The 72089-nt window shown below is 40.0% G+C and overlaps 4 protein-coding genes and 1 long non-coding RNA gene across 9 annotated transcripts in view; 3 read left to right on the forward strand and 2 right to left on the reverse strand.

Annotated features, from left to right (window-relative positions):
- Window positions 1-4142: 4142 nt before the first annotated feature.
- Window positions 4143-9581, reverse strand: LOC122868048 (stonustoxin subunit beta-like). The gene is made up of 4 exons (XM_044179593.1): window positions 9530-9581; window positions 9278-9377; window positions 6069-7547; window positions 4143-5311 (listed from the first exon to the last, which is right to left on the reverse strand). Exons 2-4 carry the CDS (start codon window positions 9366-9368, stop codon window positions 4773-4775), a joined length of 2109 nt encoding a protein of 702 aa, XP_044035528.1. The 5' UTR covers window positions 9369-9377; window positions 9530-9581; the 3' UTR covers window positions 4143-4772.
- A 2088-nt stretch (window positions 9582-11669) lies between these two features.
- Window positions 11670-17740, forward strand: LOC122868049 (neoverrucotoxin subunit alpha-like). Of its 2 annotated transcripts, XM_044179594.1 has the most exons (4): window positions 11670-11717; window positions 11873-11972; window positions 13997-15481; window positions 16262-17740. In XM_044179594.1, exons 2-4 carry the CDS (start codon window positions 11882-11884, stop codon window positions 16792-16794), a joined length of 2109 nt encoding a protein of 702 aa, XP_044035529.1. In that variant the 5' UTR covers window positions 11670-11717; window positions 11873-11881; the 3' UTR covers window positions 16795-17740. The 2 variants fall into 2 exon arrangements, with proteins under 2 accessions (XP_044035529.1, XP_044035530.1); XM_044179595.1 differs by having other exon boundaries at window positions 11715-11972; window positions 13997-14640; window positions 16262-16446.
- Window positions 17741-25333: 7593 nt separating this feature from the next.
- On the reverse strand, window positions 25334-30377 carry LOC122868045 (stonustoxin subunit beta-like). Its single transcript, XM_044179590.1, is given in 4 exon segments — window positions 25334-25873; window positions 26738-28216; window positions 30286-30325; window positions 30327-30377. Coding segments are annotated over 4 exon segments (2106 nt in total). The 3' UTR covers window positions 25334-25337.
- Window positions 30378-33477: 3100 nt separating this feature from the next.
- LOC122868044 (neoverrucotoxin subunit alpha-like) lies at window positions 33478-38966 on the forward strand. Of its 2 annotated transcripts, none has more exons than XM_044179588.1 (4): window positions 33478-33535; window positions 33692-33791; window positions 35145-36626; window positions 37404-38966. In XM_044179588.1, exons 2-4 carry the CDS (start codon window positions 33701-33703, stop codon window positions 37934-37936), a joined length of 2106 nt encoding a protein of 701 aa, XP_044035523.1. In that variant the 5' UTR covers window positions 33478-33535; window positions 33692-33700; the 3' UTR covers window positions 37937-38966. The 2 variants fall into 2 exon arrangements, with proteins under 2 accessions (XP_044035523.1, XP_044035524.1); XM_044179589.1 differs by having other exon boundaries at window positions 35145-35788; window positions 37404-37446.
- Window positions 38967-62327: 23361 nt separating this feature from the next.
- LOC122867626 overlaps window positions 62328-72089 on the forward strand; it is a 10555-nt gene continuing 793 nt past the window's right edge. Inside the window, exons 1-5 of one of the 3 annotated variants that reach the window (XR_006375970.1) lie at window positions 62328-62599; window positions 62980-63037; window positions 63393-63510; window positions 63607-63859; window positions 66273-66392. This is a non-coding gene — a long non-coding RNA (uncharacterized LOC122867626). Of the gene's footprint in view, window positions 62600-62979; window positions 63038-63392; window positions 63511-63606; window positions 63860-64161; window positions 64691-66272; window positions 66393-72089 lie in introns of those variants that run through there. The other 2 variants (XR_006375968.1, XR_006375969.1) reach the window with 2 other exon arrangements.

Genomic DNA, 72089 nt, shown 5'->3' on the forward strand with positions numbered 1-72089 from the left:
AAATCAGGAAGGGGGCGAACACTTTTTCACACCACTGTAACTTCTATGTCCAACCTGAGAATGAATGAATGTCTCCAGAACAGAAAGAGAACAAAATGAAGAATGTAACAAAACATATCACAGCTGGTTAGCTTATCTGTTAGCCTACAGGCACAGAGCTTAGCAAAGTCCATCGTAGGCTGGCCTCTGTACTGGCTCGTTGGCACTGGTATGTTGCTGACAGCTGATCTGTACAGAAACAGAGAAATGGTCATGAGTTTCTCTCATCTAAACTGTTGATGGACAGACAGGCTAACAACTTGTGCAACAGCACTGCATACACTAGTATTGGAAGTAACACATCAGTCACCATATTAGTAGTTTTACAGATAATTCAAAAGGTTAAAAAATGTCTTTTGCTGCAAGCTTACCCAAAGAAACAGCTTGACTGTTCATTGTAATGGTAATTTGTATTTTCTTATAAACAAAAGCAACAAGATTGTTATAAATTTTTGTTGTTGTTTACTAAATTACATCACCTGAGAAATTGCTTACCTAGTTTGATGTCTTCCACTCAAAGTCGGTGAGCCGTTGGAGGAAGGTGGTGACCCGGGAGCTGATCCTTTCTCTAGATAACGCGACTTGGACCAACTTTGGCTGTGCACTTGGTGCCCTCATCAGGGTTGATCCTTATGAAGAATCTTGACAGAAAGTCTTAAATATTCATATTAACATAAAGCAGTCATCTCCATTTCCACATGCAAACCTATGGTTTGCTGTGTGCTGATGTTTTTTCACATGACTACAGAATATTCTTAATTTTGAAGTACACAGGCTGCAAAACTTAAACCTGTACATACTTGCACATGGTCAGTTTGTATATAGGTTGTAAAGTTGAAGTTGTCACTGCCTGGTGGCTCCGCAAGTGATGAGGGACCATGTGCTCCTTGTGGGCCACGGGGTCGGACCTTTAGGTCCAGCTTCCACCGTTTCTTGGGTGTATTCCTCCCGTCTCTCTCAGTTCACCGTTTTCCGGTCACTGGCTGTTGTTCTACAACATGAAAATGTTTATTTTGAAGTGCATGCATGGGATTATAAGACACAATTACAACAAGATAACAAATGCATGCCATGCATTAGTAATGTAGGGAGCTCTTATATTGTTGGAAAAATGCAGAATGTTATGTGATGTATTGCCAGTAAATCACATTATGGACAGCTAGATAGCTAAAGTTATTGTGTTAAGAAAAACTTAAAGCCAGTATAAATTGCCCTTAAATCACTTGTTTTGTGGTTAATATCTCTAACAGTCGACAATCACGCCAGGCATAATCAAATCACATGGCTTAATGATGTGATGTTCTTTAAATATATGAATTAAAAAAATTATTTTAGGTTAAGCGGCTAGGAAAATGAATTAATTTTACTTTTCTTTTCCCCCTTAAACTATAGGTAGCTATAAATTCAACTCCTAACACCATATTCTTTGAGCTACACAATCTTTAGCTTAGGTCATAAACTAAAAAAGGATATTTAATATGAGTTCCTAACATTGATACTGGCAGCGCTTGTTTAAAGTCTGAATGATGCTGTACACATGGTTTGGTTTATAGCTGATCTGTCAGTAATGTTCAGAGCTGCAGTTCCTGGCCCATTAGAAAAGTCCCAGTTTAGGAGCAGAGACCTTTTCCGCTGCAGTAGGTTGACGTAACATGTATTCATTGTCACAGATTCTGCTTTTCCTTTGGGGATGAGTTCCTGGAAATACACTGGGGCACTGCTCAAGAGCTGATACTTAATGCAAGTTCCAGGTACTTTGTGTGTGTGACGTTACAGCACAAGAAGGACGACTACAACAAACATCAACCAGGACAACCAATACAATAAAAAAGAACAATGACGTCCCCTACAGTATTCGCTCATAGCAATTGAAGCATGATTCAACTTTTTTATGGTTACGTTTAGGTACTCAAAGCACTTGGTTAAGGTTAGGGAAAGATGGTGGTCTAAAAGTTAGGGTCAGGGTTTGAGGGTTAGAGGTTAGAGTAAGAGAAAATAAGATGAATTTGAAAAACCAAATACATTTTTTTGTATCTGTTTATTAGAACTGACACCTCCTCTACCAGACTGGATATCCAGTCTAGTGTTGTTATATCAACGTGTCTGATTCCTTTAAGCCAAATCTTGATGAAAAGCAGAAAACCTTGGAATGTTGCTATGACCTTTTCAGCTGCTGTCTCAGATGTTGAGAAAACACTGAAATAGTTGATTTTAACAAGGAAATCAAGTAATTTTGGGAAGGACATGATAGTGAGGTCAGTGCCTCATCTTTATTCATTAATTAAATACAAAAAAATTGATTTTGCTTTTCCCTGTCAAGCTGTCCTTCGCCTGAAGGCAACAGGTAGGGCTCAGCTGTCAATACGGTGAACCCTCTCTGAGTTTTTTTATTCAACTTTTCAGGCAGCTGGGATCTTTGTGGATGTAATAAGAAACACACAGCTGGTCAGAATATAAACAGGAAAACAGCCACGTATTGTAAGAAATAGGATTTCTAAAACGCTAGAGTTCAAGAACTCTGACAGTCAAAGTGGAAAAAGTATATATAAACATATGAATCAGGTGATATTCTAGATTTTTCTTGCAACAAATGCCATTAATATACAAAAACCAACATTAACTGTAGTATGCTGCTAGTATTGTGTGAGTATCACAGCCTGATGGAGCTTCTTCCTCTGAGCCATAGAGCTCCATTGTTGTCCAGAAACTATTAAAACACATCAGCACATCGGAGACGCACTGTTGCACTGGGTGACATGTTCCTTCATCACCATGAACACAGAATTGAGAGATGCACTAACACATTGTTGGTTTAAGGCTTTTCGTAGGATTTGTAGACAATTAAGAAAATATGGAATAACACCAGCCTTGTCCTTTTGTCCTTCTTTCTGCTGCTACAATGAACAACATTTTCCAAAGATGGTCATCAGAGGACCATAAACCAACAGGAAATAACAAAGCAGCACACAGTGTTCAACTCAGGTCTTCACTTTATTGAATGTTTACTCAAGGACAGAACAAACATATCCAACAGCCGTTGTAGATAAATGTAGAGTGTCACCACTACATGAACATACAGATAAAAGAAATCTGGCACTGATATTATGTCGTTTTCAAAGCAGGAAGGCTTAAGCTTTGCAACAGTGACTCTTTCCTCAACACATCAAGGACCAGCAGAGCTTTCCTGAGTGGTACGTGATACTTGTTTAAGAAGAAAAAGACAAAAGCTCACATCTTTGAAAATGCTAGTAGAACTAATTGTTTCCCCCTCTAGCTTCTCAAAAATTAATAGAACCCCATGATCACTTAAAAACACACAATAAAGAATAATTTCTGTATAAACCAAAAGCTTGTGTTATCCAAGGTGTCACCATAATCACTGTTAAAGCTACATTCAGTGTGTGTACTTGACTTAACACATGCATCAAAGGGTTAAAATGGTTAAAAGAAAGCCTAAAAAAATATAGTATTCATTTGATGTCAGCCTCAATGTTAGCACACTGGAATTCCCCTCAACCTCAATACCCCAGTGATTCAAATGCAGTATTTCAATATTTTCATGAGTTTGATCTTACATTATCATGATATCATTATACTATATGGGTGATTCTAAATTGCCTGTAGGTGTGAATGTGAGCCTGAATGTTTATCTGCCTCTATGTGTCAGCCCTGTGATTGACTGTACTATAATACTAGGCATTAAATGCATGTTGAAAACCCTTTTTGTATGGTTCTCTGATGGTTTTCAAATGAGTCAGCTGGACATGTTAAAAAGTCAGCTGGTGACAGAGTTTTCAATATACTCAATGAGTCAAAGGTCCAGTGTGTAGGATTTAGTGGCATCTAGCGGTGCAGGTTGCAACCATTTAAATACCGCTTGCTCACCCTCCCCTTCCAAACGTGTAGGAGAAACTACGGTGGCCGTGAAACTTGCAGAAAATGGGAACGGCCCAATCTAGAGCCAGTGTTTGGTTTGTCCGTTCTGGGCTACTGTAACATGGCAGTGCAACATGGCGGCCTCCGTGAAAGGGGACCCGCTCCCTCTGTAGATAAAAACGCCTTATTCTAAGGTAATGAAAACACAACGATTCTTATTTTCAGGTGATTATACACTAATGAAAACATACTTATGAATATTACATTTAATTTCTGCCAACAGGTCCTCTTAAATGTTATACACTAGAACTTTAAGATTAAATAAGTAGGTTGTGAGCTACAGCTGATAAAATCTGCCATTGACAGTTGTCATTCCAGCAGGCAAAATGGATAGTCACTGTCTAAAATCTATCGTTTCTCATTGTTTCAGAAATGAAAAGAAACAGTATACAATCTGCCATCATTAAAATTGTAAACTGAATACTGTGCCAGAATGCAAAACTTGGTGGCCATAGCAACAGTGACTATGAGGGGTGGGGTGAAGGGCTTAGCCAACAGTCAATTCCACTGGCATAAAATGCAGTTTCCTTTGTTTGAGAAATCTTCTATACTCTATTCTATACTGACTTTGAGATGCAAAGTCACTAAGTTAAATTAAAGTGTATATGTATGTTGAATACCAAGTGTCAAAAACGTGTTAAAGCACCCCCTACAAAACTCAGGTTTACTCCTATCAATATAACACCATTTCTTAACATACTCGTCATACTAACATACAATTTGGTCTCAACTTCCAGTAAAATACAGAATCCTTGGAGGAGGAAGAAAAGAGTCTGTTTTTAGTATCTGACTACATTTTAGAGCAATTTGATCTGACCGTTTTGGGATGGCTTCGGAAACCCAACCAAGAAGCCCGGATAAACAGCCTCATCGAATTTGGTGCGGAAGGTGTGGAGGTGACTCACTCTGTTAGAGGTGACCATGTAGTAGGACAGAGTGCCAGCAGGCCAGTCTAGATACACTCCTAGACGTTGAAAGCCAGGAGAGGACACGTTGACACGTACCTTTGTAGCTTTGTAAATGTGACAGTATCCAGATGTTGGATAATAGTCAAACACCCAGGACTTTTCACTATGTCCAAGTGAGGCCTCTGATGCCCATGTTTTCCTCTTGATTCCTCTATATGTGACACCTGCGCGAACATAACCAGACCACTCTACCTCCCAGTAATGGCGCCCACTCAGCCCCTCTTTGCACAGCACCTGCTGATACATTTCGAACCTCTCTGGCTGATCTGGATATGACTGCCGTTTTCCAGACTCTACCCTTTTGTTGCCCTCAGAAAGAGTCAGGACTGGATGTGCTGTGTCTGGGTCCAGGGTGAGCTCACAGTCATCTGATGGAGAGAACAAGACATAATTTGAAGTAGCATTTAAAGTGGAAGGAGTTGACATTTCAATTTAAGTGTAAGCATTGCATGAAGTTCAAGAATGTGTTTAAGTGAAGCCTAATTGTCAGGTGAAGTGAAAATGCCAAGAGGAGTTGAAGAGTCAGTTGAAGTTCAAGCACTGAATGGAGTGGAAGTGTTACTTAAAGTGTAAGTACAGATAGGTTAGTATCAGTTCAAGGGTAAAAACTGAGAGATGGTAGTGTCAGTAATGAAAGCAGAGGACTGTCTTTCAGACATTTTAAACGTGCAGGCACTGAAAGGAGTTGAAGTATCAGTTGAAATATAAGTGCTGAAAGCAGTTAAAGTATCTCAAAGGTGTTGAGGTGTCAGTTGATGTAATGCAATATAGTTAAATTGCAATGCAAACTACAGACTCCAAAATAACCACAAAGTTGAATCAATGCCTCACTAATATGGTTTCATTAAAACTGAACATTAATACCTTTACAAAGGTAGGATTTATTGCAGGGCTGTTATCTCAAATATATCTCAAAAATAAAAAATAAAAATTATTGAAGTAACTGATTTAAAGACTTGTGACCTCTTGCAAGTTTTAATAAACTTTCTAGCCTCAGGAATGATGAAGAAAGAATGCTATTAAAGGTTTTATTGAAACAATAGGACCCACACCAAAAAGAAACTGCACATTTTGAAGTTTGAATAAAGTTTCAAACAATAAAGTGTTTGCAAACTAATGACTTACACCAGAGTAACTCTCTTCTGTCTTGTATGGTCTCCACAGAAGGCATGAAAGGACGTGTAAACTCATCAATGATCAGGATGCCCTCCCTGTAATAGTGGATGCCTGCTCCTTCTTGCTTCACATTTTCTATAGCTGCTACAAGGAAACGGACAGTGCGGTTGTCCATGTCTTTGGCAAGTTGGCAGAAAAGGTGGGCCTTTTCTCTCATCATCTCTGGTATGTCGTCTGAGGCATACCAGTAGTCTTTTGCTGATGGTCTGAGTTTCTTAGGATTTGCAATTCTTTTAGGTGAATTCAAGAACTCATTTAACCCCTTCAGGTAAGGGTCATAGTCTACCACATAGGTAAATACAAAGCACACAGCATGCTGTACTTTCGAATCAAGAAGCGCCGTGATCATCTCATTCTTACTAGAAACAATTTTGGGCTTTGCGCCCTCTATAATATCCATGCAGGACCTAATGACATTGATCTCTCTTTCTTCACATTCCATCCACATGTTTAGGCTGTTGATGTTGAATGGTGATCTGAGGTTGTCTTCAAAAACTTTCAGCAATGAACGCTCATCTTCTTCTCCACTCCGGAAGGACAGAAGTTTCTTTGCAATGGTCTGTCGGAGGTTTAACATGTAATCATTGCACATGGTTTGGAAATTGCTCAGCTTCTTTTTAATCTGTGGAAACAGATTCACTGTTTTGTCTTCCAGAGAATCGTTGCATCTCATTTCCAGTTGCCTCATGGCTTCCAGAGTCCTTTGAGCCTTCCTAAGTATCGGAGTGCTGCTATCAGCAACCAGTTGAGGGGCTTTAGAATAAAAATTTGTCAGCGGTACGAGCCATACTGTCATTGGAACAGCATTCTCTTTTCCCATCATTTGTGGAAGTTGCTGGTAAGTTTGAACTGCATCCTGAAAAGTTGTAGGGTTACTTGTAAGAAAAATGTCCCCATGGAATTTGCAGGAGAAGTTGTTGGTTATGGCATTTTCTTCACTGGTTAGCTGGACAGCACCTCGCCCTGAAATTTCAACCGAGGGAATCTTCTTTATCATAGCCTCCATGCTGCCCTGGATTTCCTGAACATTGCTAGAATCTACTTTGTCACTGTCAAAGACAAAGAAAGCATTCGCACCATAAAGGATCCCTATCACTACATGTGTTGCCTGGATGTTCTCAAATAATTCAGAATATTCTACGTGTTTGCTTCCAAGATTAGTCATCAACTGTTTGAAGTTGGTGGTAGCTTTGTACTGAAGTGTCACTCTACTCTGATTCTGATATTTCTTCGTATCATTCAGATACTTGGCAGATCCTCCAACTTCTATCAGTCCACCCAGGAAACTGGCTTTCAAAGAAGCTTCAACATCCAGCAGAGAAGACTTGTCCTCAATGGAATCAGATGCAATGATTTCAAATACACTGCTGGGCTGAGGACAATCAACTGTGCTCTCTTTTAGAACTTCATCTTTCCACAATGTGAAACCTAGAACAGGTAAAAAAAACAAACCAATCAAAAATCAGCCATCTGTTGAAGCAGGCAAGGCAATGCTTCACTGCCCTCAGTGGGTATTGGTCGGGCAAGTATGATGTCACTCAGAAACTGCTCAACTTTCTTTTGATACATTCTTTGTTGCTTTTGAAAACGGCACTTAAAAAGACCTTTGGTGACGAATAAATAGAACAAAAATGCGCAGTACTCGCCTGCGAATATTTCACATCAAAACTATTCATACCGGCAGCAATCTGAATTTGCGACAGTTGCAACACTTGTTCGTGCCATTTCGTACTAAAACTCATTTGGGATTCGAGCTGTTCCAGCACGTCTGCCCAAGCTGTCACAACATCATAGACATCCAGGTGGATTTTCTCTCTCGCTCTCCCTCACTGGGATCAGGCTTTCACTGCGCTGCTGCAGCAGATCATTAACAGATCTCTATATCATTAACAGTTAAAAAACTATCTACGCTTCTTTGGACAAAAACTAAATCAAACAGGTCCGCCCCCATTCCAAAGAAAATGAGGCCACTTTTTCGCTGTGTAATATTCACATTCTGTGTGAAAGTACTCATGACAAAAGCAACAGTTCGAAAAAATACGTGCGAATTAACCGCACCAAAAAAACCTGCCCCCCTGTGTAAAGGCCTGTTGGCATGAAGAACGTCACTGACTTAACTGGACTTAACACCAACAGGGGTAGTTATTTCTTGAGGTTTTGTGGTGTCAGTAATTTGAATAAGTTACCATTTCAAGTCCAAAGATATTTCACTACCATAGCTTTAAACAAAAGGCAAAACGATGGTTAACAGGAAATTTGGAGGTGCGAGCCTATTTCCCTCTTCATAGTTTGTATACTGTATAATTTGTAATGTCAATTTTTGCACTCCTCCAGAAGGATTACAAATAGTTTTTTCCCCATAGTTTTCAATCAAACTTCAGTCAAACTTTTTTGTATAGCACCTTTCATACAGGTTAGTGCAGTTCAAAGTGCTTCACAGCTGACTGAGTCGATAATAGGACAGAATGCATGCGAGAAAAAAACCCTGATAAAAATGTAATAAAATAGATTTAAAAGCTATAATAACAGTGATAGTAAAATCGAGTAAAATAAAAACTACATTAAAAAGATAAAACAAAAAATAAGAATGATGACAATGAAATACAATAAAATAGATTTATAAACTATAATAATAATAATAACAATAATAATAAAAGAAATGGAGTTAAATAAAAAGCTAGACTAAGAATAACATTGCACTCACCATCATAATTGCTGAGATCTGGTAACACAGTGACATTACTACAACAAAATCTGACGCTGCACAATCAGTTCGATTATTTTAACCACTTTACTTGGAATTAACAACTAAACTGTTTGCAGTTACCCTTTATTTCACAGCAAAACTGAATGTGCCCAACTACGATGAGTGTGGTAGGTCACACTAAAACAGGAAGTTGGTCAGTTAACTGTGATGGATGTTTACAGTTTCAGTGATAATTTTACTGTTCGCCTTCATTTTCTCTTCCAAATGAGTTTTGATCAATGCTTGTTTAGTTTTTAATGTATACTTTACAAGTGATCATATGTAGCTAATCAGCTGCTAACTGTAGCAAACTGCATCAGAGTGTAAATGATGTTCTTATGAATTCAAATCTGTATTTTGGTTACTGAATTAAAGCAATTTCCCAGCTTCTTAAAATGATCTTCAAGTTTACCTGGGATCAGTTTATCTTGCCGAGCATCATAGAGCGCCCCTAAGGTGAAAGGTCTACCCAGAGCAGCCAACACCAAGATGTCTGAAGACATGACTCCAACCTGTTGGGACAAATCAACAACATGGGTCAAAGAGAAAGTGGAGACAAGTATCAGAAACGTTTCCTGGTTATAAAGACAGTAATGTCACAGTTTTACATAGACCAGGGTTCAGTAAAAGTCCAAGTATCTCTGTCCACCTAGTTTGTCCTCACCTGTTGTGCAGATCAGCTGAATTATGTACGAGTCTTTTTGACTTCTAACTGGAGCGTCCAGTCTGATGGTCCGTGATGTTGCGTGGTTGCTTATATCCTGTCAGATAACCTACTGACCCCTCCCCCTGACATCCCTCCTGCACACCTGGAACCTGTTGACTTTGACAGATCACGCTTGCGTGCAAATTCAACAGCAAAGTTTCTCTCAAAGCTGTTTTCCATTTTGGTAATTTTTCATTGCCTGATAGAGTTATGTGTTTTTTCAACAATTTACCATGCAAAGATTTTGCATGTCTGGCCAATAATGAGCTTAACCATATTCATACCCCCTTGGTTATTTAAGCTAACAGGCAATTATTGAATACATTTGAATAAAACATAACTTCCATTACTTATGTATTATTCAATAACCTATGAATAAAACCTTTGTCTTTATGGTGTAATGCTGAACATACAGAACATTTTCAGTTCGCTTTACTTGTGTGACTCCTTGTGCCCTGACATACTGTATGTCCAAACTGTATGTCTTAATGTTGCTGTATCCTTAGACAATAACTAAATAATTTCAATCAATCAATCAATCAGTCAATCATTCAAGTAAAGTGCTTTGCAGAAATGCAAGAAAATAAGTTACATTAACATCCTAATTGTTTTATGTCTATTTAAAGGTCCAGTCTGTAACATTTAGGAGGATCTGATATATATATATATATATATATCATCAGGTCATTGGAGCACTCGGGGCAGTGACCCCCAAACTGGAGGAGTGGCTACAGCAGATCCCTGGAAGAACACCAGACATCTCGGTCCAGAAGAGTGCAGTACTGGGAACAGCAAAGATACTGCGCAGAACCCTCAAGCTCCCAGGCCTCTGGTAGAGGACCCGACCTCGAAGGATGAAACCACCCGTGGAGGGTGAAGGACAAAGTTTTTTTTTTTATGTATGTATATGTATATACAGTGGTGTGAAAAAGTGTTTGCCCCCTTCCTGATTTCTTATTTTTTGCATGTTTGTCACACTTGTGTTTCAGATCATCAAACAAATGTAAATATTAGTCAAAGATAACACAAGTAAACACAAACTGCAGTTTTTAAATGAAGGTTGTTGTTATTAAGGGAAAACAAAATCCAAACCTACATGGCCCTGTGTGAAATAGTGATTGCCCCCTAAACCTAATAACTGGTTGGGCCACCCTTAGCAGCAACAACTGCAATCAAGCGTTTGTTTAAAGGTGAGCAACATACAACTCATACTTCCCGGACCTACTGTGTGCTAGTCTACTGGTAAAGAGTGAATTTAGGCAATCCTTGTCAAATTGTAAAGACAGGAAATATCCTGCGACTATTCATAAAATCACATAAAGTTGACAGTTGAAAATCCAAATCCACTGCAGGCTGCTGAACTGGGATGCAGCTTTTTGACAGGCAACTAACAGGCATACTTGATAGCAAATCATTGATACAAAACAAATAACTTCTTATTGGCAACAAAAACATCTAATTCAATAGATAAGGTACATGGAACTCAGTAACAATAACTAGTATTGTTTTGTAGTAATTAGACAACATGTAAACAAAAAAGACTTAATAATGACCACTTATCTTACATATTTTTACATGCACAATCATTGGAGTACCATTATGCTGCTTTTTCTATTGTTTTTTTATTGCTATTGCTGCTGCAATGTTGAGGAGCAGAAACCCAGGAATTTTACTCTCTTTTACTTGTATTATGAGATGTAACAATAAAGGAATGTTAAAATCCAGCAATATCTTATACACCTGCTTCTGACTACAACGTGATGCAAAATAAAAAAGGCAATTATTAAAATGTATGAATATGACTGAACTCATTACTGGCCAGGGTAGACATGCAAAAGCTTTGCATGCAAAATTCAGCAATGTCTCTCACACTTAAGTCTGTCAGGCGATGCAAAATTAGCAATATGAAAAAAAGCTGTGAGGGAGATGCACTCCTTGAAACTTGCACGCACACATGATCCGTGAGACAGTGTCGAGCAGAAATATTGCAGGTGTGCAGAAGGCGTGTCGGGGGAGGAGTCACAAGGATGGATTATCTGACAGGATATAAATTATCTCGCAACATCGCACAAATTCAGACTTGAAGCTCAAGTTGGAAGTCAGGAGGACTCGCACACAACTCAGCTGATCGACACAACTTCACCAGGTGAGAGATAGACACTGCAGTTTTTACTGAACTCCAGTCTAAGTATTACACAGCTAAAACTTAGATTATGCTCTTTAAATTTTAGGCACTTTTTGTCACTGTGATCAACTTGCAGCACACGGTTCGATCAAATTTTAAAAGCTGTGTGGTTTCAGGTTGCAGACATGTCTTCAGATATCATGGTAATGGCTGGTCTGGGTCGACCTTTCACCCTAGGAATGCTGTATGACGCTCGCCGAGAGAAACTGATCCCAGGTAAAATTTGAAGTAGACTACTTCAGAATGAAATAAATCAAGCATTATATTAGATCAGGCGGAGCACTGAAATTGCACTTGCATTAGCTGATTACCATCAGCTGCTTCTTTCATGCTTCACAGTGGCTCAGTATCTGATGTGTAGGTTTTGAAAAATTTCCAGAAAAGTGAAACTTTTTATGTGAAGTCTTTAAGTGCCCAAAAACTTTAATACTTTAAAATTGAAAGTTTAAACTTAAACAGATCCCCACATATTAAGTTGTTTGGGTTGAAAATCTTTTATACTTTTTAAAGTAATCTAAAAATTGAGACAAAAGTTTAAAAAAGTTTTGCTGCAGCCACAATGCGTGATGTCAGCATCCATCATATCGAAAATGTTGTCAGTCTCCCACAAGAAGCCCAGATTAGCTGTATCTAATATTTTTTATTAACAGATTAAAGGTGGGGTATGTGATTCTGGATAAATCCAATATCATGACAAATATGATGACATAGAGTGAACAATGACAAAGCAAGTAATGTAACTAACGTTAGCTAGGTTGTGGGTTAGCAGACTGTCGCTACAGTTGCTGCTGCGAAGCTAACAGCCAGAGAGGACGAGACGGTTTCCCAGAGCCAGCACAGCAGCTCCAGACAGCGATACTCACAACTCTCCTGCTATTATAGCTAACATCACAACAACAGCATATCTTGGCAAACTAGAAAGTAAGCTGAATGTCCGTGGGCAAGTCATTTAATGTTACCTGACACACAAATCATGGCTGGAATAGTGCTGTGTGGCTCAATCCGAACCACTTTGTTTCCCATTTACAGAACCAGGGCTGAGTACAAACACTGGAGGGTTTTTTCAGCACACACACTGAACGGACAGCTAGCGGACGGGGAATAGATAGTTGCTGAATTTGACAAAAAGATGTGTACTGGATTAGAAGAGCATACCCCACCTTTAAGGATATGTTCAGGCCAAAATCAGTACTGCATGAAAAACACAGCTCTCTCATTCATTCTAATGCGACCACTGCAATTGCACAACTGGTGCTGATGCGCAGGGTCCAGCGCAGTTATCCAGAAAAAACTCAAAAACTTGCCCCAACACAATATGTCGGCAATGAATTACGTAGGCCAGTCAAATACATGCAAGTGCACACTTTTGGTAAATTCTACTGCTTACCTTGCAAACATCAACAATGAGAATACATTTTTGCTGTGATAACTTTCCAAAGTTGCAAAATGCTGTCTCATAGTTTCCTAAACCACTGTGATTGTTATGATATACCGGGGCTGGGCCTAAAAGCATGACCAGGACAGCGAGTGTGCAGTAGTAGGTTCCATTTATTTAGAAGAGTTCACAATGAGGAACCAGGAGTGTGGCGGTAAGGCTGGAAGCTGGTGGACTAGAGGAGAGCATGCAGGCCGAGACAAGCCAGGTGAGAGCTGTGGTGAAGTCCTCCTGGAAAGCCGGAGGGCAATGCGGAGGCAGGTGACATGAGCGAACCTGGGCACAGGAAGTTAAACAGGTTAATCAGGTGTTCTGATAACATGCAGGTAATTACTTTGAGGGGTAGACAATAGCCAAAGAGTTATACCACTGAGGTAAATGGATGATCTGGCGAAGACTAGTGAGAAGAGCCAGGTAGATATACTGTCAGGTGTGATTGTGGATGGGGAACAGGTGAGCAGCAGTAGATGGTTTGGAGATGTGTCAGTTGCTGATTGGCAGTACATCGGAGGCCGCGCCCCACAGCATACACACACACACACAAACACACACAAGGAGACTAACAGGAGACAGACAGACAAGAACACTAGGAATGGTACAGCCGTACCGTGACAGTGATTTATTTTGGCGTCACAGATCTATCACAAAAACAGGCATTACAGGATTGTATTTCACCTGGTACCTGGAAAAACATGGCCCCACCAATGCAGGCCTTGTGGGGTTTTTTAATGCAGTGATGTTTTTGGTCTGAACACCCAGTAACAACCTTTCCTGCTTTACCAGATGCCTTTTTTCTTTTCTGTAGGTTTCTCATTGTTTGGTGATGAAACTCTAAAACAGTATGCATCAAGTAACACTCAACGCAGCAGTGAATTCCAGATTGCTGCCTCTGATTCCATTGAATCCAAGTCTTCTCTGATGGATATTGAAGCTTCACTGGGAGTCAGTTTCCTGGGTGGACTGGTTGAAGTTGGGGGATCTGCCAAGTATCTAAATGATACGAAGAAATACCAGAATCAGAGCAGAGTTACACTCAAGTACAAAGCTACCACCACTTATAAACAATTCACAGCTCCTCCTGGAACCGTGAATGTGCAACAAACAGCCATTACTGAAAAGGGATTGGCAACACATGTAGTCACAGGCATCCTTTATGGGGCAAATGCTTTCTTTGTATTTGACAGTGACAAGTTAGAGGAGAGCAACCTTCAGGACATCGAGGGCAAAATGGAAGCTGTGATAAGGAAGATTCCTACTATTAGTATTGAGGGGTCAGGTTCTGTCAAACTGACTGATGAAGAAAAATCTCTGACGAGCAATCTCTCCTGCAAGTTTCATGGAGACTTCTTTCTTGACAGCCTCCCTACAACCTTTGAAGATGCAGTGAAGACCTACCAGAAACTTCCAGAACTTCTTGGAGAAGAGGGAGTGGATGCGGTTCCAATGAAGGTCTGGCTGGTTCCCTTGAATAAATTTTTTTCTAAAGCTGAGCAGCTGGTCCGTGAGATCACTGTTGGTAGAGTGAGAAAGATTCACAGTACCCTAGAAGACTTGTATCAACTGAAGAGGAGATGCAATGATGTCATGAATGACAAAATTGTGAAACAATTTCCATTGATTTTTGATAGGGTTAGCAATTTCCAACAGATATTACAGGATTACACTCATACTGTGAAACAGAAAATTGCGGAGAAACTTCCACTGATTCGGGGAGGTACAGAAGATGAAAGATCATTAGAGAAGATAACTGCAGACAGGGCCAAGTCACCATTCAGCAATGAAAATGTGAACATGTGGCTGGATACCATAGAGAGAGAAATCAGTGCCTTAAAGGCCTGTGTGGGCATGATTGAGGAAACACAGACAAAATGTGTCTCAAATCAAACAGAGTTGGATAGAGAGATTCTTAATGCAAATGTAACACATGGTGTGTGCTTTGTTTTCACCTCCCTGGGACGCAGCGATCCCTACCTTAGAGTGTTGTCCGACTCTTTGGAATCACCGAATTCAGAAAGCACCGAGTATATCGCAGCATCTACTGACAACTTGTGGTGTTTCTCCCCTGGGGTGGTAATCAAAATGAAACAAAAAGCCCAAACTTTTAGTGAGCTCGCCAACAACATGAAGGACAGCAGGAATGTCCGTTTCTTTGTAGCAGCATTGGCAAATGAGAAATACCAAGGAGCAAGCATCTACTATTACAACGAGGGCAGCCTGGTCACTGATGACTTTACATTTCCTCGCATGCCCTCTGTGGAGAGTTTAAAAGACAGAAGAGATTTACTCTGGTGTAAGTAATTTTTTCTGCATTTGTTCACATTAAAGCAAAAATGAATAATACTTAAAGTACTTTCCTCCTCTTTAAGCGTTTGTTGGAAACATGCAAACCACAAAAGATGTCATGGTGACACCTGCCCTGTGTCTCTTTCGTCTTTCCCCTAGTTCCTATTCTTTGTAGACCCTATTATTCCCCATCTCTCCAGCAGATGCCCTCAGACTTTCCCACCCTGTGCAACATGCCTGCACACCTGTCCCCTATTCCCTCAGAGTACATAGACTGGCCACTTTCCCACTCGTATTTGCCAGATTGTCAGTGTTGTCTTACTCCATTGCTTTCCAGGCTTTCCAGCCTGTAGCCTGTTCCTCCTTTCCTGTTCCCTGTCCTTGCTCCTGAAAATCTGCTTGTGATATGTTGCCCATGTTTAGACCTGCTGTTTGCCTCACCTGCCTCCCTGCCTTGCTCTTTAAGATTGCCTTGCCTGTTTGGACTGCCTTCTAGTTGCCATGTTGTCGAGGCGTCACCATGACACATGACAAAGTGTTTTAATCATTTTTGTCTTGTAAATGTTGTCAAGTACAGTCAACTTCCCTTATCAGATTTGTAAACATAGGTACAACAGATCAATTTATTAAAGTCTTGGGGAAAAGTGATTAGATTTTGTTTATAATAAATAATAGGAGGCTAAGTATGAATATAACAATCATTATATGAAGACATGCTATCACAAAATGTAGTTTGAATGGTGATGAGGATGACTGGTAACAGATCCTGTCTTGGTCTTTCCATCAGATGCCTGCGACCTCACCTTTGACCCAAACACAGTAAACTCCATGCTCACTCTTTCTGGTAACAACAAAAAGGTGGAGTCAGGAAAACAGCAGCGATATTGTGATCACCCAGAGAGGTTCAACTCCCTTCGCCAGGTGTTGTGCAAAGAGAGGCTGACTGGGCGCCATTACTGGGAGGTGGAGTGGATCGGATACGTTCTAGCAGGTGTCTCATATATATCAATTGGAAGGAAAGGGAAAGTCCCTGGGTGTGTCATTGGACAGAGTTGGAGCTCCTGGGCTTTAGACCATGTTCCCAGAAGTGGATACCGTGTCAGGCATAATGAAACAAAACCGATGTCACTGTGTCCTCTCCTGGCTTTAAAACGACTAGGAGTGTATCTCGACTGGCGTGCTGGCACTCTGTCCTACTACATGGTCACCTCTAAAGAACTACATCACATTTACACCTTCAAAACCAAATTCTATGAGCCTGTTTTTCCAGCCTTTTGTCTTGGGTCTGACTTTGACCACGGACAGGTCAGATTACTTTGAAACACAGTCACTGATACTAGAAAGCTCTCAGAGAGCATACTTCCGCCAAGGCTACACAACTGCTTTTCTTTCCATTCAAGGAAGTGCAGTAGTTTAGAAAAAGCTAAAATTTAAAAACACAAAAACCCTATTTGGCAATCCATACTATAAATCATTAAAAACGTATTCTTTGATCTGCACCAGGATCCAGATCAGCATAAAAAATGTATTCCTCGGCCCATGACCCAGCAGTACACGAAATTTAACTAAAATCTGTTGAAGGTATTTGAGAAGTCATGTCTATCAAACGCACCAAAAACTTCACCTCCTTGGTGGTGATAAAGACACTCGGGAATACTTAATTACATAATGTAGTCGATTGCCAAAATTAGTAAAGGAAATTTATTTTGTATTACTAATTATTCCGACAAGACTATATTTTGCAATTTATGCTTTAATTAAGTCAAAAGCAAGTCCAAATAGTACTTAACAGTGCCATTTTTAGTGTCTATGTTTTAAAATGATTATTATTATTGAAAGCACAGTCTCAACATGTAAATCAAAGGGCCATCCCACCATCAAAATGAAAAGAACAGGATTCAGCAGTCAAATTTAGAAATTAACTCAGAATATTTATTTATAGGTCAAACTTTCAATATGGGTAAGTGAATATACCAGTGACTTCTATGGTCAAATAAAGATTGGGCTTTTAACAGCACGCTGTATTTTCTAGGTAGTGTTCAAAATGTCAACAAAACTTGCTTAAACATTTTGACATTTCTTCTCATCAAAGTACAGCATGATTATACTTAGAACAACAATCCTGCACATTGACACTGTTATTGATCCATATTGATATTACTTACTACTTTGCTGATGTTGATTATGTGCACAGTTTGCTTCTCAACCAGGTTCGTGCTTAAACAAACTTTGTCAAAACAACAAAAACAAAGTGTCCAATGACATGGCAGCGTATATATATATATATATATATCTATATATCTATATATATATATATATATAGATATATAGCTCTTTTTGTAATACTGAAAAATATTATTTAGTGTTTGCTTTTTTGCATCTATACTCAAGTAACTGGAAAAATTAATTTTCTTTTTCTTTTTAAAGTATGTATTACATTTTGGATCAGCATAAATTTAAATATTAATGACAAGAAACATACTTTATTTAATCTAATATACCTTCCGTTGCTTTATATTTATTTTTACACCACATACTGTATGTGTTAAGTCTGCTGTAGACACCTTTTGCTATATTTCATGGACCTTAGCAAAGCTGATTGTTTAATATATCATGGTAATTATGGTGTGAGATGTTGTCCCTTGTTCGATTTATCAATTGTTCTTTCTTGTATTTTGTAACTATCATGGGGTTCCATTTATCAGGGAAAGTAACATAAAAGTACTTATATGCTTTCAGAAGCACAAAGATGTTTCTTTCTTTCTTCTTAAACAAGTATCATGTACCACTCAGGAAACCTCTGCTGGTCCATATTTTTCTGAGAAGAGCTGGGAAAAGTCAGATTTCTTTAATCAATATTTTGACATCATGACACTGTCTGGCTCTGGTTCAGCATCTACTGTAACACCTGTTGGATAAGTTTGTTCTCCCTTTGAGTCAAGAATTTAATAAAGTGGAGACCTGAGTTGAACATTTTGTGGTGCGTACTTACTTCCTCTTTGCTTGATTTAGACCTCCTCCTTGAGCGTCAGGTGACGCACAAGGAGGAGGTCAGGATGGATGGATCGGTCAACAAAATGCTGGACTTTGCCACAGGAGACTGCTGTTTGTTTCCCATTTCCTACAGTCAAAGTCAGTTTCTTTAAACCATGATCACAATTTATCCCTAACCATAACAACATGCTTATGCTCATTGTAACCTTTTGGATGAAGGTCCCCTAACTTTAATGAAGTTGTAATTTTAACTCAAACCACCATTTTCCCATAACCTTAATAATGTAGTTATTTTAACCTAAACCATGTTCTTTCCTTCACCCTAATTAAGTTACCAAACTTTAACCAAACTTTAATCATGGCGATGTCACAACATAAAACAAAGTAATTTTTCAACAGTGATTTGCAACAGCTTTGGAAGGCACTGAAAAATGATGTTTTGCCAATGGGGGCGTCAGATCAGAAAAGGCTTATGTGTGTCATTGTGGAGGATGGCTACAAACAACATATTTTGTCATTTCATTTGGAGGACATGTTGGCTGTTATGTACAGACTATCTCTGCTGTAGTTACCATGAACTTATCACAGTCTATCTGTGCAGCATTTTTACTTGTCACTACCTGTCACACCCCAAACAACAATTGGTTTTCAATAAAAGTAAGTCATCAGGTCTCAAGGTAACCAATCAACCACTTTCAACATTTAGCATAACATGAAATCTGTGTGGGACCACTACCTCAAAGTGTTGCAGAGAGGTCAATCTGTACTTATACTGTGCTGTACTGTGCTAACCACAATCAAATAAATAGTTTTATGCTCACCCTTTCTCTCCGCCCCTCCAACTACTGACACTGCTAAATGTATTATGTTTTTGTCTGCTGATTTCTGACAGCAGGACCTTATACACTACAATGTGAAGTTCTAGTCTTGGGTGATATTTTTGTGGATGATTTGTTGTCATGGTGATAATCTTAACAAAGTCCTTATTTTAACCCAAAAGACATCTATGTGTTGTGAACATGGACAAACGCTGTATTTCGTCAGTTAATTTGGAGGACTTGTTGCTTGTCACCTCAGTTTACAGCCAGAATCAGGATTCAACTATCTCACTCATTTAAACTGGATGCAGGAATGTGTAGTTGTATTCACGCCAGATCAAGACGGCTGGGTAAACAGGCCGAGTAGAAGGTGAGGTGACTCTATGTGTTAGATGAGACAATATAAAAGGACAGAGTGCCAGCAGGCCAATTCAGAAACAATTCAAGTTGGCTCATTTGCAGCCTTCTTGTTGTCGTCAGACAGAGTGTGGTTTTGGTATGCTGTGTTTGGATCCAGGGTGAGATCACAGACGTCTAATGATGAGACCAAAGCACAGTCTGTGTTAAATAAAGTCCAAATAAATGTATTGTCCTCTGAGCTCTCTGTCTGACTATTATAAAGGCTATGTTCAAAATAATATGACAATTTGTCTAATTAAGCTATCATATGCAGCTCATGTTGGAAGCAATGTGGTGTCTAATATAGCATAATTTGGTAGTAACGGTAGAATAGTGTCTAACTGTAGCATATTTTGGATCTGATATGGTATTGTATTTGATTTAATTAGACTATGATCTTGTAAAATGGTGTCTAATTGTGCATTAGGATCTCCTGTTTGGTTTCGAATTAGAGTATAATTTGGTATAATAATGTCTAAGTATAGTATTTTTTTGGTCTAATACAGCATTATATGCAGTTTCTAATTACAGCATAATTTAGGTGTTTGGTGTCTAATTAGGGTATAACTGTGCTTATTTACTGTCTAATAAAGAACATTGTTTCTAGTTTTGGTCTAATTTGATACAAAGTACGTCTTATTATGTCTTAGTCGTAAAATAAAGTGTGACCAAATTAATTACTACATTCATATGTCATCTTAGATGAAGAAATAATACACAACAAGGTATCCTGATATACCAAAGTAACAGATAAGACAGAGGTAAACGTGTTGAATGGAAACAACAACTTTCCATGGTCAGGATTTAAATTTAACACTGACTGATTTACTTAAAAAATAATAATGATGTTTCCATACTATTCTTAATGTATTCTGCTCTGTACAAGTTACAAGTTTATGATTAGGAAAATATCTTTAATGAATCAATTATTGTGAACCATTTTTCTCAGTGAAGCTCCAAATGGATCCTATGAGTGATACAAAGTATAGTACACTGGGATTCTAGTAGAGATGTCCTGATTAAGTGTTTTGGTCTGATCCTGATCCTTTAATATTGGTATTTACAGATACAGAGTCAGATTAGATTTACCTAAATGTCGATGAAATATGTATCTGACACATTGAAATAACAGCTGTAACTACTGTAACAACTGCTACTACATCTGACACACCTTTTTTTCACAAAGTGCTTGATCCAAAATACTGAATGTTCTGGTTCAAAATTCTAAAGTTTTAAGCTTAAATTTTTTATATGATATGAATTAAAGTTTAAGTGAGAGAATGCATCTCCTCAAATTGAAATGACACAATCCGCTAGAAAGAGGATGTCTCACTCTATTGAAGTTGCCCCAGTATTTACCCTAGAAACATTTTAACAGTGTAGATGTCCTATCCTGTACTCAATGTCTATTTAAACTTGAGGATCTCTTTATGTTTGCATACAATGAATTTGTTTAATGTTCTCAAATCAGTGAGTAAAGTGGAGAAGACAACTGTAGTCAAAGTGCCCTATGCATTCTCCAATAAAATACATTAATCTTCCAATCATTTCTACTAATAAGAAGAAATACCAGGACCTGAGTCCTGTGTCTCAAAGCTAGATTAGGTTGTTAGCCAGTAATCTTGGTGGCTTTGTTTACAGAAACATTTTTACACACATAACGCTGCTACCGAGAGGGTTCGTTGGCTAGCATTTGCTAACTGGACAATGAGGCTTCTGTCAGTCGGTATAGAGACTCTGTAACATAATCCAGATGTGTTATGGTACACAGAGGCTGGCCCAAAAGCACGACTGACACAAAGAGAGTTGAAGTGGTTTGTTTCAGTTTATTGTAAAACACAAAGAGTAACCAGGTTAGTGGAAGCAATTGCAGTGAGCAGGTGAACTGAGCGAGGACAGTTGGCTGAGATGGAGCAGCGGAGGATCCGTGGTAAGATATTTCTGGAGAGCTGGTGAGTAACTTGGAGGCAGGTTGGCTGGAGGAATGAACCTGAACACAAGGAGTCAGAGAGTTAGTAAGGGTTTCAGAAAACATACAGGAAAATCTTTCTATCAGGCTAGTCAGAGGCTGAGACTTAGTACTGACACTAGACTGGTGAGATGAGCCGGGTAGATTTCCTGCAAGGTGTTGATTGGTGGATGGGGAGCAGGTGAGCAGCAGCAGATGAGTAGCAGGTGCGTCAGTCTCTGATTGGAAGTTCACAGGAGGCAGCGCCCTGCCAGCACACACACACATACAGACAAACACAGGAGGGAAATGTTGTAATTGGGGGTGCCAGGTGTCCAGCTTGGTCATGATCTTTAATCTCAGGTCAGTCACCCTTGTGTTAAGTGAATCTGTGCCGTAAGGGCTTGTTATTGGGGCTTGGTACCCAATCTCAGAGTGTGGGGATGATGATGATGATATCTCCCCCTGACCTGTTATCCTGGCTCCCCCTTTCCATAGCATGTTATATATATGTTAGTATTAGAAATGCTTCCCTCTTCCCTGTCAGAGACACTGAGTTTGAAAATATTTCCAGATGTCAGGTTTACTGAGCAGTTTTTTTCAGAATTTCTCTCAAAGGATTGGCCACAAAATGCATTAATCAAACTTAATTTGACTCATGAGACAAAGCACTGGAGTGAATTTACTGCAGCAAGGAAGCCATTGAATGCAACATTGACCAGTCTGACCTGTGACCCAGCAGTGGCTGTCTCCCCTTAGTGGCTTGCTCACCAGCAGACACCCAACTGTAGTCTTTCCTCCTGGCTTTGTCTCCAGCACGCATCAGATGGTTGTCTGCTACCACCGCCGTGTTATCTGCTCGGAGCAGAAACACACAGCAGAACCAAAGTGTCCTGATCTACCGCAGCGCTGCGAAGGCCTGTTAGATCTCTGCAATAAAGTTTAGCGGCAATGGCTATTGCACAAAGCCTGCTAGCTAACTTTAAGAAGCACGAAGCAAGTTAACGCTGAGCTGTTAACTCTGTAAGGACAACCACAGGTGGAGCGACTGGCTTCCTCTGATCTCTACAAGCGGACACGGCTTGTACATGTGGCGTTACTGATGTGTTTTCATTGAGGTTTTATTTACCACTTCTCCGTGGTTAACATGAGGTTATTATTGTAACTGTAGTTCTCAGCCACCGCTAAGTTGATGTTAGTTTATGTTATGCTCCATACAGACAGAGTCTGAGAGAGTCTTTGCATGCTAACTCCTTTTAACTTGGCACTGTTATCCTAAACAGATCATATACATACACCTCTAGTTTGGTCCTTAAGACAACCACACGTGGTGGAGAGTAACTTTAAAGCTCCCGCTTCACATGTTCCTCTGTTTCTGACAACATGGGTTTATGGTCGTACACGCGAGACATATGGAGGCAGAACAAAGAAACACACACACATTCCTTTTGGTGTGCATCCAGACCTGCGTACACACCCACACACCCTTTGTTCAGTAGTTTAGTGTTTTTAGAGTTAGTCTTCACATTGTGTGTTTTTGCTTTGTTTATCTTTTAAATAAATGCTTGTGTATAATTATGCTGGAGTGAATAATTTGCCAATCTCTATGTTGAACTCCAAATCCTTCAACCTACTAGCTATTGGTGGTAATTCTGGTTAAAGTTTTTAATTTAATTATTATTCTTATTTGATAGTTTAGTGTATTTTATGAGACTCAATCAATTAATTGGCTATAATTTCTCTTCTTTAAGAAGAGTGGTGCCCCTGAGGACTTTATTCATTGAAGTTATTATTATTATTATTATCTTTGATAATTCTGTTAGCCGTGGTTAACTGATCATGTGTAGGTACCCATGGGTGCCCCCCCTTTTAACCATTGTAAATCCCAACACCCTATAACAAATGTTAACCCTGTCAGTGGGAAGAAGAAGGCCAAACACAGTGTTCAACTCAGGTCTCCAATTTATTGATTGTTTTTACTCAATGAGAGAACAAACATATCTAACAGGTGTTACAGTAGATGCTGAAACAGATTTAGACATCAACATCACTATGTTAAGATATTGATAATAGAAATCTGACATTGATGTTTTCCATCTTCCAACCAGGAGGGTTTCTGCTTTATAAACACCAATTTACACCTTCAACATCCAACAAAATAGTCTTAACAGTGACTCTCTCTTCAGAACATCAAGGTGACCATAGGTAATGGTTTAGGTTAGTTAACTGAACGTGAGTGGTACATGATACTTGTTTAAGAAGACAAAGGTTCTAGGTGTCTTGAACCTGACACTTAACTCTTTGAAAAAGTAAAACTAATTTCCACCTTCCCAAAAATAGATGGAATCCCACTATCACTTAAACACACACACAAAAACTTCTACATCTACAAAGTAATAAGAACAAATCCTAAATAAACAAGAGACACTTGGGTGATGTAAGGTGCCACTAACCACTGTGCAGTGTAGGTCTCAAAAGCTTGTTAATCACAAGTAGATATGCTAATAAAGTTAATTATTTATAATAATTCCATTAAAAATGCTTGACTTAACACAATATCATACTTAAATAAACTTAAAATTATCATGAGAAAAAGGCCTGTTTACCTTATTAATATGCAAATAAAGACCACACAAAATGAGCAAATATGAAAATATTTTGCTATTACTGCATTTTATATAGATAATTTCACTATTTTTGTGTTATTTTACTATTTGTATTCTTTCTCACTGTAGGCATTTCACAAATAATTCCTGTTTATTACAATTTGGCTCTTATTTTTGTAGCATAAGGCTTTATTTTTTAGTTCCTGGAAAACATTCATTTCATACTTACTGTCAGCACTTAACAATTCATTTTACCCCACTGTCCCCTAATAAATGTAATGGAAACAAACCACAAGTTTCATCCAGATGATCTAAACCACTTTTTTAGGGGGTAAAACTGAAACGTCAATAATAATTCCACATTGGTCATTTGATTTTTCTCAATTATTAAAAAGACATTTTAGGACGGAGTTAGTTACTGACTTTGTTGCTTTACTGCCATGTGAAGAACCGTCAAACTACTGGTCCTACCACTATCATGCAAAGCTTTCAAGCTATCAATAATTTGTACTAGAATCTACACCACTGTTTCATGGTGAGAATAAATTCATAAATATCAGTGACATTTTCTGTCACTTGTTGCACACTGCCTGAAAAAAATACAGTGTATAATTACAATAATAATTCTTCTCATCTTACTCTCTGCAAAAAAACATATAAGAGTATTTCTCCAAATGTTGAACTATTCCTTTAACACACTTTACTTAATTCTGTTATTTGTAACATCTCCATAATATGTAACGCTGTTTCCACAGTAAATTATAATATTTCTCTGCCATCAGCATTTTAAGCCTTGCGACTATATCTATCATTATCTTATTTGTAATTTATATATTAATGTATCATGTCATATAAAATGATAAGGAAGAGTAGGCAAAATATTCAAAAACACACCTATCACCACACCCTACAGAATGCGTCTGCATAAATGGAAGAGGTCCTACAATCAAAAATAAGCAAAAGCTCCCTCTGCAAGATTCTAGTGCACCATTTCATATTGATCTCAACTTAATGTAAAATGCTTAAGCTTAGAACCCCTGTTGGAGGACCCAACTACATGCACTGCTAAATAGTATGTATTTAGTATACAAATACATGTTAAAGTAATTTAACCTGACCAATGAGGCATGGTTCTTGAAACCCAACCATGAAGCCCGGATAAACGGCCTCATTGAATTTGGTGCGGAAGGTGTGGAGGTGACTCACTCTGTTAGAGGTGACCATGTAGTAGGACAGAGTGCCGGCAGGCCAGTCCAGATACACTCCTAGACGTTTAAAGCCAGGAGAGGACACGTCTAAAGTTGCCTTTGCAGTGTTGTGAAAGTGACAGTATGCAAGTTGTATATAACCAAAACTCCAGGACCTTTCATTATGTCCAAGTACAACTTCGAACATTGCTGTTTTCCTCTTGATTCCTCTATATGTGACACCTGCTAAAACAACACCAGACCACTCTACCTCCCAGTAATGGCGCCCACTCAGCCCCTCTTTGCACAGCACCTGCTGACACACTTCGAACCTCTCTGGATGATCTGGATATGACTGCTGTTTTCCAGACTCTGCCATTTTGTTGCCCTCAGAAAGAGTCAGGACCGGATGTGCTGTGTCTGGGTCCAGGGTGAGCTCACAGTCATCTGATGGAGAGAACAAGACATAATCTGTCATCCTCATCACCATCCAATTTACAAAGACATGTCCTCAATGAATGATTATTAGATTCATAGTGTATCTAGTCACCCATTATTTAAAAGGCATTTACTTCACTTTTTTCCTTTCACATTTATAATATATAGTTTAATATAGATGTATAAAATACATGATATTTTAACATATAGCAGCGCCGTGGCTCTGCTTATCCAAAGAAAACTCTCATGGGAAGATGACTATTTGAAAGATTAACTACAGTAAAAGATAAAAAGGATAAAATACTTACTGTGGTTTGTCAGCATGTTTCTAAATAAACATGCATGAAACTAAAATAAAGATGAAGCACAAAAAGAAATTGAAGTGGCATTTAAAGTGGAAGGATTTGACATTTCAGTTTAAGTGTAAGCATTGCATGAAGTTCAAGAATGTGTTTAAGTGAAGCCTAATTGTCAGGTGAAGTGAAAATGCCAAGAGGAGTTGAAGAGCCAGTTGAAGTTCAAGCACTGAATGGAGTGGAAGTGTTACTTAATGTGTAAGTACAGATAGGTTAGTGTCAGTTCAAGGGTAAAAACTGAGAGAAGGTAGTGTCAGTACTGAAAGGAATTGAAGTATCAGTTGAAGTGCTGAAAGCCCAAGCTGATTTAAAGACTTGTGACCCATTGACCTCAGGAATGATGAAACAAGAAGAACCCTTTAAAACAATTATTGTTAAATTTAATAAAAAGAAATTAAATAAAAGATTCAATTAAAGGTGTTATTGAAACAATACGACCCACACCAAAAAGAAACTGCACATTTTGAAGTTTGAATAAAGTTTCAAACAATAAAGTGTTTGCACACTAATGACTTACACCAGAGTAACTCTCTTCTGTCTTGTATGGTCTCCACAGAAGGCATGAAAGGACGTGTAAATTCATCAATGATCAGGATGCTCTCCCTGTAATAGTGGATGCCTGCTCCTTCTTGCTTCACATTTTCTATAGCTGCTACAAGGAAACGGACAGTGCGGTTGTCCATGTCTTTGGCAAGTTGGCAGAAAAGGTGGGCCTTTTCTCTCATCATCTCTGGTATGTCGTCTGAGGCATACCAGTAGTCTTTTGCTGATGGTCTGAGTTTCTTAGGATTTGCAATTCTTTTAGGTGAATTCAAGAACTCATTTAACCCCTTCAGGTAAGGGTCATAGTCTACCACATAGGTGAATACAAAGCACACAGCATGCTGTACTTTCGAATCAAGAAGCGCCATGATCATCTCATTCTTACTAGAAACAATTTTGGGCTTTGCGCCCTCTATAATATCCATGCAGGACCTAATGACATTGATCTCTCTTTCTTCACATTCCATCCACATGTTTAGGCTGTTGATGTTGAATGGTGATCTGAGGTTGTCTTCAAAAACTTTCAGCAATGAACGCTCATCTTCTTCTCCACTCCGGAAGGACAGAAGTTTCTTTGCAATAGTCTGTCGGAGGTTTAACATGTAATCATTGCACATGGTTTGGAAATTGCTCAGCTTCTTTTTAATCTGTGGAAACAGATTGACTGTTTTGTCTTCCAGAGAATCGTTGCATCTCATTTCCAGTTGCCTCATGGCTTCCAGAGTCCTTTGAGCCTTCCTAAGTATCGGAGTGCTGCTATCAGCAACCAGTTGAGGTGCTTTAGAATAAAAATTTGTCAGCGGTACGAGCCATACTGTCATTGGAACAGCATTCTCTTTTCCCATCATTTGTGGAAGTTGCTGGTAAGTTTGAACTGCATCCTGAAAAGTTGTAGGGTTACTTGTAAGAAAAATGTCCCCATGGAATTTGCAGGAGAAGTTGTTGGTTATGGCATTTTCTTCACTGGTTAGCTGGACAGCACCTCGCCCTGAAATTTCAACCGAGGGAATCTTCTTTATCATAGCCTCCATGCTGCCCTGGATTTCCTGAACATTGCTAGAATCTACTTTGTCACTGTCAAAGACAAAGAAAGCATTCGCACCATAAAGGATCCCTATCACTACATGTGTTGCCTGGATGTTCTCAAATAATTCAGAATATTCTACGTGTTTGCTTCCAAGATTAGTCATCAACTGTTTGAAGTTGGTGGTAGCTTTGTACTGAAGTGTCACTCTACTCTGATTCTGATATTTCTTCGTATCATTCAGATACTTGGCAGATCCTCCAACTTCTATCAGTCCACCCAGGAAACTGGCTTTCAAAGAAGCTTCAACATCCAGCAGAGAAGACTTGTCCTCAATGGAATCAGATGCAATGATTTCAAATGCACTGCTGGGCTGAGGACAATCAACTGTGCTCTCTTTTAGAACTTCATCTTTCCACAATGTGAAACCTAGAACAGGTAAAAAAACAAACCAATCAAAAATCAGCCATCTGTTGAAGCAGGCAAGGCAATGCTTCACTGCCCTCAGTGGGTATTGGTCGGGCAAGTATGATGTCACTCAGAAACTGCTCAACTTTCTTTTGATACATTCTTTGTTGCTTTTGAAAATGCCACTTAAAAAGACCTTTGGTGACTAAAGGCCTTTATACACTGGGGGCGTGATGAATAAACAGAACAAAAATGCGCAGTACTCGCCTGCGAATATTTCGCATCAAAACTATTCATACCGGCAGCGATCCGAATTTGCGACAGTTGCAACACTTGTTCGTGCCATTTCGTACTAAAACTCACTTGGGATTGGAGCTGTTCCAGCAGACACCGTGTCTGTCAAAAATGATCTACACCTCTGCCCACACAGACACTCAAGGCAGGATGGTCAGCAGCACCACCTCTGTCACACACTTCTGCCCAAGCTGTCACAACATCATAGACATCCAGGTGGAGTCTCTCTCTCGCTCTCCCTCACTGGGATCAGGCTTTCACTGCGCTGCTGCAGCAGATCATTAACAGATCTCTATATCATTAACAGTTAAAAAACTGTCTGCGCTTCTTTGGACAAAAACTAAATCAAACAGGTCCGCCCCCATTCCAAAAAAAATGAGGCCACTTTTTCGCTGTGTAATATTCACATTCTGTGTGAAAGTACTCATGACAAAAGCAACAGTTCGAAAAAATATATTGACGTGCGAATTAACCGCACCAAACAACCTGCCCCCCTGTGTAAAGGCCTGTTGGCATGTTCTTAAGAGAGGACATTAAAGAAAACTGTGTTCAAGATGCATAACATCCTCCAATATCACTGTGAAGTCACAATATGCTGTCACAGAATCCACTGTTTAGGCCGTTGTTATTACCTATAACAATGGTATTACTGGCCTGAGGCACCTCAAAGGTCACATTCAAAGGGTTGGGGCAACGCATGCCTGCCAGACAAGAGAGAACATCACTGACTTAACTGGACTTAACACCAACAGGTAGTTATTTCTTGAGGTTTTGTGGTATCAGTAATTTGAATAAGTTACCATTTCAAGTCCAAAGATATTTCACTACCATAGCTTTAAACAAAAGGCAAAACGATGTTTAACAGGAAATTTGGAGGTGCGAGCCTCTTTCCCTCTTCATAGTTTGTATACAGTATAATTTGTAATGTCAATTTTTGCACTCCTTCTGAAGGATTACAAATAATTTTTTCCCCATAGTTTTCAATCAAACTTCAGTCAAACTTTTTTGTATAGCACCTTTCATACAGGTTAGTGCAGTTCAAAGTGCTTCACAGATGACTGAGTAGATAATAGGAAAGAATGCATGCGAGATAAAAAAACTGATAAAAATGTAATAAAATAGATTTAAAAGCTATAATAACAGTGATAGTAAAATCGAGTGAAATAAAAACTACATTAAAAAGATAAAACAAAAAATAAGAATGATGACAATGAAATACAATAAAATAGATTCATAAACTATAATAATAATAATAATAATAATAATAATAATAATAATAATAATAATAATAAAAAAAATAGAGTTAAATAAAAAGCTAGACTAAGAATAACATTGCACTCACCATCATAATTGCTGAGATCTGGTAACACAGTGACATTACTACAACAAAATCTGACGCTGCACAATCAGTTCGATTATTTTAACCACTTTACTTGGAATTAACAACTAAACTGTTTGCAGTTACCCTTTATTTCACAGCAAAACTGAATGTGCCCAACTACGATGAGTGTGGTAGGTCACACTAAAACAGGAAGTTGGTCAGTTAACTGTGATGGATGTTTACAGTTTCAGTGATAATTTTACTGTTCGCCTTCATTTTCTCTTCCAAATGAGTTTTGATCAATGCTTGTTTAGTTTTTAATGTATACTTTACAAGTGATCATATGTAGCTAATCAGCTGCTAACTGTAGCAAACTGCATCAGAGTGTAAATGATGTTCTTATGAATTCAAATCTGTATTTTGGTTACTGAATTAAAGCAATTTCCCAGCTTCTTAAAATGATCTTCAAGTTTACCTGGGATCAGTTTATCTTGCCGAGCATCATAGAGCGCCCCCTAAGGTGAAAGGTCTACCCAGAGCAGCCAACACCAAGATGTCTGAAGACATGACTCCAACCTGTTGGGACAAATCAACAACATGGGTCAAAGAGAAAGTGGAGACAAGTATCAGAAACGTTTCCTGGTTATAAAGACAGTAATGTCACAGTTTTACATAGACCAGGGTTCAGTAAAAGTCCAAGTATCTCTGTCCACCTAGTTTGTCCTCACCTGTTGTGCAGATCAGCTGAATTATGTACGAGTCTTTTTGACTTCTAACTGGAGCGTCCAGTCTGATGGTCTGTGATGTTGCGTGGTTGCTTATATCCTGTCAGATAACCTACTGACCCCTCCCCCTGACATCCCTCCTGCACACCTGGAACCTGTTGACTTTGACAGATCACGCTTGCGTGCAAATTCAACAGCAGCTGAAAGTTTCTCTCAAAGCTGTTTACCATTTTGGTAATTTTTCATTGCCTGATAGAGTTATGTGTTTTTTCAACAATTTACCATGCAAAGATTTTGCATGTCTGGCCAATAATGAGCTTAACCATATTCATACCCCCTCGGTTATTTAAACCTAACAGGCAATTATTGAATACATTTTAATAAAATATAACCTCCATTACTTATGTATTATTCAATAACCTATGAATAAAACCTTTGTCTTTATGGTGTAATGCTGAACATACAGAACATTTTCGCTTCTGTTTAATTCTGTGAATTTGACTGGTACACTGTGCGGCCCTTGTTTATTCATCACAAAATACACATGGGCTGTAGCTGCACTGTGCGCACATGGATGTGTCTTTGCTTTAATTCACAGCTGTATCCTCAGACAATAACTTAATCATTTCAATCAATCAATCAATCAATCAGTCAATCATTCAAGTAAAGTGCTTTGCAGAAAATCAAGAAAATGAGTTACATTAACATCTTAATTGTTTAATGTCTTTTTAAAGGTCTAGTCTGTAACATTTAGGAGGATCTATTGGCAGAAATGAAATATAATATTTATTTAAGTATGTTTTCATTAGTGTATAATCGCCTGAAAATAAGAATTGTTGTGTTTTCATTTCCTTAGAATAAGCCATTTTTATCTACAGAGGGAGCGGGTCCCCTTCCACGGAGGCCGCCATATTGCACCAGCAGGTTTCTACAGTAGCCCAGAACGGATAAACCAAACACTGGCTTTAGATTGGACCTTTTGCATTTTTCACAAGTTTCGTGGCTACCATAGTTTCTCCTACACGCTTGGAAGGAGAGGGTGAGGCGAGCGGTATACAAATGGTTGTAAACTGCAATTTCACCGCTAGATGCCTCTAAATCCTACATACTGGACCTTTAATAGTAACTCCAAGTGAAAAGAAGTCAGTCTATGATGTCTATATACAGTTTCATTAAATCAAGACTAAGTTTGAGACAGGGAGGAAGCGGCTTAAACACACATGAGCCACAGAGAAGAAACACATTGAGCACACGAACCAAAGGGTTTACGTATCACAAACTTCAGATTTGTCAGTCTTATCTGTCAACTTAATAATTAACAGGTGTCATAGCAAGGTGTCCTTGCTTGGTAAGAAGACTTTGGAAGAAGACATAAAATTAATTGATTTTACTAAGGTGTGACAAAACAAATGCTAGATTGTTTTTAAATTTGATAACTCTGAGGCGTGTGTGTGCGTGTATGTGTGTGTGTTTCAGGGGGAGTTAGCGTGGGAAAGCATACTTTTGTTTTATAATGGTGTGACACTGATGATCTTCAGACTAATTCTCAAGTATATCTGTATCTGTTCATTTTTCACTCAATCATGAACATCCTTAAATTACTGAATGTTGCCTAAGTTATACAACTGGAACAATATGTATGCATAGTAAAGACATTGAATTAGATGTTTTTGTTTGCCAATAAGAAGTAATTTGTTCTGTATCATTGATTTGCTATCAGGTATGCCTGTTACTTGCCTGTAAAAAAGCTGCATCCCAATTCAGCAGCCTGCAGTGGATTTGAATTTTTCCGTCAACTTTTAGTGATGGATTTACCATTGACTGGTTATGACCGGTGTTCAAATATCTCATAAAAACAACAGTCACAGGATATTTCCTGTCTTTACAATTTGACAAGGATCGCCTAAATTCACTCTTTACCAGTAGACTAGCACACAGTAGGGCCGGGAAATATGAGTTGTTTGTTGCTCACCTTTAAACCCGCAAGAGTGCAGGATGCGCTAACAGGTTGTCTGGGTACTGAGCAAAAATCAGGGAATTTATGATAAATTACCAAAATATGTAGCTGTAGGCTACATTTAGCTGATGAGTTTTAAAAAGTTTTACTTTACTTATTATTTTTACTGTAAATAATCAAATCTGCACTTGTTGTATCATGGCATCTTGTATCATGACAGTAAAAGAAATAATAAATGAATGAAGACAAAGTTTTTACATAAAATACAAAGCAATAATTAATATGAACACTAACAATGACTAGTCTAACATTCAACCAAACTGCAGCAGTGAGTCTCACCAAACCCTGCAGACAGCCAGTAATAGTATCCACAGACTCATGCACTGAGTCTCTCTGACTCTGACACATGGACAAATCAAGCAAGCCCCGAAACCCCCAAGTGGTCTCCTTAGTATTCTTTGGCCTACGGGCAGCAGTTCGGCATATACAGGAAGTGTTGAGGGCAGGGCATGTACAGGAGCTGATTCTAGTTGAGCATACAGTAATACTGTACAATTTCAGCAGTGAGTAGTGGCAGCTAACTTGGTAACAGGAATTTTACTCTCTTATACTTGAAATCCAGCAATATCTTATACACCTGCTTCTGACTACAACTTGATGCAAAATGAAAAAGGTAATTATTAAAATGTATGAATATGACTGAACTCATTACTGGCGAGAGCAGACATGCAAAAGCTTTGCATGCACAATTCAGCAATGTCTCTCACACTTAACTCTGTCAGGCGATGCAAAATTAGCAATATGAAAAAAAGCTGTGAGAGAGATGCACTCCTTGAAACTTGCACGCACACATGATCCGTGAGACAGAGTCGAGCAGAAATATTGCAGGTGTGCAGGAGGCGTGTCGGGGGAGGAGTCACAAGGATGGATTATCTGACAGGATATAAATTATCTCGCAACATCGCACAAATTCAGACTTGAAGCTCAAGTTGGAAGTCAAGAGGACTCGCACACAACTCAGCTGATCGACACAACTTCACCAGGTGAGAGATAGACACTGCAGTTTTTACTGAACTCCAGTCTAAGTATTACACAGCTAAAACTTAGATTATGCTCTTTAAATTTTAGGCACTTTGTTGTCACTTTGATCAACTTGCAGCACACGGTTCGATCAAATTTTAAAAGCTGTGTGGTTTCAGGTTGCAGACATGTCTTCAGATATCATGGTAATGGCTGGTCTGGGTCGACCTTTCACCCTAGGAATGATGTATGACGCTCGCCGAGAGAAACTGATCCCAGGTAAAATTTGAAGTAGACTACTTCAGAATGAAATAAATCAAGCATTATATTAGATCAGGCGGAGCACTGAAATTGCACTTGCATTAGCTGATTACCATCAGCTGCTTCTTTCATGCTTCACAGTGGCTTATTAGCTGCTTGGCAACCAGCTGACTAGTAACATCCATTCATATTCATACAGGAGTACATGCTAAATCTTTGTCAAGTGTTTGACTGAATTACTAATGAAGGTACATCCACTTGTGTTGCTTTATTAACAGGATTAATATGTGCACACATCCTGTTCACTCTTCACACTTTTTTGGCACCCACTTTTAGCACCATCAGCTACGTAAATAATACATCAATCCATGCAGCTGGTTTAGGAGTTCAAGTATCTGATGTGTACGTTTTGAAAAATTTCCAGAAAAGTGAAACTTTGTGTGAAATCTTTAAAGCCCCACCACTTTTTAATATTTAAAATTGAAAGTTTAAACTCTAACACATCACCACACATTGAGCATTTCTTGATCAATTTCTTAAAATCCTTTATACTTTCTGTTGTATGTTTTTTACTCTTCTGACTATATAGTCAGTACCCTGAATAATGTTCCAAACAAAATGTATTATTATTATTTTTATTATTATTATAATGGTTGTGCAAAGTGTTTTCTTCAGTGAGGGATTAAATAATTTTTTCCATTTTTGGTGAAATGAGGCACAGTAAGACAATGTGATTTAATTAGGTATCAAGACTGAGGGGAGTTTAAAAAATGTTTTGCTGCAGCCACAATGTGTGATGTCAGCATCCATCATATCAAAAATCTTGTCAGTCTCACAGATTAGCTGTATCTGATACTTTTGAAACAGATTAAGGATATGTTCAGGCCAAAATTAGCACTGCGTGAAAAAAACAGCACTCTCATTCATTCTAATGCGACCACTGCAATGGTACAGCTGGTGCTGATGCGCAGGGTCCAGCGCAGTTATCCAGAAAAAACTCAAAAACTTGCCCCAACACAATATGTCGGCAATGAATTACGTAGGCCAGTCAAATACATGCAAGTGCACACTTCTGATGAATTCTACTGCTTACCTTGCAAACATCAACATTGAGAATAAATTTTTGCTGTGATAACTTTCCAAAGTTGCAAAATCCTGTCTAATAGTTTCCTAAACCACTGTGATTTATTTTGCTGTCACAGATCTATCACTAAAACAGGCATTACAGGATTGTATTTCACCTGGTACCTGGAAAAACATGGCCCCACCAATGCAGGCCTTGTGGGGTTTTTTTACGCAGTGCTGTTTTTGGTCTGAACACCCAGTAACAACCTTTCCTGCTTTACCAGATGCCTTTTTTCTTTTCTGTAGGTTTCTCATTGTTTGGTGATGAAACTCTAAAACAGTATGCATCAAGTAACACTCAACGCAGCAGTGAATTCCAGATTGCTGCCTCTGATTCCATTGAATCCAAGTCTTCTATGATGGATATTGAAGCTTCACTGGGAGTCAGTTTCCTGGGTGGACTGGTTGAAGTTGGGGGATCTGCCAAGTATCTAAATGATACGAAGAAATACCAGAATCAGAGCAGAGTTACACTCAAGTACAAAGCTACCACCACTTATAAACAATTCACAGCTCCTCCTGGAACCGTGAATGTGCAACAAACAGCCATTACTGACAAAGGATTGGCAACACATGTAGTCACAGGCATCCTTTATGGGGCAAATGCTTTCTTTGTATTTGACAGTGACAAGTTAGAGGAGAGCAACCTTCAGGACATCAAGGGCAAAATGGAAGCCGTGATAAGGAAGATTCCTACTATTAGTATTGAGGGGTCAGGTTCTGTCAAACTGACTGATGAAGAAAAATCTCTGACGAGAAATCTCTCCTGCAAGTTTCATGGAGACTTCCTTCTTGACAGCCTCCCTACAACCTTTGAAGATGCAGTGAAGACCTACCAGAAACTTCCAGAACTTCTTGGAGAAGAGGGAGTGGATGCGGTTCCAATGAAGGTCTGGCTGGTTCCCTTGAATAAATTTTTTTCTAAAGCTGAGCAGCTGGTCCGTGAGATCACTGTTGGTAGAGTGAGAAAGATTCACAGTACCCTAAAAGACTTATGTCAACTGAAGAGGAGATGCAATGATGTCATGAATGACAAAACTGTGAAACAATTTCCATTGATTTATGATAGGGTTAGCAATTTACAACAGATATTACAGGATTACACTCATACTGTGAAACAGAAAATTGCGGAGAAACTTCCACTGATTCGGGGAGGTACAGAAGATGAAAGATCATTAGAGAAGATAACTGCAGACAGGGCCAAGTCACCATTCAGCAATGAAAATGTGAACATGTGGCTGGATACCATAGAGAGAGAAATCAGTGCCTTAAAGGCCTGTGTGGGCATGATTGAGGAAACACAGACAAAATGTGTCTCAAATCAAACAGAGTTGGATAGAGAGATTCTTAATGCAAATGTAACACATGGTGTGTGCTTTGTTTTCACCTCCCTGGGACGCAGCGATCCCTACCTTAGAGTGTTGTCCGACTCTTTGGAATCACCGAATTCAGAAAGCACCGAGTATATCGCAGCATCTACTGACAACTTGTGGTGTTTCTCCCTGGGTGGTAATCAAAATGAAACAAAAGCCCAAACTTTTAGTGAGCTCGCCAACAACATGAAGGACAGCAGGAATGTCCGTTTCTTTGTAGCAGCATTGGCAAATGAGAAATACCAAGGAGCAAGCATCTACTATTACAACGAGGGCAGCCTGGTCACTGATGACTTTACATTTCCTCGCATGCCCTCTGTGGAGAGTTTAAAAGACAGAAGAGATTTACTCTGGTGTAAGTAATTTTTCTGCATTTGTTCACATTAAAGCAAAATGAATAATACTTAAAGTACTTTCCTCCTCTTTAAGCGTTTGTTGGAAACATGCAAACCACAAAAGATGTCATGGTGACACCTGCCCTGTGTCTCTTTCGTCTTTCCCCTAGTTCCTATTCTTTGTAGACCCTATTATTCCCCATCTCTCCAGCAGATGCCCTCAGACTTTCCCACCCTGTGCAACATGCCTGCACACCTGTCCCCTATTCCTCAGAGTACATAGACTGGCCACTTTCCCACTCGTATTTGCCAGATTGTCAGTGTTGTCTTACTCCATTGCTTTCCAGGCTTTCCAGCCTGTAGCCTGTTCCTCCTTTCCTGTTCCCTGTCCTTGCTCCTGAAAATCTGCTTGTGATATGTTGCCCATGTTTAGACCTGCTGTTTGCCTCACCTGCCTCCCTGCCTTGCTCTTTAAGATTGCCTTGCCTGTTTGGACTGCCTTCTAGTTGCCATGTTGTCGAGGCGTCACCATGACACATGACAAAGTGTTTTAATCATTTTTGTCTTGTAAATGTTGTCAAGTACAGTCAACTTCCCTTATCAGATTTGTAAACATAGGTACAACAGATCAATTTATTAAAGTCTTGGGGAAAAGTGATTAGATTTTGTTTATAATAAATAATAGGAGGCTAAGTATGAATATAACAATCATTATATGAAGACATGCTATCACAAAATGTAGTTTGAATGGTGATGAGGATGACTGGTAACAGATCCTGTCTTGGTCTTTCCATCAGATGCCTGCGACCTCACCTTTGACCCAAACACAGTAAACTCCATGCTCACTCTTTCTGGTAACAACAAAAAGGTGGAGTCAGGAAAACAGCAGCGATATTGTGATCACCCAGAGAGGTTCAACTCCCTTCGCCAGGTGTTGTGCAAAGAGAGGCTGACTGGGCGCCATTACTGGGAGGTGGAGTGGATCGGATACGTTCTAGCAGGTGTCTCATATATATCAATTGGAAGGAAAGGGAAAGTCCCTGGGTGTGTCATTGGACAGAGTTGGAGCTCCTGGGCTTTAGACCATGTTCCCAGAAGTGGATACCGTGTCAGGCATAATGAAACAAAAACCGATGTCACTGTGTCCTCTCCTGGCTTTAAACGACTAGGAGTGTATCTCGACTGGCGTGCTGGCACTCTGTCCTACTACATGGTCACCTCTAAAGAACTACATCACATTTACACCTTCAAAACCAAATTCTATGAGCCTGTTTTTCCAGCCTTTTGTCTTGGGTCTGACTTTGACCACGGACAGGTCAGATTACTTTGAAACACAGTCACTGATACTAGAAAGCTCTCAGAGAGCATACTTCCGCCAAGGCTACACAACTGCTTTTCTTTCCATTCAAGGAAGTGCAGTAGTTTAGAAAAAGCTAAAATTTAAAAACACAAAAACCCTATTTGGCAATCCATACTATAAATCATTAAAAACGTATTCTTTGATCTGCACCAGGATCCAGATCAGCATAAAAAATGTATTCCTCGGCCCATGACCCAGCAGTACACGAAATTTAACTAAAATCTGTTGAAGGTATTTGAGAAGTCATGTCTATCAAACGCACCAAAAACTTCACCTCCTTGGTGGTGGTAAAGACACTCGGGAATACTTAATTACATAATGTAGTCGATTGCCAAAATTAGTAAAGGAAATTTATTTTGTATTACTAATTATTCCGACAAGACTATATTTTGCAATTTATGCTTTAATTAAGTCAAAAGCAAGTCCAAATAGTACTTAACAGTGCCATTTTTAGTGTCTATGTTTTAAAATGATTATTATTATTGAAAGCACAGTCTCAACATGTAAATCAAAGGGCCATCCCACCATCAAAATGAAAAGAACAGGATTCAGCAGTCAAATTTAGAAATTAACTCAGAATATTTATTTATAGGTCAAACTTTCAATATGGGTAAGTGAATATACCAGTGACTTCTATGGTCAAATAAAGATTGGGCTTTTAACAGCACGCTGTATTTTCTAGGTAGTGTTCAAAATGTCAACAAAACTTGCTTAAACATTTTGACATTTCTTCTCATCAAAGTACAGCATGATTATACTTAGAACAACAATCCTGCACATTGACACTGTTATTGATCCATATTGATATTACTTACTACTTTGCTGATGTTGATTATGTGCACAGTTTGCTTCTCAACCAGGTTCGTGCTTAAACAAACTTTGTCAAAACAACAAAAACAAAGTGTCCAATGACATGGCAGCGTATATATATATATATATATATATCTATATATCTATATATATATATATATATATATATATATATAGCTCTTTTTGTAATACTGAAAAATATTATTTAGTGTTTGCTTTTTTGCATCTATACTCAAGTAACTGGAAAAATTAATTTTCTTTTTCTTTTTAAAGTATGTATTACATTTTGGATCAGCATAAATTTAAATATTAATGACAAGAAACATACTTTATTTAATCTAATATACCTTCCGTTGCTTTATATTTATTTTTACACCACATACTGTATGTGTTAAGTCTGCTGTAGACACCTTTTTGCTATATTTCATGGACCTTAGCAAAGCTGATTGTTTAATATATCATGGTAATTATGGTGTGAGATGTTGTCCCTTGTTCGATTTATCAATTGTTCTTCTTTGTATTTTGTAACTATCATGGGGTTCCATTTATCAGGGGAAAGTAACATAAAAAGTACTTATATGCTTTCAGAAGCACAAAGATGTTTCTTTCTTTCTTCTTAAACAAGTATCATGTACCACTCAGGAAACCTCTGCTGGTCCATATTTTTCTGAGAAGAGCTGGGAAAAGTCAGATTTCTTTAATCAATATTTTGACATCATGACACTGTCTGGCTCTGGTTCAGCATCTACTGTAACACCTGTTGGATAGGTTTGTTCTCCCTTTGAGTCAAGAATTTAATAAAGTGGAGACCTGAGTTGAACATTTTGTGGTGCGTATTTACTTCCTCTTTGCTTGATTTAGTACCATCAGCCACAACAGCCTGACTTCTCCCTGTAAGTAAGCATGGAACCAATCACATGGACTGATTTGCTACCAGGCCACACAAAGACAACATAATTCGGCAAAAAAGCAGAAGAATAATCGTATAACTTCATAAGTTAATGATACTGTCATCCCATCCCCCCAAAAAATAGCCAGAAACATGGGGTGTTAGGTTGCTCTTTAAACTTTAAATGTAAACCCATATCACTATTAACAAACCAATAATCTAACTTGTATGCAGCACCTACTGTATGTAAACAGATTTATTAGAACCATTACTTTACTCTACCTCCAGGAATGGCGCCCAGTTAACCTCTCTCTACACAACACCTGAGGACTTGTGTCAAACCTGGGTGATCAGGATTTGGTTAAAACGTAATCTGAGTAGTACCACTGGTCTTCATTGGTACATCCTAACTTAAGTGAATCCAAGCAGATAGCCATCACATCAAGGTAGATGTCAGCACTCTCCAGGGAGATGAAAATAGGGCACATAACATCCTCTACACCTGGAACAAGAACCTTTCTGTCCAGCTCTGACTGATTTGGGATGATCTTTGTTCCCTCCATCATTTCTACACAGGACCTGATGACGTTCTCTCTCTATGATCCAGCCACTTTCTCTTAATTTCTCATGACTGAACGGTGTCTCTGTCGTCAAAGACTTTTTCTACTGAGCTCTCATCTTCTTTACCTTCACGGATGAGTGAAAATTTCTTTGCCATGGTCTGTTGGAGTTTAGTTGCATAATGATACCATTTTTGGAAACTGCTTAACTCTACTTGAATCTGTGGAAAATTCTCTACCACTGTCAACCAGAGATTTGTTGCATCTCATTTCTATTTGCCTTGGAAGTTTATTGTAGGTTTTCACTGCAGGGTTGCTTTTACGAATAAAGTCTCGAAGAATTTGCAGGAGAATTTCTCAGTCAGGGCTTTTTCTTCATTAGCTAGCTTAATGTCAACTTTCCCCTCAAGATTAAATTAGGGGATCTTCTTTATCACAGCTTCCATGCTGCCCTGGATGTCCTTAATGCTGCTGGCTTCTAACTTCTCACTGTCAAACACAAAGAAAGCATTTGCCCCATAAAGGATGCCTGTGATTACATGTGTTGCCAAGCCCTTCTCAATGACATCTATCTGTTGGGTGTTCATGGTTTCAAGGTCAGTCACTGAGAACTGTTTAAAGTTGGTGGTAGCTTCTCTGCTCTGATTCTTGAATTTCTTCATATCATTCAGATAGATCCTCCAACTTCAATCAGTCCACTCAGGAAACTGGCCTTCAGAGAATCATCAACATCCAGCAGAGAGGTCTTGGAGTCAATGGAGTCAGATGCAGATATTTCAAATGCACTGCTGTGCTGAGAGCTTTCAAATGTTTTCTCTTATAGAGTTTTATCATCCCACAAACCTATAGAAATTGGAAAACATCAGTCATCTGTTAAAGCAGGGAAATAATTTTGTTAATATAAAGTCACACAAAGCTAATCATAATCATTTAGATTTCTGTATGTTGCAGCTTCTTATCCTGCCTGGTGCTAGGGCGCCCACCACAAAAAACTCCATTACTTTTGAAAATGATATTAATAATAATAACAATAATAATAATAATAATAATAATAATAATAATAATAATAATAATAATAATAATAATAATTATTATTATTATTATTATTATTATTATAAATTAAACAAATTGTCAATATTTGTGTGTTTGAAAAATAGAGTGCACCCAGTAATATGTGTAAAATATGGACTGCTGAATATGTCTGAAAATGGGTGCGCAGTAGGAAATGCAGCAGTGAAATAGTGGTATGCAATGAGGAATGATTAAAGAATGAATTAAACAAATCAATGAACCATTACAGCACTTCTAGTGAGGAACGCAAATGATGTGAAATTATGTGCTGTTTAAAGTGGAGGGTTTGTGATTTTCTACTTGGAAAAAATATCCACCTAATGAAAACCAGTGTTAGCTTCCTAAGACCTTAAAGGTGCAGAAGTTTTTCTACAGAAGACAAACCTACTGGGAAATATGAAAGATATATAAAGACCTTCCCATGACCTGGGCATTTCTGTGGAATAAATACTTGGAATAGTTTCCAGTGTTTAGATAGTTGCTGATCCCTGTGATGTAGTAACATAGGCATCTATGTATTTAACGGAAAGAAATTTACTCAGGCCAGTAAGTTTATTAATAATTGAAGCAGTTTTCACTACGTAAACTCACTATTACAGCTATATTGGCCATAACTGCCATTCTTAATCCCACCCACAAAACAGCTTTCAACGAGCACAACACTAGACAAATGTGAATTGCAGAAAAAATAGTTTTTCCCCCTGAGATCTGCATCACCAATGGGAATAATAATAACTTGGACAACAAGTTGGTAAACTGTAATCTGTCACAAGCTAATGATCACAATCCTTCCCTAAATTTACCCTAAAACAAGGTGTAATATATGGGTTATGAATGAGTTTGCTGATACTTTCCCACACCCAAGCCCTTAAAAGTGAGGGAAACAACTCCTCAGAGGAGGTTTTGATTGATAAATTATTGTTTGTTTTAAACTTTTATGTATGGAATTTGGAACCCAACCAATGGGTAAGTGCAATGGAATAATTCATTGCCTGATTTGTGCAAAAGCAGAAGGACTCTAACTTTGCTTACAGCCTCCTTGGTGGAGAAGCATTAAATAGAAGGACAAAAACAAACTATGTGACTAGGAAGGAGGAAAAAAGCGAATAAACAAAGTGAACAAAGACAGTAAACAAAAGAATAAACAACCACATAACTGCTATCGCTACTCTCTGAATGTGATTTTTAGCCTACAAATAACTTTGAATGTCCTGAAGCCGTAGAGAGAATCGTGATTCAGCACCGGCAGGGACCACTATCCATCATGTTAAAGGAGAGGATGGTGGAGCAGTAGTGGAGGAGAGAAGAAGAAACAGCTGTCTTGAGCTGTGAAAAAGGAATCCACGCAATAAAAAGAGATGCCAGGCAAGACTGTTGAAATCTTTTGTATGCTGTTCGATCTCTTTCTGTTTTTCACAGCTGTGTGCCTCGCAGACTGTCCATCTATTGTCCTCCTGTTCTCACTTTCATAGTCTAGTCCTGCCTGCTTGCTTCTCTCCTTCAGTGTGTGCTTCTGTCTATATCAGAAAATGTGTTTCAAGAAAGCTTCCTATACAAGATGTTCTGTCTGATTTGAGCAGAATTCCACAAATCGAGCCAGATTTCAGAGAACAAACAGAAAGAACACCAGTTTAGGGTTCGTCTGTTTCTTGTGCTTTTGAATTTTCTTAAACAGTGCATACCTTATGTAATGACTTGTTTTTCATTATTGGAATAGACTTTCTCCATTTTTTCAAACAAACAGTAGAAGTGAAATTAGCTATCAAGTCTAACTTCTTATTGAGAAAAGTATCAACTTTTTATTTCTCGAGTTTTCACTTCCATACACAGAGTCTGCATGAAGCCATCATCCAGTGGCCATTAAGAGAAGTGCAGTTTAAGAACCCAGCTTTGGCGGCCATCTGTGGTGGTTACGGCTTGGTAGCAAACAAGTACTTCAGCCGTTTTATGTTAGTGAAATACTTTTTTCTGCTGTATGTCATCAAAAGTTTTGCATGGTTCATAGATATAATTTTTTTTTGCCCTCAATAACTTCCAGAGCAAAGAAGTGAAAGCACAGCAATGAATTAATTTGTCATTATAAAAGGATGGTGAACGATATAACCACTTTCTACATAATTTACAGCATACCTATTTTTTCTTATGTCATGTAATTCATGTGGAAAACAAGAAACCTCTATGTACATTTATGCATATTACTGTCTAATATCAAAAGCAGAGGTTTAAGTTGTTCTTCCTCTTCATGTAATCTCTTGGCCAACATTACCCACACAATCAATCTCAGCAACATAATATATTACAGGATTTTACTCATTTACCAAAGATCTCCCCAAAGGTAATAAAACTAACTTTTTATATTGAAAATAAGTTGCACTTGCTTTTGTGCCAGACATTAATTTATTAAAGTTACTTGTCTCAATTTTTAATTATCTTTGGTGGAAGAAAGAAATGAAATGAAGTTATTCACTGGAAAGAATCATCCTTCCTAATGTCTATCATACCCTTTTGAGCAGGAAGAAAAACTGCTAAGAGTAACTGCACAGACGCACTCCCCTCCCTGCCCACTTACAACCATCTAACATACTGTCGTGACTGTAGAATTAAATTAATTTCATTATGCAGGCTGCTGTTGTTAGATAAGGAAAGAGGGAGTAGCACTGACTGCACACCCTGGTATTAGAGCACAATACAAAATGTGTTACAGGCTTGGTTAAGCTGCTGGGTGTATTAACCAGGAAAGATGGACACACTTGTATCCAATACATTTTTAACTATTATAACTATTATAAAAAAAAATAAAATGTGTTAATTTATATTTTCACATCTCTTGAAGAAGCAAGTGCACCAAAGACAGAGTTCATAATGACATTTATACATTTGGAAGACGCTTTTCTCCAAAGGGACATACAAATGAGGAACAATCCAAGCCTTTCAGAATAAGTGCCTCAACACCCCACACAGTTCCATGGTTGACGATCAGACATGCTGCTGCATTTTGGACCATCTACAGAGGTTTTACTGTGCATGCTGGCAGCTCTGCCAGAAGGGCAGAGAGATGACCAGTGCCTGTATAAGGAGTTAAGCAGCATACTCAGTTACAGTAGATAAAGACCTGATCTTTCTGTTATATAGTACGAAGGTGTAACATGCTCAGTGAAAATTAGTTGGTCATCAATCATGATGCCTTGATTTCTTGGAGAGCCAGGCTGAGCTGGATGGTTTTTTGTACAAGGATTGACTGGAATCCTGCTTCCTTCTTTTTATTATTATTATCACATAATAGTGCTGACCGATAAATCGTATTTTCATCGTTATCGCGATATGAACATGCACAATAAAAACATTGCAAAGGACAGCCTGAAACGTGATAAATAAGAAAAATCATTAAATTCAGGGATGGGTCTGTAAACCCGGTATTAAATGGGCCTTGGGGCTCAGACCATAGTATTTATTATCACGCTGCAGCCTCTGCCCTGCTCTCTGTGTTGGACTGAGCTCCTCAACATACACACATGCACAACGGCCAGCAGAGCCGCGGTGGAGACAGTGAAGTAAAGATAACTCGAAGATTACTCGAGCTCAGGACAACTACGCTTGTTACTATAAGTGCAATAAAAAGCCAATACACCTGTTCAACAAGCATATCCTGAATGCCAAGAGGAGGGCCTTTACCGATGGTAACAGGGAGGAGGTGAGGGCAATCCAGGCCGTCCTGAAGGTGAAGATCAGGGAGGCCAAGGAGAAGTACAGGAGGAAACTGGAGCGGAAACTCCAGCAGAACAACATAAGAGAGGTCTGGAGCGGCATTAAGAGCATCACTGGCTTCAGACCGACTGGCAGCAGAGGAGCTGAAGGCAGCTTGGACAGGGCCAACGAACTTAATCTGTTCTTTAACAGATTCGACACACCGGCTCCTGCTCATCCCCCCTCTAACTCTGCTGCTGTCGGCCCTCAAGCTCCTCTGAGTACTCTGCTCCCCCCTCCCCATCAGGCTAATGGCCCTCTTCACACTAATGACCCCCCCTCCCCTGCCTGTAACCTCTGCTGCGTGCCTGACTGCTGACCAGGTGAAAGGACAGCTAATGAAACTCCACTCAAACAAGGCTGCAGGCCCTGATGGAGTTAGCACTGGGGTGCTAAAAGCCTGTGCCCCCCAGCTATGTGGAGTCCTTCAACATATCGTCAACCTGAGCCCGAGTCTTCAAAGGGTCCCTGTTCTGTGGAAGACATCTTGCCTCATTCCTGTGCCGAAGCGCCGCATCCCAGTGGCTGCAAGGACTACAGACCGGTGGCACTGACCTCCCACATATTGAAGACCCTGGAGAGACTGGTGCTGGAACAGCTGCGGCCCATGGTCAGACCCCTCCTGGACCCCCTTCAGTTCACCTACCAGCCCCGACTGGGAGTTGAGGATGCCATCATCGTCCTGCTGAACCGCATCCACACCCACCTGGACAAGCTGGCAAGCACGGTGAGGATCATGTTTTTTGACTTCTCCAGTGCTTTCAACACCATCCGGCCAGCCCTGCTGGGTGAGAAGCTGGCAGTGATGCAGGTGGATGCCCCCCTCGTGTCCTGGATTGTGGACTACCTGGCTGGCAGACCACAGCATGTGCGCCTGCAGCACTGTGTGTCGGGCAGCATGGTCAGCAACACTGGGGCCCCTCAGGGGACTGTCCTCTCTCCCAAAGTCCAAGGAGCTGGTTGTAGACCTACGAAGGGCCAAGGCACCAGTGACCCCAGTTTCCATCCAGGGGGTCAGTGTGGACATTGTAGAGGATTACAAGTACCTGGGAGTACACATGGACAATAAGTGAAGCTATGGAGCTTGGAATGTACTGACTTACAAACCTAAGCCCCCCCCGCTCCGTTAAAGACTTGCAAATGGCCAACCAACTGAATGAGTTCTATTGTTGCTTTGAGACAATGGGACAGTCCTGACACCATCCCCAGTGACTCCATCCACCAACTCCACCTGAGCAGGGGCCTGGGCCTCTCCCAGAGGCTCCCCCCTCCCCTACTGCAACAACGACTCTTTCCATCCTGGAGAGGGGCATCAACAGACTGTTCAGGAGGCAGAACCCCCGCAAAGCAGCTGGGTCAGACTCTGTATCCCCATCTACCCTGAAGCACTGTGCTGATCAGCTGTCTCCAGTGTTCAGAGACATCTTAACACGTCTGGAGACGTGCCATGTGCCAGCCTGCTTCAAATCCTCTGCCATCATCCCCATCCCCAAAACACCAAGGACCACAGGACTTAATGACTACAGACTCGTCGCCCTGACCTCTGCGGTAATGAAGTCTTTTGAGCGCCTTGTGTTGTCCCACCTCAAAGCCATCACAGACCCACTCCTTGACCCCCTGCAGTTCACCTACAGAGCCAACAGGTCTGTAGACGATGCAGTAAGCATGGCCCTCCACTTCATCCTCCAGCACCTGGACTCCTCAGGAACTTACGCCAGGATCCTGTTTGTGGATTTTAGCTCCACCTACAACACTATGGGACAAGCTCTCCCAGCTGAGTGTGACTGGGGAAACAAGTTTCTGACTCCTGGAACATCAGCAGCAGTTCCCACAAAAGGCTGCGTTCTTTCCCTTCTGTTCTCCCTGTACACCAACAGCTGCACCTCCAGTCACCAGTTGTCAAGCTCCTGAAGTTTGATCAACCTGGAGCTCAACGCTGTTAAGATAGTGGAGATGATTGTGGATTACAGGAAGAACTCAGCCCCACCTACCCCCATCACCTTGTGTGACTCCCCTGTTGACACTGTGGAGTCCTTCCGCTTCCTGGGCACCATCATCACTTACTCACCAAGAAAGCCCAGCAGAGGATGTACTTCTTGCAGCAGACAATAATGGTGCACTTCTACACCGCCATCATTGAGTCCATCCTCACCTCCTCCATCACCATCTGGTACGCTGCTGCCACTGCCAAGCACAAGGGCAGACTGCAGTGTATCATCCGCTCTGCCGAGAAGGTGACTGGCTGCATTCTACCTTCCCTCGAGGACCTGTATGCCTCCAGGACCCTGAGGAGAGCAGGAAAGATTGTGCCTGACCCCTCCCACTCTGGACACAAACTGTTTCAGACATTCCCCTCCGGCAGGAGGCTGGGGTCCATCAGGACCAACAACTTTCTTTCCATCTGCAGCTGGCCTCATCAGTAAGGCCCGGGACCCCCACTGACACTTATACCCACCCATTTTCTTAAAATATATTGTAATATTCTTTAATATCTTAGTCAATTTTATATTTTATATTTATGATTCTTGACCCGCAATACTTGTTTTATCCTTCTTTATATTTCTACTATATTTATTGTTTGTGCACCAAAATGCCAAAGCAAATTCCTTGTATGTGCATACCCATTTGGCAATAAAGCTGATTCTGATTCTGAAAGAGTTTGATTTGAAGTTCAGTCAAGCTCAAAGCCTCAGGTAAGAGTCAGGTCTGAGTTGTCAGCTGCAGACTTCGGTCGATGAGGAGCAGACAGCAGGTCAATATAATTCATTATCAAGTTTACTGAACCAAACTCTCTATCTGCCAACATGGGTCTGTCATAATGGACACATGTTCCACGTTGATTGGATGAACAAACAAATGTTTTAGTCAACTTAAATATTGGGAAATAATCACTTACATACCAACATATGTTTCAGGACCAATACATGCAGGGCAGTCCATAATTATTTAGACACTGCGGTGATGTCTCTGTACTCCAGCTCATTGAATTCGAAATGAAACAATGACTATGAGGTTACGATGCTAAATCTAAGCTTTAATTTGAGTGTGTGTTGACAATTGATTCACTTCGGTCTCCAAAATAATTTTGAGTGTTAGCACTCCTCCTAAATAACACTGCCTGTACTTGCCTACTGTGCTGCGAATGGCTGAGGCTGCTCCTTCATCCAGGACTTGGTCAAATCATACACCTAAGCCCGTCTACTACGTTCTGCTACTGCCAATCAGCTTGCTACTCCCTCACTACGAGGGGGGCCCAGTTACCGCTCAACAAAATCATGACTGTCTGTGTTCCTGGCTCCACAATGGTGGAATGAGCTCCGCATTCATATCAGGACAGCAGAAACAAAACACATTCCGTCGCTTAAAACTCATGATGAAGTTGATGTACTTGCATGATTTACACTTCCTGCTCTCCTACAGTGGAGACGCTTTTCTGCTTGCCCTCTGCTTTGCTTACATTATTTTACTGACATCCTTGTTTTTTCTGCCAAAAGCTACCAGCAAAAACTATTTTTATTTTTATTTTATGCTTTGTAATAACAACCTTCATTTAAAAACTGCATTTTGTATTCACTTGTGATATCTTTGACTAAAATTTAAATTTGTTTGATGATCTTAAACATTTAAGTGTGACAAACATGCAAAAACACCTTTTCACACCACTGTAGGTCTATAGTTGGCTAAAACCCCTGGATCAAGAGTGGGCTTTTTAAGAAGCGGTTTAATTACAGCTACTTTAAAGGATTGTTGTACATAGCCTGTTAATAAAGACAGATTGATCATAACCACTAAAGAGGTGCCAACTAAGGGTAAAACTTTTTGCAGCCTAGTTGGAATGGGGTCTAAGAGACATGTTGATGGCTTAGATGAATTAATTGTTGAAGTCAGCTGAAGAAGGTCGATAGGAGCAAAAGCAGCCAAAACACACATTAGGTTCTAAAGCTGTTTCCAAGGTTCCTATGTTTGAAGATAAATCGGTACTGGTTGAGGACAGGACGTGATGAATTCTTTCTCTAATAGTTATAATTTTATCATTAAAGAAGCTCATGAAGTCGTTGCTACTGAGAGCTATAGGAATATATGGCTCAATAGAGCTGTGACTCTCTGTCAGCCTGGCTACAGTGCTGAAAAGAAACCTGGGGTTGTTCTTATTTTCTTCTATTAATGATGAGTAGTAAGCTGCTCTGGCATTACGGAGGGCCTTCCTATATTTTTTAAGACTATCTTGCCAGACTAAACGAGATTATTCCAGGTTGTTGGAACGCCATTTCATGTTTTCATGATGTTTGCTAAGTTAAAAAGAGTTGGTGATATTTAAAAAAAATCAGCAGCAAGGGCATTAGAGGAATCATCAACATGAATATTAAAATCACCACAAAGAACAATTGTATCATAATTTAAAACAATACTGATAAAAACTCTGGGAGTTCCAGCAAGAAGGAGCCAGCTGGTTTAGGCGGGCGATAAATAATAGCAAATATGACCGGGAGGGGGCCACCGAGTTAAAACATGAGCACTGATTCTCACGTGTTTTTGTATGTGATTTCAAGATGGACATAATAAAGATATGAAAGTTTTATTAAAGTGTAAAAGAGCTGATGTCTGAAAATCTACCAAGCAGGAAGTTCTGTTTGTGGTTCAGTTTGTCTGTTAGCAGGATTACCTGACACACCTTACTTTGAAAACTTGGGCCGTGAATCAAAGAACAAGTATTTTTAGTTTTTTTAGTTTTAGGCAGCCGTTCAGTTTCCCCCACAGATTCATCTTTAATCCACGATTAGCAGAATGTTTCTTGTCAATAAGTCCCTCCTTCAGTTTTTATGTCTGCGGGCTGCTTTTTATCAACACTGTGATAAAACACTGTGGTTTGTGTGTTTCCAAACTACACAAGTGCTTCAGCTGTCAGTCACCTGACTGTCTGTGGGGGAAATGAACGACTTGCAGGAACCAGGAGCGCCTGGAATAGCTCCTCCCACTTTTCAACTACAGACCAATGACAAAACAACCTGCTCCTGTGTGGGCGTGGCCTCTTGTCACCTTCAGAGGCCACGGAATGGAACCAGCTTTGATCCTTTGATCCTTTGATCCTTTGATGCAGGATTCTAGAACCCTGCTGTCTGTCTGAAGGCTGGAAGTTCACCTCAGAACCCAACAGAGCAACATTAACTCGCATCGACTTCACACAAGAAGGATCTACTACAGAGACGGTCTACTGCAGACCACTACAGTCTACCGCAGACCACTACAGTCTATTACAGACCACTACAGTCCACTACAGTCTACTGCAGACCACTAAAGACTACTGCAGACCACTACAGTCTACCGCAGACCACTACAGTCTATTACAGACCACTACAGTCCACTACAGTCTACTGCAGACCACTACAGTCTACTGCAGACAGTGCCATGGAAAGAACAACCAACCCAAGAAACGGGGTTAGATTTGCTGGCGCGTCTCCTTGCCGGGACTGTGTACTACAAGATCTTTTTCATGCTCAGCAGGTCATCTGTCACCTGAAAGGACAGATACACGGCTTGTTGCAGCAGAACAAGAAATTACTGGCTGAAAAGGCCAACAGCAATAAATTGGAAATAAGCCACGAGACCATCTCAAATTATGAGTCCCAGATCTCCTCCCTCAAGAAAAGTCTCCAATTCCGGGTGGACCAGGTGAATTTCATCCAGCACAGGAGCCAGATGGAGTACGACAAGCTGGCAGCAAGATGGGCGGCAGAGAAACAAAAACTGTCAGAGCAGCTGCGGAGCAGAGAAGCTGAATTCCTCCAGGCCGAGAAAGCCTGGGAGGCCAAATACAACGCTCTGGAGGAGCAATTCAGGAAGCAGCTGGCCGAGAAAGACCAGAGCTGGGAAACCGGTGCGACACAGGTGGAGCAGAGCCCGGAAACCGGTGTGACACAGGTGGAGGAGGAGAAGAAAGATGTGGAGGAGCTCCGTCTGAATATGAAGGAGAAGAGAGGAGGTTTCTGGTCTCGCAAGACGTGGATGAAAACTGGAAATACAAAAGTGGAGGAAGAGAAAAGTAAAAAAGATGAGGAGGAGATGAAGAAGAAAGAAAAGGAGCAGAAGGAGGAGATGAAAAGGAAAGAAAAGGAGCAGAAGGAGGAGATGAAAAGGAGAGAAAAGGAGCAGAAGGAGGAGATGAAAAGGAAAGAAAAGGAGCAGGAGGAGGAGATGAAAAGGAGAGAAAAGGAGCAGAAGGAGGAGATGAAAAGGAGAGAAAAGGAGCAGGAGGAGGAGATGAAAAGGAGAGAAAAGGAGCAGAAGGAGGAGATGAAAAGGAAAGAAAAGGAGCAGAAGGAGGAGATGAAAAGGAGAGAAAAGGAGCAGGAGGAGGAGAACAAAAGGAAAGAAAAGGAGCAGAAGAAGATCAAAAGGAAAGAAAAGGAGCAGGAGGAGGAGATGAAAAGGAGAGAAAAGGAGCAGAAGAAGAAGAAAAAAGAAAAGGTTTCTGGCGTTGGGTATTCTCAGCTGGTGGAGTAGGCTGCTGGGTGTTCGGCTCAGACCGGACAACAGTAGCTCCCCCCTCTCCACCACAGTTGAGTGCAGCACAGTGGCTCAGTGATTAGCGCTGCAGCCTCACAGAAACACCTCCACCTTGTTTCTGTGTGGAGTTTGTATGCTCCTCCCTGTGTCTGCGTGGGTTTTCTCCGGGTGCTCCGGTTTCCTCCCACAGTCCAAAGACATGCACGTTCGGCTCATTGGAAACTCACAATTGGCCCCAAATACATAAAAAATCAAATGCAATCAAATAAACAATCAATCAAATAAAAGTTCAATCATATTTCTGCATGCGTCTGCCTCTGAATGAAGATATACAGTATAAATACAACTGTATGACATTATGGTTGGTATAAAGTATAAGTACCGGTGTCTGTCGTCAAATATTGTTTTTAAGTTTTAAACAACACTAAAGTCCTATTCGGACAGGATCAATGTAATGTGACGTAATAAAAGACGTCGTTCCACATGGTGAATTACAGTTTAGGACTATTCTAAAGACAATTTCTTATATTTGTTATACATAACGAAGAAGAAGTAAATAAACTAAGTAGGTAAATTATGACAGCAACACATCTTGCAAATATCCTGCACAAACTAGCTGAATGACAATAACCAGTTCAGAGAAATACTTTGAGATGGATCGCAGGGTCAGGAACGTGAAATCCATGAAAATCACTGAGGTCTGAAGTCCGCTCACGGCCCGGCAGCGTCGAGTTGACGTGATGGCGGTGAACACGTCACGGTACGTATGAGCGGAGTTGCTAATTAAAAAGTTGTTAGTTGTTTAATCTGTACACAAACACGGCGATTCAAATTATTTTGCTCAGACATTCGTCCAGCAGGAGTTTGTCACGTGTCAAAGGTCAAACTCTGGATTTGAACCTGCAGCGTCGGGCGAGCGTGGCCGGTGGATTCCCAGGTATCTCTGAGCGACTGCATGTTCCCACCTGCTCCGCCTCATCTTTACTGCTCTGCACCGGCTGTGGAAAACTACCGACCTCACTGACCCTCCAGACGCACACCTAAAGGAGCAGTTCAGGATTATTGAATTAACAGCCGCAGTGACAGCAGTCTGGTTACTAAATGTTTCAAAGCGGGCAGAAAATGAACAGCAGTTTTCTCTAGATACGTGTTCCTCGAGGACAAGTGTTCACCAGTGTTCATGTTTTCATGATGTTTGCTTTAATTTGCGGGTTTGGGGGTTGTACCATGGAGCTAACCTTCTTTGTTTTATTACCTTCTTTTTTAGAGGAGCGATAGAATCGAGTGTCGTTCGCAGTGAGCCTGCAGCGCTATCAACTCGGGATAGCGGCCAATTTGGGAGGGATAGTGGTCAATTTGGGAGGGGCTGCCATTTCCATAGGAGTCCTCTGTTATATTAAGACATAACATTGAATTAAATGCAGATGGGATTGCTTCCTTGAATCTAGCCCCAGCAATATCAGATAGACATCTAGAGTAGGAGTTTTTGCCTAATGGTGTGTAGTCCAGTAATAGCAGTTCAAAAGTTATTAAATAATGGTCCGATAAAGAAGGATTCTGTGGAAAGACTATTAAATGTTCAATTTCAATGCCACATACCAGAACAAGGTCGAGGGTGTGGTTAAAAAAGTGAGTGGCGTTATGTACACTCTGACAAAAGCCAATCGAATCTAATAATGAGACAAATGCAGTACCAAGGCTATCATTTTCAACATCCACATGAATATTGAAATCACCTACAATAATTACTTTATCGGTTTTAAGGACTAAACTTGATAAAAACTCTCAGAATTCAGATAAAAATTCAGAATAAGGACCAGGAGCGCGGTACACTATAACAAATAGAATTGGCTGTCATGTTTTCCAGGTTGGGTGTGAAAGACTAAGAACAAGGCTCTTATAACAAGAGTTATAATTTAGTTTAGGTTTAGGGTTGATTAATAGGCTTGAGTCGAAGATGGCTGCAACTGCACCTCCTCGGCCGGTGCCTCGAGGAACGTGAGTATTACTATGACTGGGCGGAGTGGATTCATTTAGGCTAACATATTCTTCATGACCCAGCCAGGTTTCAGTAAGACAGAATAAGTCAATATGATGCTCTGATATTCAGTCGTTCACTAATAGGCTACAGCTTCAGATGACAGAGATCTGATGTTTAAGAATCCACATTTAATTCTCCTATTTTGTTGTGCTATTTCAGCGTTTTTGTTTAGGTTTTTATGTACAGCTCCTCTTCTGTTAATTTTTGGTTTTATAAATTTAAGTGGTCGAGGGGCAGACACCGTCACTAAATTCTATTTAATAGAAGAATTGTCAAGATTAGTATCTAATGCAGTTTTGTGGGGGAAGTTCGCATTAAGGACCTATCCGAAATGACCACAGGAATGTTAAATTTGGCACTAGAGGGATCCGGGCTCCAGATAGCAGCACTATGATCAGTCCACAAGGGGGAGGTAGTGACAGCAGAGGGTGCGTGGCTGTTTTAGGTGGGCAGAGAAGAGGAAGAAGAAGAGCGAGGGGACACAGGTGATGTAAATAGCCAACTACGTGAGGAGGACAGCACAGCACGAGGTTAGCCGCCAGCATGCGACTACCTGACTTGTTTGGGTGAAGACCATCTTGTGCAAACAAGGAAGAATGATCCCAGAATAAGTTGCATTGTGGTGATACAGTTAGCTGTGAGCAGGAAATGTTTTTCAGGTCTGTCTTCATATGCAAATATGTGTACTGAAACTGCTCCTGTTCTCTGTGCTGGGGGAACGCATTTTAAAGTGAAGCTTCAGCAGTTTGAGTTGACAAATGAACTGAACTCTTCCAAAGTTTTGGTCTTTTCAGAATAAAATGTCATCTTTGTTTCCACATTCAGTGTTTCCTTACCGAGCCACGAAACAACACTAAAGTCCTATTCGGACAGGATCAGTGTGACGTAATAAAAGACGTCGTTCCACATGCTGAATTACAGTTTAGGACTATTCTAAAGACAATTTCTTATATTTGTTATACATAACGAAGAAGAAGTAAATAAACTAAGTAGGTAAATTATGACAGCAACACATCTTGTATTTATGAGGTCTGAATTCATGCACACCACTTCGGTATGTGGGCAAATCGAAATCTTTCCTATCTCAACACAGATGCTTAGAATGAAGCCTGATAGGCCAGAGGTCTGATTGAGTCCATCCAGACTCGATTGCTTATCCCTGGTGTGCCAGATATTCAGATCTGAATTGCACATTTTGTATTTTAGCGTCTGAATCTGACCAAGTGAATCTGAGCAACCAGATTTTTGTAATTTTGTATTTTTGGATCCTAATTGAGCTGACTGAATGCAAACAATTTGAATATAGTTTTTGAATATTGGGTACTTGAATTATCTATCTGAATTTGTGAAGCCTTGGAAAATATCTTCATATCGAAACTTTTTTTGTTTGTTTTTTTAATTACACAATTTGAAATTGACTATTAATAATTTCAAACTACCTTGCCCCGCCTCTTTCTGTTTCTGTCTTCCTGTGTCTGCTTTGTTGACTTTCTTCGTCAGCAGTATGTTTCATAAAGTCGCCCAAAAAACACAGTGGCCATGGCCGTCGTGGCCGCCTGTGAAATTCCTGCCCTGCTTATGACCATTATTTGCCTCCATAAAAATGTCCACTGCAAAACAGGTTTATTTGCATTTCTAATTCTTATTGTTTCACAAACCTCCTGGCATTGTGAGTGTCACTACAAATTCTTGTCAAGTTTTTAACGTTTGAGAAAAGACCCAGAGGGTTTAATCAAGTGAGAAATAACAAGTGTATATTGTCAAACATACAAACCCCAGCGTGCTTTAACTGTAATGATCATTTCCTTTGCCCTGTTATGCAACTTAGCTGTCCTGTACCGCTTGCCTTTCTAACTGTGAGGATGCAGTTGCACACCTCACTACACAACCATAAAACACCACACACACACACACACACACACACACACACACACACACACACACACACACACACACACACACACACACACACGAGTCTCTTTACAAACAAACCTGCAAGTGTGAGTCGTCTGAGAAATTACAACAGCTACTTATCGCCTCGTTCTTCTTCTCCTGCTAACACCTGCCTGCCTGACAGACCTTCCTCTCCTCTTCTACTTCTTTTGTTTCTCTCTTTTCTCAGACTCATCTCATGCAATTCCACAACATGAGCACTGTGTCTTAAAATGCAGATGTCAGAGAGCTCGCGGGGGGTTGAGAGTTTTTTGAGGATTATGTTAAGAAGACATGACTAGAAACAGAAGCTAGTTTAAAATGGAAGGCTTCAGTAGTTTAGCAGCTCAGCTAAAATGGCTTATCATGTGTAGACAGTTTAAGGGTGTGGAGGACTACAGGAAAAAGTGCGTGGACACTTAACGTTCAACACAGACTATCAATACAAAAATGTGGGGAAAAGTATGTTTCTGTTACCAATTTGCATTACAACTTGGATTGTCACAAACTGCCATATCCATGAATGTTCTTGATAATAGTAGATACGGCAGTTCATCATCTTGCATTGATTTTATATAATTTAACCATTTCATCAATAGTTTTCATTCAAACACAATTATTTGTTCCATGCGTTGAATTAATAATAATTTCTCTCCATTTTTAAAACTATTTTGTAGCCACTTGTCAGTAATAAAAGCAGTTACTCTTAATACTCTCAACAAATAATCTTTTATCCACCATTTCTGTTTGCGTTCTCATCAAATGTACAAAATGAGGGTTGATACAGAACAAAAATTGAATGATATACACAAAGAAATATTCCCATGATGATTTTAACCCTGGGCCTGACCAAGGATACGGCTAAGAGTGGCATGAGTTCCTTTCTGTTTCTAACTATCTTACTCCCTCTAGCTCCTCTCTCCTCTTTCTACTTCTTACTGGCTCTCTCACTCCCTCCCTCCCTTCTCTCTCTGCCTCATTCCCATTCGACTCACATGGCTCTCTTTCTATGTTCAACCTATTTTCTGCCTTAGTGGCTCCTCACAAACACAGACAGTATTGGCGTGTACTAGAGGACTGCATCGTAACAGCAGCCCTCCTCGTGGACACACAGCATTAGTCACAGAGGCCTGAATACAGACAGAGATGTTCCAAATAAACCTTCGGCAAAGTAGCATCAAGTTCTGCTGCATTTACGTTGGACAGGAAAGATAGTACGCTTCACACTTATAAATATTCTTCATTATAGTATTCAGCAAAGTCATTGTTTGATAGTCAAAGGTAAGTCTCAAGACCAACAAGTCCCAAGTCCTAAATGTTGTGTTTAAAATGTGCTCCTTAATCAACCAAACGTCAAGCCATTTTAAATGTTTAAATAGAGTAACAGTTACATTTACAGAATAGTAAAATTACAGAAATAAGGAATGCTTTTTAAAATCGTATTTATTACTTTCAAGTAAAATTTCTAACATTTAAAAACAGGTGTACCTTGGTGTGTTATTCCTGTGACAGTCATTGTAATTTTCTTTGGGAAGTCATTCCAAGCAGGTCTGGATTGGCCGGGAGATTTCCAGAGGGCAGCTGATTGGCCCGGAGTGTCAGGCCAGTGTTAATAATGCAAAATGGATTGGGTAAATCAAAATGAAAATACAGGCAGCTACAGCCTTCTGATGGTACGATCTGTCATCACATACGGTTAGTTGCGCGCACACATCAACACAATGTTCAGTAGAAGGGAAATATGTGGAGGTGAGAGGGAGCACGTTCAATGGAGAAAAGCCCTGGAGGAAAGTGCAGCACTTAGCTGTGATGTAGCCTGAAAGTGGCCTGTTCTGGGTGAAAAGCTCAATCTCTGTGTGTCAGAGTTCCCAGAACTGTACACCACCACCTTAAAAAATCCCACCATGATCTTGGCAGGAATACTACAACATGGTGAGTTTTATGAACATGTACATAGGAAACAGTGGTGCCTTCCAGATACCTGGTGCAAGTTGGTGATGTAAACCAAAGCTATGCCACTCCTCTGTACTGTGCTCTGTGCTCCACCCTGTGGTTAATCACAACTCATAAAGCTGATCATGTGTAGAGAGCCATATGTCCACTGAGCTACAGTACTCGGTAGATAGAGAATGGATCAAACAAGCTAAGGGCTGATGGTTTTTACATTTTCATTTAGCTTCAAAAATCCTCCACGGCATTCTGCACACAGAAGCTCCAAAGTGTTTCCCCAGAGTTGGACTGTATTGATCTATCCATCTAGTAAAAAACGACAACATGAGGGTGAGAACAAACTGTGTGTGTATGTGCATTACCATGAAGCTCCTCTCAGTTACACACTGATGCAGGGGATACCATGCAAAGACTCACACAAGTTGTTAAGGTTTTTATGATGTTACGTGCATCCAAACACACACAACAACAGCGTTCTTACAGTGCACACACTGCCACCCCTCTGACAAGTCAGTAGTGTTGTTGCAGTTTTCTTTATCTGCACTGCAGGACATTGTGTTCATTACAATGCCGGACTGCAGCATGAACAGCCAGATGAAAAAGAAACAGACATAGAGAGAGGAGACAAAAGAAAGAAAATCCCAAAAATCAACTGGGAGGAGAGAAAGGAAGGTGATGCACAACAGAACAAGAGGAAGAGGAGGCTGGGGAGGGACATGTACTTATTTTCAAGTTTTAAAAAAGGTATTATTAGTAAAAAAAAATAAAAAATAAATGTTCAGGTTTTACATCAATACAAAGGGTATTTTCACAGGATTGAACCGGAGGACTGCATCAAACTAATGAAAAGAGCTGTTGCCATTCATTTGCTGAATTGTTTGTTTGCAGGATGAATGGCAATGCATGAGGACACAGGCTTGTTTGTGCAGGTGTGCTGATCAGCATTTTAAAAAGTACAATTCCACTAGACGAAATGTTAAGGATCTCTGAAGGAAAACTGAAAGAGAATAATAGCAGTGATTACAGCAATTCAATCATGCTGCCAATAACACATCAAATAAAGATGAAGCATCTTCACAGGTTGTGAAAATTGCATTGTATTCGGGTGGAAGCAGAAATCTCACATAAATTGACACATAAAAGCAAAACTATAAACTAGTTTTTAGCCATACTCAGTCCACTGAGAGAGATAGAGAGAGAGAGATATCCAATACAAGGTACATTTGTCATTCTACAACACAGGGCTGCGCTATGAAATGAAAGTTGTAGCCCCCTTCACACACACACAAGATATATATACAAATATTTAAAATTAGAATAGAATAAGATATTTAAAAAAAAACAGTGACTTATATACATATGTTATACAAAATGTAGTGCTATGGTAATGTGCCAGCATAACAGAAAGCTCCATGTCATTTATTTATGGTGGAGTGCGGAGGATGAGGTGGAGATGAGGAGTCTCACAGCCTGACCAAATATCTGCAAAACTAATCACATTCCCATCAGCCTCAGCTGTACCTTGTGCGTAGTGCTAATTAGCATTATGTTAGCATGCTAACGTGCAAAACTAAGATGGTGAACATGGTAAACATACCTGCTAAACATCAGCATGTTAGCATTGTCATTGTGGGCATGTTAGCATGCTGATGTTAGCATTTGCCTCAAGAACAGCCTCTCAGAGCCGCTAGCATGGCTGTAGACTCTTAGTTTTGTTTTTATTCGGCTGAACGAGCAAACAAACAATTTATAGATACACATTTGGCAGTTTCTTCGCTATAACTACAATTTACTGAGTTTCAGTCCAGCCTGCAACTTTGGTTGTTCCCATCTCTTTGTGGTCTTTCCAGTCAAACTTCATATCAAACTAATTAAGTAAAATAACGAAAAATACAAGTTTAACTTTAAATTGTTGCGTTGAAATCCACTCTGATCATTTTAGAAGTGGGTAGAGGCAAAACCCATCGTTCACTGCTAAGCAGTGTTCTCTGCAACCATGTTGTGCATTACTGTTTCTATCACCACTCTGAATTAAAAATAAACGGGAGATTGGTGGACCGAACCCAACAAACAGAATAAAGGATTGTGTTTTGCGGCAAAATTTAAGTAGAAACAAAGACATTTTAGCTTGATTTTATTGAGATTGAAACACAGAGAATAGAGGGCAAAAACAGTCTAAAAAGGTAAGATTGTTTCCGATCACAGATATGGATCTCGTAATCCCAAATTTCTCAAATGAAAAAGAGAAGAAACACAAGTAGAGGGAGGGTTGAGAGGAGAACGGAGTAAGTGAAACCAGGAGCTTTGTAGTTTTCAACCCATGGTTCAGACCAGCCATCATAAACAGTGTACTGTCTTCCCCACATAAATACACACACACACACACACACACACACACACACACACACACACACACACACACACACACACACAAACAGCATACTTTAGTGATGCTTCAGTGTCCAAGAAATCTGGCAGGCAGAGAGGAGAAACTGAGCTGGTGCAATGTGGGCCAACCCAGTGCAACAACAGCACCAGTGAAAAGCAAAGCAACAGTAAACACATTGTTCCATATCAGCCATGCAGTTGCTGTTGGGCTAACGCTCAAAATCATGCCACGTTCCATATTATAAGTCTTTCTTGAGAATTTAGATCTCAAGGCAAGTTAAAGTGAAGCGGTGAGCCATCAGACCCGACCGCAGTGTTAGCATTAGCACGATCTGTCCCCTCACAGAGTCCATGCATTCACTCGGGGCTGTTTTCTCCGCTGTGCTTTCTTTACGTGCCGGGTCTATTTTTGCCAGAGCAGTTTGCATTTCTAAAAGTTGAAATTCACTTGTGAATGTATATAAATGCCTATATTTATTAACAACTGACATTAAAGTAATATTTAACGATGTATTTCAGTTGTTGCTGTCTTGATGTACTTACAGAAAAACTAATCCATCACTTTGGTCCAGTCTGAAATTTTACCAACAACTACTGGATGGATTGCCATTAAATTTTGTACGGACATTCATGGTCCCTAGAGGATGAATCTTACTGACTGTAATGATCACCTGACTTTTCTAGTGCCACCATGAGGTTGATATTTTTGGCATTTAGTGAAATGTCTTAACAACTATTCGATGGATGGCCATGAAATTTCATTCATACATTTATGTCCCCCTCAGGATGAATTGTAATAACTCAAGCGATACCTTGACTTTTGATTTCAGTTTGTACAATACTTTGGTTTATGACCAATTACCTGCAAAATGACATTCCTATCACGTCAGCTGTACTTAGTGCTAAGTGCTAATTAGCATTAGCATGTTAACATGCTGTATAGCCTACATGTTGCAAGTAATTTTCTACCACACATGCTAAACTAAGATGGTGAACATGGCATATATTATACCTGCTTAGCATCAGTATGTTAGCATTGTCACTGTGAGCATGTTAGCATGCTAAGGTTAGCATTTAGCTCAAAACAGCACTGTGAAGTCTATCCTCAGAGCTGCTAGAATGGCTGCAGACTAGAGTATAGCCACAACGTATCTTTTACCACATCGATCATAAGTGAGTTGCAGACGTGTTTCAATATGCCTGTATAAAAACACAAAACATTTTGGCAAAAGAAGTCATCATGAATTTGGTGAACACTTGAAGCAGACAGCAAAACGAAAAATGAACGAAGCAGCACAAAATATGGCTGCCAATTAACATAATGCTGGAAGACACTCTGCTTCTGAAATGCTTCCAGTAGAAATCTCAGCCACGATGGAGACGTGACAGAGCTGCGTCCAGACGACACTGGAACCCTGATATAACCCCTCACCCACTCAATTGTTAATAATGGCAAAATAAAGTCAGCAATGTATTAAAAAGGCTGGTCTCTCAACTGGTGTGACATTTATTTACTTCCACTGAGAGGACTTTGAGTTCCCAAGTCAATCTGGGTTTAAAGCTGAGCCACTTTGATGTCTTCGCATGCCTCTGCTGAGGTGGATGTAAGAGAAAAGAAATGACCAGTTTTCCCCACTGGCACATTTACATCTTATAGCTGAAAATTCCTATTTTCTTTAATATCTCTGTCCTTTTCTCAGAGCCTCCTCCCTCATCCTCTCTTACTCTCTCTCTTGGTCTCGCTCCACATCTCTTCCTCCCTCACCCACATTGCTCCAATCAAATACAAACCTTAAAAAAGAAGCATGCTCTTGAACTCCCCTTACCCCCCAACCCCAGCTGTGAGCTTCTGTCTTTGAAGCTGCAGCTGTTTTCTAAAGCGAGGCTGGCTGAGCTGTCCCTGAAGTGGACAGCAGCAACAAAAACACAAACAGACGGAGAAGGGGAAGAAGAGAAGAAAAAAAAAAACCCAAAAAATCCTTTCAAAGAGGGAGGAAGGGTGCAGTCCCTCTCAGCACCCCTTTGCTTTGAGACCACATCCTATTGGTCCAGTTTGTTTGTGTGCCCGGCCAGTTATTTGGCTTTGTGCTGTTTGGTTGCCCTGGTGACAAAGGATAAGACCCAGTGTGTGTGTGTGTGTGTGTTAGTCTGTGCTTCTCACTGAATGAATGCATATGCCTGTGGGTATGTGTGTGTATATTTTTGCATTTATAAGTATGGGTGTGTGTATAGTGTATATTGACAAGTCTCTGAACTGAGTGTGTACATATTCAATGGTGAGTGTGTGCATGTTTGTGTGTTTGAGAGGCCGTCATGTTTTTGGGTTTGTGTTCTGTTATTTCCTGTTTTATTTTGGTTAGAGTTCTCTCTCGTGTCTTATAGTTTTACTTCCTGTCTGTTTGCTTTTCCCACCAGTTTTGATTGTTTGCTCCACCCTGATCATTTTCACCTGTGTCTCGTTATCTCCCCTCACCTGAGTGTATTCAGTCTGTGTGCTCCTCTTGTCTCTTTGTCAGATTGTCTTCATCACTCTTTGTCAAGCGTTCCAGCCTTTTTCCTAGTGTTGTTCTTCCAGTGTACTCAGCCAGTGTACTTTTGACTCTTCTCAGTGCTTTTTGGACTTTGGACTTTTTTCCTGGACCTTGCCTGTTTTCTGGATTTTGATTCTTGCCTGCTCCGTCAGATTTGTTTGCCTTTCTTTGGACTGCTTCGCTGGTTTTGATCTCTGCCTGCCTCACCACACTGTAAGCCTTTTGTACTTGTTGACTTTGTTATTAAATCATTGAACTGCACCTGCTCTGCAGCCGGTGTCTGCAATTGGGTCCAATCCCTCGTGTTCCTTGTTTGCCTCCCTGACAAACGTGCCAGAAACACTGCCTATGTGATTTATTGTACATTTGAAGGATGGAAGATGGGAAAATGTGAGAGACTCTATAGTCAGGTCACCAGATCTGGCGTTATGGGTGGGCCCAGGGGGCCAGGCCTGCCCATCCAGGAATTTGGCCCTCCAGAAGAAATCAGCATTGTTATTGTTATCTTATTTGTTGTTACTGGATATGTGTTTTATCCAAATGTTTCTTTTATATTCAACTATCTCCTCTCCCCTCTCCTTCACCACTACCAGGGCCGGAGTCGCCATTTTCACCACCAGCAGCTTCATTAGCCCAGCCTGAGCCACCGAAGTAAGTAGGCCACAATCATTAGTCATATCAGGGGGTTTAGAGTAAATCAACTGAATTTCAAGTCTCATTAAAATATACAGTAAATAAACATCTTTTTAACATATAAACCTACATAAAATTGAACTATTCAATATGAATCTGTTGTTGCATTAAGAAGTCTGGAAAAAAAAAAAAAGGCTGATTGTCAGGGCCCCCTATAAAAACCACATGCCCGGCCAGTTACTTTCCTCTGGCACCGGGACTTGTCTTGTCCCCCCAAGACAAAATTTAAAAACATACAAAAATAGTCTGCTATAAATAACATTTCTGTCTGATATGGGTTTTCCCACATTGTTTTCCCTTGTTCAAAAATTAGAGAATAAGCAATTATGTGGAACACAGTGTCTCCTACTTCACTGAAAAGTCAATTTTCAGTATGAGTGCGACGTGGAAACTTGAAGGCTCCAGTGCACAGTGTGAATTGCAGATTTAATGTGAGTAGAGAGAAACTTCCCCCCTTCAGCAGATGAATGTGAAAACAAACTATGCACGAGTGTTTACCTGTGTTCATCTTTTCTGTTGAGCCTCAGGAACACAAAGTTGAAGTGGATCGATGGGAACCAAAGTACTTTTTAATCGTCCTGACCATCCAATCCAAACTGCCCCAAATCTCCCTCACCCATCTCCCTGCTGCTCCGCCTGATCAGGCCTGACAACAGCATTCACTATTCATTAGGAGAAGTTAGCGGGGAACCTGGACCACTGTAAGCCTCGGGCACAGGTGGGGATGGAAAGGACATGCAGGACTTCAACAAGCAACAGCCAGGACACACACAAGTTCAGGTAAGTTGTAGTTAAGCAGAGAGGAAGACTGAAGAAACAAAGTGATGGCTGAGGAAGTATTTGAATGCAGAAAATTTAACAGCAAAGTTAAAGCTATTAAGAAGTAACATTTTAACGCAAATAAATGTTTAAGTGTAGAAAATAGATTGTGAAGATTAATTTGGTGGTTGTAGCTGGAAAGTAACCTCAAATTAAATTCAGTGATGGAAGGTAACTAGGTGTATTTGCTTGAGTACAACACAGTTCAGGTTGTAAAATAGTTTCTAATATGACACATTTTTTTTTAACCTTTATTTATCCAGGACGTTTCAATGAGAGGAATGCTCTCCTTTTCAGATATGCTCTGTTCACGCTCACGTTCATGCCTTGCTCAAGGGCAACTCAGTAGTGGTAATGAGGGAGAGTCAGTACTGCTTTCTGGATGTAAAATAGAGTTTGAGAGAGGAGTTCAATACCTGCTTCCTTTCACACACCTGGGCAGCCACTGCATGAAGTGGGTGTTCTTGTTGGATTGTTGATTGCGGAAAGTTAAAAACTGTCAGATGCATGTCTGTACTTTAACATAAGTAGATTTAGAATGCTGCATTTAAACCTGTGTGTGTGTTTGTGTTTTTAAATATTGCAGTATTGCTTATTTACACCAATAAATGCTGTCAGTACTTCTCTTCCTCACTCGTTAAACTGGTAGCACTTTGCTTGTTTCTGACGGAACATCAGCTGATAGAAGTAAGAATGTAGGCTTACGGCAAAATTGTATAAAGACTTCAGAGAACAATGAAACAAAGATCTCACTCTGTTCAACAGCAAATCACGTGTCACAAATGTATGTTAAACCTCTCAAGTTTTCCTATTTACTTTCTGTTTGCTCTAGTGAATAAAATGAATGTTGTCTGTGTGTTTTAGTTCCCACTGGGGACTAACAGCATTGTCACAGGCGGTTATATCCATGTAAACAGATTAAAAACACACACACACACACACACACACACACACACACAGGTTGCTGCCACAGTCAAAACAAGATAGAGTTGGCTTTGCAGAGCAGAAAAAAATCCTGAAAATGAAATGATTACACTCGTAAGCCTCAGCTCTGTGCGTGTTTACTTCCTCTGTGGTTTACAAATCCTCCTCCAAACACGATTGACGTTTTGTATTTTAGATTTTTGTTTCACTGACAGATATCTTTACATTAATTTATAAACAAGTGAAACATGTTTCTCAACAGACAGGCCTCTCTTGAGCACAGTAACAAAACAGTTACCACCTGTCAAAAGCAGAAGCAAACAAAACAAAACAGAACAAAACCAAGTGTCAGTGGAAACATTTTGACAAGTAGTGACCTCGACATACTGATTTCATTCAAAAACTCAAAATACTAAATCTTGCCCTCAGATTTTTTAGAACTGAAATAACTGACTGTTTTGGCCACCTGGTGGCTGCGAAACAAGCTGTAAACACCTTACATATTATCATCTTATAAAGTTGAACATATGGGATTATGTTAGAAAACACCTGCATATTTACTAGAGATGTACCTGAATCCAAACACGTTGTTCGGGAAAGCACAAATAATGCGATGGAAACGGATATTTCTTCTACCCGAAGTTGCTCGTTGTTATTCGGGGGAAGAAAAGTCAGCTCAGGAGTGTGATGAACCGCGTGAGAATGGAACTAAAGAAAGGCGTTAGACACACCAGCAGCAGCTTCTTCTCTGCTGCAGCTGTTGATTTGTCTGTCTGATCACCTGTCTGTCTGATCACCTGTCTGTCTGTCTGTCTGAAGCTGCTGGTGTGTCTCTGTCTGATCACCTGTCTGTCTGAAGCTGCTGGTGTGTCTGTCTGATCACCTGTCTGTCTGTCTGATCACCTGTCTGTCTGTCTGATCACCTGTCTGTCTGATCACCTGTCTGTCTGAAGCTGCTGGTGTGTCTGTCTGATCACCTGTCTGTCTGATCACCTGTCTGTCTGTCTGAAGCTGCTGGTGTGTCTCTGTCTGATCACCTGTCTGTCTGTCTGTCTGATCACCTGTCTGTCTGAAGCTGCTGGTGTGTCTGCGGCTGCAGGAGGGCAGAGCTCCAGATATGGAATGCCATTTCGGTATTAAATAAATAAATACATAAATATGCATATGAAATTAATAAATATGGCTATTAAATAAATAAATTAGTCAATATAGTTTAATAAATAAATAGATTTTTATTTCAAAAAGGATGTTTTTCAAAAGGACTACTTTTATTTATTTCAGGGGACTTTTATTTCAAAATAAAAGTTTAGGTGCTGTATAGTCGGTTTCTCAGCAGAGATCAGCAGAAGGTTGATGAGAGCGGTGAGACTGAACAAAAGCAGTAAACAATGTGATAATAAGAGTTTACATTTACAAAACGTGCATTGATGTGTTTTGTTTTTGGTGAAAGCACGTTGGTGAGGAAGCTGTTGGATGAATAAATGTGAGTCGACTCTGAGCTCTGAGTCGTCATCGGCATCGAGGAGCAAGCAGCGTGATTTGGCTGGAGCTGCGCTGTACTGACTGACAGGTGAATATAGCTGCAGGGCTATAACACACACACACACACACACCTCCACACACTCATAATAAAGCAAAACTAAAGATACAAGCAAAACTCCTGATGCACACACACTCAAGGACGCACATAACATGAAACAAACACATACACAAACGTGCGTGCATCACATTGAGATAATAATGGCACCTCAGAACAGCAAATCCTGATCCTTACCTCTGCACCACCACTGCACTCAGACAGCAAATCATCTATCAGCCGAAACATTTCAAAGCAAAAGGAAAACACACACACACACACACACACACACACACACAGCAGTAACTCTGCTGCAGTTCTTAAAGGATAATTCTGCTTTATATTTTTGTAGTTTGTCCATCATTCCTATCAGTAATAATAACTGTACTCAAAGTTAATTGCTGAGATCTGTGAACATGGTGACATCACTATGGGTCCAACGGGTCAAGAAACACGAGCAGACACGTTGTAAACAAACTTTAGTACAGGCAAGTACCTTGAACCAGCTCATTCTGTAGACTCTGATAAATTAATACCAACCAATAACATTTAATCCCTGTTGTATAACAGCTAGAACATTGAAACAAACGTCTGTTTCAAAGAGTCTTTAGTCTCATTCAGTGATCACGACTGCTCTTCAAATAAGAAGAAATTCTGCCAGTCAGGTGATGTCATTCATCTTGTTCACAGTGCAGTTTCATGTGTTTAGGTAATTAAAAAAAGGGAGACAGAGAGAATCAGTATCCTGAAACAAGACCGAACTAGGCAGATTACTGCACTACAATCAAAACAAGACACTTGAAAGGAATACGCAGTCAGTTTATGAAATATGCTTGTTTGCTGTGTTAATTAGGAGTTAAGTGAGAAGATCTGTTTCATTTCTATATGTTCAGTAGAGAGAGAGGTCCAGGGTGTGGTTAGCCTAGCTTGGCACAAAGACTGGAAGCAGGGGGGGAACTGCCAGCCCAACACATTCTCAAACCTAAACGACAGAATAGGTCGATTGTCATTGACTCCCAAAACGACATTTACGACTGTTCCCCAAAACTATCATGACCATTGGACAGTACCAGCGACAGGCGAACCTCTGAGGTATGATACGTACCTGACGTCACATGATGTTAAACATGTGATTAATGTTGTCAAACTGTCACAGTTTGGTTAGATTTATGCAACAAAAGTACTTGGTTAGGTTGAGGAAAAGATTGTGGTTTGGGTTAAAATAAGTTACATAATCCACGTGCGGAAAGTAACGTAAGTCAAAACTTTAAATAGGTCAACGCTGACTTGGTTTCACATGGGACACGAACCCCGGTCTCCTGGGTGAAAGTCCTGTGTTTGCTGAACTGACACTTTGCTCCTTCAACTAAATTAAACATGAGAAGTGAGCAGTCAGTCAGCAGAATGATTATAATGCTGTTTTTCTGCAGGGGGTGACAGGGCTGCTAAAGAACAGATGTTTATTTACACCATCTGACGGTTGCATTCAAAGCAAAAATGTAATCGCAGTTCGTTCTTCTGTTGGACAATTTTAATTTAGTGATGATGACGACAACTTTAATATCAGACATTTTATGGCACCAAGGCACATCAGCTGTCTTTGGCAAATTTTGATGAAGTGGCTGTGACTTCATGTTTGACTAGTTTTGGAGAATTTCATCAAAATCCGGCAGGACTACAAAAGCACAATAATGTTGTCTTATATAGCACAATATCACCAGGCATTACATTCAGATTCCATAGCACACAGTAATGTGTCCTAAAGGGTTCAGTATGCTTCAAACAAAGTGCTTTTAGGTTGAACAGCATCTGAAACCCCCTCCCTCCTCTTCACCTTCCTGACGTTAGCATGGGGGCCACTTTACACAGTGATCTGCCAGGTTTGCAGAGATGTGAAAGTAGGCAGGGTTTGAACTTTTCTTTTTTCACACAACTACTTCCGTTACTTTTTGTGTCAGCAACCATGTGCAACACTGTAAATGGCTTCGAGGAAAGATTGTCTGAAAGTGTGCTGCTATTTCCATATCTGAACAATTACTTCCCCTTTCTGTGATGGCAAGCCTTTTAGTGTGAACGGTCGGTACAGCGATAAACAGTTTTGCCTTCAGACATGGTTGGACAAGTTATTTAGCTTTACCGGGCCACAACAATCTGAACGGTGATTGGAGAAAAGAAATGAACAAACTAAATAGTCAGTGGCTGTGAAGTATAATATGTATCTATAAACATTTGTTGGTTCTTTCACACTCAGAGTTACCATATTAAAAGTTAAGCAACGCTGGTATACAAATCAAGTCAAAGTAAAAAGTAGTTAATTTAAGATGAACTGAATCTATGAAAACAAGAAATTGCAAAATAACTTGCATGAACAGCTATTTTCTGAAAAATTATCCATCATTATGCAGTTTAAGACGCTTGAAAAGGGTTTACACAATACATAGGCTAATAAATCCACTTTCAGATAATAGATAAGAATTGAACAAGAACAGTAGAGGTTACTGAATGTTACTTTGACAGTCTTTTCTGTCTCACAAACCAAAGCAATGATAATGAACACCGACAACACAAAAACACAATCTGCTCAACTGATAAAAAGCCAAAATCTTTTCATGCTGTTTTTTTTTATTGGCACTGCTAAAGGAACAAAACCCAGCCGACTTGTCAGTATTTTGTATCCCTCATGCTCTTGAGGCCTTATTTATACATGTGCACATACCTGAGACACGCAAACACACACACGAACTACCGGGCGGAGTAGTGTTGGACTACATACTAGCATTTGTGTGCTGACGTTGTTCATGACTTTCTGTGAAAGCTATTGTTACAGCAGCTTTCTCTCGATTAGTCTGACAGGACAAATAATTTGTTTTGACTATTTCAATTACCACAATCAAGTATATTCAAAGAGAGACTCCTGCTGTGGGAGAGCCGTGTGTGTGAAAAGAAATCTGAGAACAAAAAAAGACCTTAGAGAGAGAACTGCAGACAAAGGAACAAATGTAGACAAATGGCCAAATTATTAGTTTTCTTTTGTGAATTATGGGTTGTTGAATTCGAAAAACTGAATGAAAATGACAAATTTATTCTCAGCAGAAAGACTAAATCCCTGCAAGCGACCCCTAGAGGCTGCAATTATCATTACATATCCCACAATCTGAAAGTGCTGCAACACAACAAACATCACAGTGACCATTTAGCTTTAGACAGCCTTACCAGTAATAAAATCTCAAGTCCTAAGCGTGGTGCTAGAGGCAAAGTAAAATAAAAAAAGTCATTAAAATCAAAAGGGTTCATCCTCAGGGGAGCAGAAATGTGATCAGTAAATTGTATATCAGTCAAACTATCTTTTGAAATTTCCTGTGTACAAGTGGAATTTGTGGTCTGATGGTGGTGCCAGAGAAAAGTTCAGGTGGTCATCAATTGAACTGTATTCATGTCCATGTAAGTTCAACATTCAGTCTCCTTTTAGCTGTGGTTTGGTCTCCAGCTACCAGCTCCTGAGAACAATAACAGGCCCTTTAGCAGCTAAATGTTCCACTTTCTCCATCAGCTAGTCTCTGTCTTTCTGCCATTTGGTGCAGGTCAGGTAGTGTACAGAGCTTTTTTGCTGAAAACAGCTGCCTGCTGCTGCTGATGAGAGCTGTGAGACTGAACCCAAACAGGAAGGTTGTGGGTCGTAAAACCAAAACAACAGGCTAAAAAAAAAAAAAAAAAGATAAAACGCTCCATAGAGATGAGAACTGCAGAGGCAGGTGATGACTCTCTGTATGTTTGTCACTACGAGCGACTCCTTTCACATTACACAGAGTCATTTCCTGCATTGTAAATATAAAAATGTGCAGCTTTAAATAAAGCTCATAATGTAGGAGAGTCTGTAGTCAGTGAACGTCTCTGATTGGCTGAGCAGAACACTGCTGGCTCGTCAATAATACAGAATGGATAAGACAGAACCAGAATACTAAACACGTCAACACAACAGTATCTGCTCTTTTCTTCTCCATTCAATAACAATACACACACACACACACACACACACACACACACACACACACACACTCTCTAGTACTTCTATACGTCTGAGGACCCTCATTGACATACATACATTCCCTAACATCTAACCCCAACTTTAACCCCTAAACCTAATTCTGCAACTACCTGTTATCTGCTGTTGGGCTTTACAGTAGTTAAAGGGGCACCAAATTGTGTAGGTGCAATCAGTTAAATTATCAAAGATAATAACTTTAATAAAGTCCTCTGGGGGAGAAATGATAGCCAATCAATTGATTGAATCTCATAATATACTAAACTATCAATTTGGAACTCAGATTAATAACTATAACCAGCATTGCCACCAACAGCTAGTAGGTTGAAGGATATGGAGTTCACATCACTCTTGGCAACATTAAAGAAACCAGCATAATTATACACAATTTTACACGTGGTTTCCCTCGTGCTCAGTTTGGACTTTTCTTCTGTTCCTTTTTGACCTTGCATGGATTTTTGGATTTTGTACCTTGCCTGCTCCTTGTCGGATTTGTTTGCCTGTCTTGGACTGCTTTCCCAATTTGGACCTCTGCCTGCCTTTCCTTTGTAATAAATTAATGAACTGCATCTGCTCTGCCTCTAAGTCTGCGTTTGGGTCCTATTCCCTTGTGTTCCCTGCGTGACACCCACACAACAAATGTATTTATTGAATGACAGAAAGGAGAGACTGTGGCAGAAAGAAAGAAATAAAGATATCTGCTCGCCAGTAAAAAAATCATTTCAAGGCAGCAGGCCATGCCTAAAGCAAGCTAGGCTTTCAATGTTTAATTTATAATGGTGTGTGTGTGTGTGTGGGCCCCATCACGTCTCCCCTTTAGGATCATTATAGCCGATGGCAGCCTGGATTCAGTGAAACAACACAAAGTGCTTATGGGTATGAGCGTGCGGTATATATTGTATGTGTGTTTGAACAATAGAGAATGCACATCTGCATGCATGATGCATAGTATATGCTGTACATTGCACTGAATTAAAAGGATAAAGCTGGCAATATTCTATTTTTCTTATTCTCAACAAGCCAAAATCCACATCCCTCAATACTTTCTGACTTCCTGTCTGTGGCTCTCAGACTCAAACCCATTGGTTCCTCCTGAAAACACCTCACAAATGTATAGTTTCATTTTTTAAAAAAGGCTCAGTCATTTCCTAAAAGTAGTTTTTAATCAAACGTTACTCAAACAGGAGGAAACAGTGCATCTCTTGGGGACTATTTCCAGCAGCGGATGAATCCAGATGTGGTGCTGTAGTGAGTGTTTGGGGCAGCAGGACGGTGTGTGTGGGGCTGAGTCAGAATAAACTACAGTGTGTGTGTTCATGGTGATGAAGGAACATGTCACCCAGTGCAGCAGTGCGGCTCGCTGATGTGTTTTTGGACAACAGTGGAGCTCTATGAAACAGAGGAAGAAGATATATCAGGCTGGGATACACACACACACACACACACACACACACACAGAAAGAAAGAACTCAGTCATACCTCCACCGCGGCTGCACCATCCACTGAACGTTATTTTAATATTTCCATGCGTATATGGGCATGATATTTTTGTACACACAGTGATAGATGATCATGCCGAATGAATGATGGTTGCCATGATTTCTGGAGATTTAACGGGGGGTTATTTCGAGTTCATCTTTGTACATGTC

Source organism: Siniperca chuatsi, linkage group LG20, assembly GCF_020085105.1.
Source record: "Siniperca chuatsi isolate FFG_IHB_CAS linkage group LG20, ASM2008510v1, whole genome shotgun sequence".
NCBI lineage: Eukaryota > Metazoa > Chordata > Actinopteri > Centrarchiformes > Sinipercidae > Siniperca > Siniperca chuatsi.

Excerpts from the sequence above, each read along its gene's own strand:
- LOC122868048 (XM_044179593.1), bottom strand. The coding sequence starts at position 9,368 with ATGTCTTCAGACATCTTGGTGTTGGCTGCTCTGGGTAGACCTTTCACC. Across the intron at positions 7,548-9,277 it reads GCAAGATAAACTGATCCCAG|GTTTCACATTGTGGAAAGAT; the intron begins GTAAACTTGAAG and ends TACCTGTTCTAG. Across the intron at positions 5,312-6,068 it reads CAGAAGAGAGTTACTCTGGT|ATGACTGTGAGCTCACCCTG; the intron begins GTAAGTCATTAG and ends TCTCTCCATCAG.
- LOC122868049 (XM_044179594.1), top strand. The coding sequence starts at position 11,882 with ATGTCTTCAGATATCATGGTAATGGCTGGTCTGGGTCGACCTTTCACC. Across the intron at positions 11,973-13,996 it reads CCGAGAGAAACTGATCCCAG|GTTTCTCATTGTTTGGTGAT; the intron begins GTAAAATTTGAA and ends TCTTTTCTGTAG. Across the intron at positions 15,482-16,261 it reads CAGAAGAGATTTACTCTGGT|ATGCCTGCGACCTCACCTTT; the intron begins GTAAGTAATTTT and ends TCTTTCCATCAG.
- LOC122868044 (XM_044179588.1), top strand. The coding sequence starts at position 33,701 with ATGTCTTCAGATATCATGGTAATGGCTGGTCTGGGTCGACCTTTCACC. Across the intron at positions 33,792-35,144 it reads CCGAGAGAAACTGATCCCAG|GTTTCTCATTGTTTGGTGAT; the intron begins GTAAAATTTGAA and ends TCTTTTCTGTAG. Across the intron at positions 36,627-37,403 it reads CAGAAGAGATTTACTCTGGT|ATGCCTGCGACCTCACCTTT; the intron begins GTAAGTAATTTT and ends TCTTTCCATCAG.